This window comes from Vigna umbellata, chromosome 9 (assembly GCF_029865625.1).
Source record: "Vigna umbellata cultivar VRB3 chromosome 9, Vumbellata_1.0, whole genome shotgun sequence".
Classification (NCBI taxonomy): Eukaryota; Viridiplantae; Streptophyta; class Magnoliopsida; order Fabales; family Fabaceae; genus Vigna; species Vigna umbellata.
This window is the reverse complement of record NC_142173.1, coordinates 4462782-4534870: the sequence shown is the minus strand read 5'-3', so window position 1 is coordinate 4534870 and position 72089 is coordinate 4462782. Positions and strand designations below refer to the sequence as shown.

Below are 72089 nucleotides of genomic sequence, written 5' to 3'. Positions count from 1 at the left end.
AGGGCGCTGAGCGCTAGTTTCGTGGGCTTGGACCCATTTTCTGTTATTTTTCTGATATATTTTGGGCTTGGACTCGTTTTCTGTTATTTTTTGCCTTATTTAAAGACTTGGACGTCCTAGGGAATGTATCTTTTGATGGCTTGAGCACAAAAACACACTTTTCACCCCTTGGGAGTAGGTTTGGGGATATGACAACTCTCCTCTTCTCTTTCTAGGGTTTTTCTATCTCTTTCATTCTTTCATTCCCTTGTTCATATAGTTTCTCCATGATATTGGGGAACTAAACCTTATTTGTTGTTGGGAAAGATGTAATCACTTAAACTATCATGTATTGAATTGATTTATATTATAAATGCTTTACTTAATTAATTGTTAGGGTTTTTCCTCTTTGCTCTATGCATGCTTTGTTTAACTCATTCAATTGCATGATTATTGATTTTGTCGATATGGACACATATGGGAAAATCTAGAACTGGGGAAATTCACCCAATAGCAATATTACCTAGACATAGGGTTAGAAGGGTTGGTTGTCTTTAAGCTTATGTGTGAATGTAATGCATAATTAACTGCTGGGGATACAAGACATTGTGATGTATTAATTAAGAGTAGGCTTTCTTCACCGAGACATCGGGTTTAAGGTAAATTAGAAAGTGGCATTAACATTAATGAAGAAGATGAATTCATATAACATCGGGTCTAAACCCCAACAACATATTCATCCCATATTTTCAATAACATTCATTCACCCTTGTGTTTAGCCTCAATTGATCAAATTTGCATTCATGTTTATTTTTATTGCATTTGCATTCAAAACCCCCAGAAATTGTTCTTAAGTCTTAATTGGTTAAGCAATTACATAACTGTTTAGTGCCGTGAGTCTCTTGGAAAATGATACTTGGTCGTACCATTTATTATTACTTGATACGATTCAGTACACTTGCTAGAGTGTTAACATGTATCACGTCTATGCAATGTCGGACATCAAGTTTACACCAATATGGATGATTAAAGAATATTGATCGTTTTTTCCAAATGTTTTTCGCAAAGGTCTTCCTTTTATGTTGTATAATTCTTCCCCATTACGGGGTCTAGACACTACATCTTCAAGACTTCCACTAAACGCTTTTTTCAATCTACGATAAGGGTGATTTCGAGGAAGGAATCTTCGGTGTCTTGTGTACACAATTTTCTACAAATGCTTCAGTTGAAGATAACTAGTATTTTCTTCATAAATTGGACATGCAAAATGACCTTTAACACTGTAACCACTCAAGTTCCCATATACTGGGAAATCATTTATGGTGCAAAACAACATTGCACGCAAATGAAAGTTTTCTTCTAAATATGAATCAAACACCTCGACGCCCTCTTCCCACAACATTTTTAAATCATTAATTAACGGTTTTAGATAAACATCAATGTCATTTCTAGGTTGTCTAGGACCCGATATTATCATAGACATCATGTATTTTCTCTTCATGTACAACGTAGGATATAAATTGTAAATCATCAACAAAACTAGCCATGAACTATATTTGCTACTTAAGTTGCCATAAGGATTCATACCAACGGTAGCAAGTGCAAGTCTTAAGTTTCTTAGCTCTGCACTAAATTCGGGAAATGTTTCATCAATGTTCTTCCATTGTGAGGAATCAGCTGGGTGTCAAAGGAGATTATCACAATTTCTTCGATCAACGTGCCATACAAAATTCTCTGCATCTTCTTTAACAAAAAGCAATCGTTTAAACCTAGGTACTATAGTTAAGTACCACATGACCTTAGCCGGTGGACCATCATTGTCTTCATTGTTATTTCCATCAAGTTTCTTCTTAAGTCGTGACGAACCACTCGTCGGACACGCCTTCATTGAAGAATATTGATCTCTATACAATACATAATCATTGGGACATGCATGTATCTTTTGGTATTCCAAACCCATTGGACTTAGAATTTTCGTAATTACGGATAAGTAACGTGTTATTTTTTGGAAACATCTCCTTCAGCAACTCTGACAATTATGTGAAACTTTTATCAGTCCATCCGTTTTTTGCTTTCAAACAAAACAATTTCAATGTAGACGACGTCAGGTACCATTTCTTAAGACTTTTGTATAAATGAGCTCTTCTAAAATTTTCTTCGCCAACGTCACGTACCATTTTGTCTAAATGATCACTCATCCATTCATTAACATAATTCGAACCTCTTAATGTTGTTGGCTTATATAATACTTCCGCATGCCAAGTCCAAACTGTATAACTTATCATTATTCCATAAATGAACAGATGATCACAAATGTTATCCAAGTCTTGAAATACTTGATTGAGACAACGAACACAAGGGAAAAAATATCCAGCTTGTTCCCCGTTCACTTGTTTTACGTGTTCTTTAACATATTCTATGAACTCAAAACCCCTCGCTCATACTCTTCACTAATACGACACCGATGAATCCAGCTTCGATCCATACTACTCTAAGTAATTTTAAAACAACAAAAGCAAAGAATCCACATCAAAAAATAAAACTAACTTACGTACAGAACAAGCAAAATATCCAGAATCCACAAGCATAACATCAAACACGAACACATATATGATACCTAAGAGACATTTAAGGGAAAAAAAACCAACCTCGAAATGGTGTCCCTGGAGAAGAAGATGAAAAATCCTAAAGATGAAAAAAAACCAACCACGTACGAAAAAAAGCTAAAGGTAAACGAAAATTAATCCGTCAAACCAAATGAAAACCAAAGTAAATGAGTATCAAATGACATTTGCAGGACATAAACGACTTAAAACTAACATTCTTTGTTGATCGAACTACTCGAAGAAGAAAGTTCAAGCAAAAATGGAAGCGCGAAGAAACAGTGAGACTGTGTTATGTTTTTTCATTCATTAAAACAGATTCTACATCGAACACAAGATAAGTTTGACGTGCTATTTAAACAAAACTTTGAAGCCTCATACAATTCGACGTTTTACGGTGGTAAATATTTAAACCAGCACACAATTTATTTATTCTTTTTTTCTTGTAAACCACCACGGTTACGTCGAATTCTCCGGGCTTCATCGTACTATTGGTCAGCAAGAAGCCAAACTGCTTCTCCCTTTTTATTTTTTTTTTCTTTTTTCTTTTAAACCACAAAGGATACGTCAAATTCTACAGGGCTTCGACGTACTAATTGTCAGCCAGAAGCCAAAGAGTTTTCTCCCTTTTTAATTCTTTTTTCTTTTTTCTTTTAAACCACCAAGATTACGTCAAAGTCAATGGGGCTTCGACGTTTTCTTCTTCAGCCAAAGGTGGCGTACTTTTGAATCTTTTTTCTTTTCCTTTATAACCTCACATAGAACGTAGAAGTTTGCGGGGCTTTGACGTAAAGGGAATTGGAGTAGTTGAAAGCATTAATGGTGTGCTCTTACCAGAACATTAATAGAACGTCAAAGTCTATGGGGCTTAGACGTTTTCTTCTTGAGCCAGAAGCCAAAAGTGGTGCACTTTTGAATCTTTTTTCTTTTTCCTTTATAACCTCCCATAGAACGTCGAAATCTGCGGGGCTTTGACATGAAGGGAATTGGAGTAGGTGGAAGCATTAATGGATTGCTCTTACTAGAGCATTAATAGAATGTCGAAGTCTATGGGGATTCAACGTTTTCTTCTTCAGCGAGAATCCAAAGGTGACGTGCACTTTTGAATCTTTTTTCTTTTTCCTTTATAACCTCCCATAGAACGTCGAAGTCTGCGGCGCTTAGACGTGATGGGAATTGGGAGCATTAATGGTGTGCTCTTACCAGAGCATTAATAGAACGTCGAAGTGTATCGGGCTTCGACGTTTTCTTCTTCAGCCAGAGGTGGCACCCTTTTTATTCTTCTTCTTTTTCCTTTATAACCTCCCATAGAACGTCGAAGTGTGTGGGGCTTGGACGTGAAGGGAATTGAAGTAGTTGGGAGGATTAATGGTGTGCTCTTACAAGAACATTAATAGAACATCAAAGTCTATGGGACTTTGACATTTTCTTCTTCAGACAGAATCCAAAGGTCGTGCCCTTTTGTTTCTTTTTTATTTTTCCTTTATAACTTCCCATAACCTCCCCTGCCCTTATATTTTAAGATAAGATTTATATTTTTTTTATATTTTTATAATATAAATTTGTATAAATTTATCTTGTAATATTTACATATGATAAAATATAAGAAAGATTTGTGGGTGAAATTTAAAGAGAATAAAACGTTATTTCTTTAAAATATTTTATTAATTTTATATGGACAATAATAATAATAATAATTTATGAGAATTGAGATTTAGTTATAGATCACAATTCTATTTAGGGATTTTCGTTTAGAAAATAGTTACAACTCATAAATTTTAGGAAAGTATATAAAAAGAAGAATTGTATACGCGCTTAAGAATGTTAGTGCCGTCAAAATGGGTTGAAACCCGTGAGCCAACCCGACTCACCACGGTTTTGTGCCGGGTTGGGTTGGAAAACAATGTGAAAATTTTGATGCAAGCCAATTTTGACCCGGCTCGTTAAGAACCCAGCTCACCCGGGTTAAACCCGTGGTGAGCCGGGTTGGCTCACCAACCCACTTTTTTTTTTATTGAAATCAAATTAATTAAATTAATTATTCAAATCCTATTTCTTTTTTATTGAAATCAAATTAATTAAATTAATTATTCAAAACGCACCACCTTTACTTCGCGTAGAGCTTTTCGTGTTGCGTTGTGTTGTTGTCTATCCAAAAGTTCCCCTCTGCTATATATTTTTGTTAATGGTTATATGTAGTTTCTTTGTCAAACGATTGTATATGTCTTATTAAACTAGATTGGCAAAATTTTATGCTTGATAGCTTAGAATATATAACAATAGAGTTCTTTTGTTTCATTTTCTTTTATATCAATTGGTCCAATTATTACTGTTTCAATTTGATCGATCAAAGTAACATGTTATAAGAATCTTAGAAAAAGAGGGTGAAAAAAAGTTAAGTGAGTCAATGAGCCAACCCGTTTAACCCACCAACCTGTGATGGGTCGGGTTGGGTTCAAATTTTTTCGGCTTGCTAATAAATGAGTCGGGTTGGGTTGGCTCACTAAATGGCCAACCCGTGGTAGGTCGGGTTGGATCGGGCTGGGTTACTCGTTTTGACCTCTAAAGAATGTAATGTAATTTGAAAAGAGCTATCTATGTAAGAGCCGCTAGTTTTTTATGCTCTTCACGTGTTGACTCAGTGATTGTGATAAGCTTCTTGTCTGTAATCCAATACCCACTCAATTTTATTAGATTTCTCGTAGTTTTGTGTAAAAAAGTTAACAAATATAAAAAATGAAAAATAGCCTACACCCTAAACATTTATCAAAATACATATGCAGAGCTTTCTCTTTATCACTAAGGGTGCATTCGCTTGAGGGGATTACACTATTGACGAGAGAATGTGAGCGCGAATTTGCGAGACTAAGTGTGTTCAATTCTATGGATATGCGAAGAAGTAATTGCGTTGATTTGCGGGACATGTGTCTTTTTTATCACTCGCTGATACCATGAGATTTGGAGTGAATTGGTTTGCAATGTCATGTTTGCCCTTTTGAGGGTCGAGTATCCGATTCCATATTTGATGTATATGGTTCCAGTGCATTAAAGAAAAATAACATAACCTTATATTTGGTCCTCAACTTTTTGTATTCGGTTCCCGTGCATTCCAAATATAACATTACGTTTGTATTCGGTTATGGATCCTTTGTAATCGATTCCACTTTTTCGTGGCCATGGTGTATTGGATAGAATATTGTAGTAGTACTCCTGTTGGATGATGAATGAAGTGAGGGATGTTAGGAATAGGTCATTAGAACATGCATGGAGATTTGGGCATAGGATGACACATATATACAAAGGTTGACATGTGTTGAAATGAATAATTGAGGTGGCGGAAAAAAATGAACGCGTATACATGCGGTTGTGGTAACAATGAATTTTTTTGCATTTACTAAATTACAATTTACTAAAAAGAATAATTTCAATTTACTAAATTATAATTATTTTACATTTTTAAAATTAATTTAATTTTTTACTTTTTTATAAACATTTTTACAATTAAATATATCATTAACAATTACTATTTTATATTACTTTAATAACTAGGGGCATTTTGGTAATCTTTAATTTCTACCAATTAAACTAATTTTTTAAATCTGTCACATCAATCAAATCCTACACTAATTCTCACAAACTTTACTTCCAAATCCACTCTCAATTACCTACAAATCCACCCAAAAAAACAACAACAAAATTACCCTTAAATCCACTCAAATCCATTCAAATCATCTTTCCCAAATCACTACAAAAGAACAAAGCCTAAGGGATGAAGCCCTAGAATGGTATAACACCCTCCCCCCAAACACAGTCGATTGCTTCGCCACAGTCGAAACTCTCTTTAAAAGACAGTACACATCTAATCGAAAGCAAGAGATGACGCCAACTGAGTTGGTAAATACCAAACAAGAGAAGGATGAAACCTTAAAGGCATTCATCCAATGGTACAACGAGGTCGCGCGATGAGTAAAGGACGTGAATCACACTTTCATCATCAGTAATTTACCATCGTGTTTATGACCAAGTTATTTTCCTGAACAGTTGTACACCAAACCACCAAAAACCATGGAGGAACTCCAGGAAAAGATCGTTGAATTTATCCGTATTGAGGACACGAGGAACTCGAGGAAGAAGCAACAATAAGAGGTTCCTACTAACAGGAACAAGAAAGGTGTCCGTCTGGACTCCCCGAAAGTGGTAAAAGCGACAGGCCTCCCCGAAAGGAGTCCGTCTGGACTCCCAAATATGATCACTATACGACCCTCAATGAGCACAGGGAGAAAGTACTCGAAGAAGCCCTTCACGCCGACTTGATCACAATACGAAAGAGGCCCTCGCCGAAAGATGCCGACAAAGGAAGAGCCTGTCATTTTCATCAAAACCACGGTCACTCTATAGAAGAGTGCGCCACAGTGAAGGATGAGATAGAAAGGCTCGTTCGAGCAGGATATCTCCAAAAATACGTTAAGGGAGGAGCTAGAGTAAGAAGTCCCCCCAAAGAAAGAGCTTTACGTAGAAGTCCCGAGTGGTCATCAAGAAAAGATGATCGACGTAGGAGACATTCCTGAAGCTGCAGTCGTGATCCTGAACAGGAAAGATTGGTCTGTGGATGAATCGATACCATATCTAGAGGCTTCGCAGGAGGAGGGACATCATCTTCGGCCTATAAAAGACACCTGAGGAGTTTAAAAGTTGTTCACATGATAGATCGCCCACATCGATCTATGCTAACTATTACCTTTACCGATGCAGATTTCTATGCTCCCGACCCCGACCAAGATGATCCTATGGTCATCACCGCCGAGATAGCACAATACCAGGTCAGCAAAGTGTTGATTGACCAAGGAAGTTCGGTCAATATTTTATACTGGACCACGATCTTAAAGATGGATATATCCGAGGACTTAACAGCTCCATTCAATGAGCAAATCGTAGGGTTCGCAGGTGAAAGAGTAGATACACAAGGATATCTAGACCTACGAACTCGACTCAGAATAGGTAAGGAAGCGAGAGAGCTCAGAGTAAGATTCTTACTTGTAGAGGCAAATACTTCTTACAATGCACTATTGGGACGACCATGTTTAAATGCTTTTGGAGCCATAGTATCCACCCCTCATTTAGCTATGAAATTCCCATCTGATAAGGAAACTATATGTACGGTAAGGGTGGATCAACGAATGGCTCGACAATGTTATGTCGCTGGAAAGTCACATCTTTTGTACCCCCAAGAAAGAATAGGGGGTTAGAGACAGCTACAATCGATCTTGATCCAAGAACAAACGTTGACGATTATATCCAACCCCAAGGAGAGATCAAAACATTCCAACTGGGAAAAGACGAGTCACAAACGACACCCATAGGGGGACGGTTGGAACCAAATGATGAGCAGAAATTAACAGAAATATTGAAAGGCAATGCCAATTTGTTCGCTTGGGTTGCCTCCGATATGCCTGGTATTCACCCGAACGTCATGATGCATAAATTGGCTATATTCAAAGAAGCACGCTTAGTCGCTCAAAAGAAGCGAAGATTTGTGGAAGAAAAACGAAACGTTGTACAAGGGGAGGTCACCAAGCTACTAAAAGCTAAATTTATTAGAGAAGTAACCTACATTACATGGTTGGCAAATGTCATTATGGTAAAAAAGGCAAGCGGCCAATGGAGAATGTGTGTCGACTTTACAGATCTAAACAAAGTATGTCCCAAAGATTCTTATCCTCTCCCTAGCATTGATAGACTAGTGGACGGGGCTTCGGGACATACGTTGTTGAGTTTTCTGGACGCATACTCGGTATATAACTAGATCCCTATGTACGTACCAGATCAAGAAAAGACAACTTTCATAACCGAACAGGCCAATTACTATTATGAAGTAATGTCGTTTGGTCTAAAAAATGCAGGCGCCACCTATTAGCGTCTCATGGATAAAATTTTTCAATACCAAATTGGGAAATGCATGGAAGTATATGTCGACGACATGGTAGTCAAAAGTCAATCCATGGAACAACACTTAAAAGACTTAGCAGAAGTCTTTCTACAGGGACGACGATATGGTATGCGATTAAATCCTTCGAAATGCACCTTCGGTGTACCAGTCGGAAAGTTCTTAGGTTTCTTGCTCACCTCTCGAGGAATTGAGGTGCCAATCCGGACAAATGTCGAGCGATCTTGGAAATGTGGAGTCCTACCAATTTAAAAGAGATACAACACTTGATGGATCGACTAATAGCTTTGTCACGTTTTATCCCAATATTGGCAGAGCACATCAAACATATTCTTAAAAACGTGAAGAAAGGGATCACCAAGCACTAGGACGACGAATGTGAAAAAGCTTTCACTACAATTAAAGATATCCTCACCAATCCGCCCATTATGGCCTGACCGACACCAGGATATGATTTGCAGTTATACATAGCTGCATCAAATAGCACCATGAGTGCAACTCTAATTCAAGAAGCTTTGGAATTTAAGTGGGTTTATTTTGTCAGCAAAACTTTACAAGAAGCGGAAGAACAATATTCCCAAATAGAAAAGGTGACGCTAGCCTTACTCACGACGGCCCGCCGTCTCCAACCATATTTTCAGAGCCATCAGATTGTGGTATGTACAAACCATCCAATTGCTAAAATTCTCAAGAAACCTGACTTAGCAGGAAGGATGGTCTCTTGGTCTGTGGAGCTCTCCGAGTTCGGTCTACGTTTTGAACCACGGGGATCTATTAAAGGTCAACACCTAGCAAATTTCGCCGCTGAATTAACATCTATACTTGACAGCCCAGTACAACTATGGTATCTTAATGTAGATGACTCTTCAGATAGAAGGGGTGGAGGAGCAGGTATCGTCTTAGAAGGACCGACCAATATTATTATTGAGCAAGCGTTAACTTTTCGTTTTCAAACCAGAAACAATCAAGCGGAGTACGAAACCCTAATCGCCGGCTTAACTCTAGCCAAGGGGTTAGAAATTGCTCACTTAAAGTGCCGAATGGATTCTCAGCTGGTCGTCGACCGCATCCAAGGAACCTTCCAGGTTAAAGACAACCAGTTGCTAGGTTATTTCCATAAAGCTAGCACTTTACTTAAAGATTTTGTCAATGTCAACATGATACATGTTCCAAGGGAACAAAATTCCAGAGCAGATCTTCTGTCCAAGTTGACTCATTCAAAAGCAAAAACATAGCTATCTTCAGTCATCAGAATGACACTCGACAAACCTGTGATTGAAACCCTCACCACTAACACAGTGGCACCTACGTCCGACTGGCGACAAAGCATAAGAGAATTAATGAAAAAGCAAGAACAAGGAGAAAAGGTTAGTATTACCGACTCTAAACGTATTTCTCGTTTTCTTTGTATTGGGAACGATCTGTACAGGCAAGGATATACTACGCCATTGTTAAAATGCTTATAAGAAGAAGAGGCAGACTACGTCCTAAGAGAATTATACCATGGAATATGTGGCTTGCTTTCAAGCAAACATACTCTTAGGGCCTAAGCACTGTGAGCGGGATATTATTGGCCAACGATGGAACATGATTATGAAAAAATTGTCAGGAAGTGCATCTCTTGTCAAGAGCATGGCAATGATCTTCGGGTCTCACCTGAGGAATTGCATGGTATTATCTCGCCCAATGGGGAATGGATATAGTTGGACTACTCCTGATCGGGGAAGCACATAGTAAATTCCTCCTAGTTGCAGTAGATTATTTCACTAAGTGGATCGAAGCATAGGCATTAGCAGTCATAAGCGCTCAACGCGTACAAAAATTCATCTGGCACCTAATATTTCGATTTGGCTTGCCTCAGAAAATTATCACTGATAACGGCCGACAATTCATTAAGAAAAAATTAGAAGAATTCCTAAAAAACTTGGGAATCCGACTTGTCACTAGTTCAGTAGAGCATCCACAAACAAATGGACAGGCAGAAGCCGAAAATAAGGCCGTCATAACAGAGCTAAAGAGGTGGCTAGGCGAAGCTAAGAGCTTGTCAGTGAAAGAGATGTCTAAAGTACTATGGGCGTACAGATGCACTCCACACAGATCCACTAGAGAAACTCCATTCAACCTAACGTACAACACCGATGCAATGCTTCCTATAGAGGTGAAGGAGCCATCTTTAAGGTGAAGTATCCAAGATATGAACCTTAACGTTGAACAGTTACACATGAATCTGGACACTCTATCAGAGCGCCGGGAAGTCGTTGCAGTTCGAGCGACAACCCAAAAAAGAATGCTTTCCCGACGATTGATAGGCTGTCGTTGAAGCTATCAAATTTATACTACTTTTCAAGGCAACTTCAGTATTGCCAAGTAGTATTCAAGAAGGTAGATAGGGTTAAAGTAACCCTGAGTCGTCTCCCAACGAACATGGAATTACTTTTGAATATCTGACTCTTATGTTATGCAATGCTTATGAATAAAAATGATGTTTGGAGAATGTTTAAAGAACAATTAATAAACTTAAAAACAGTTACGATGAAATAGGCTAATTCCACTGCTTTTCCAAGATAGATTCATCATCGGTTATTCACGGATAATTGTTCAATTGATTATTGTTTAAGTTTTAAATTAATTAAAGTACATTCTTAATTAATTTGAGGGCGATCATGCATTTAACCAAAGTAAATTCTCAATCAAATGCAAAACCTTTCTAGATTATTCACAATAAATTCAACCAAAGTACATTCTCAATCAAATTCTATTGTGTTTAATCATATTTATTCTTAAATCTCCTAACCAAATTAAAAGCTAATCAATCAAAGTAAATTCTCAATTGATTATAGTTGAAATTATTACTAATCAATCAAAGTACATTCTCAATTGAAAGTAAAAACCATTTAATCATATGAAAGTTTCTAAATTAAATCAAAGTAGATTCTCAATTAAACCTAGAAACCCTAGAACTCATATAATCAATATGCATGTAGATTCAAACACATTATGATGGAAAAATCTTTGCTTTTAATTTGATAGAGAGATGAAAGACATAGAGAGAACAACTTAAATCAATAATCAAAATAAACAATTGCATTAACTCAATCTAACCTCAAAATCCATAATGGAATTACAGTAGAATTAGCCCTAGATGCTTAGCTCTCCATGAATGGAGTTGAATACAAGATGAAAGAAAAGTGAGAGGAGTACGAAAGAATGAATGTCTTAAGTGAAGTCCCTTGGGTCTCTTTAAATAGGACTTGATTGGGCTTGGACTCTGAGTATTCAGTTGATAGAATCTTTTATCTTATATCTTCCAAATAACTAAAAGATTTGGATATTATAACATTATTTGGAAGATATTTTCTGTTGATATTCCCAAATTAAATTAATTAAACAACTGAATTTTATTTTTTTATCTTTTTTTTTGACTTCCCAAAATTGCACAAATGCCCTGAAACTTTCTCTATCTGCGCTTTAGCCCCAACTGAATTCTCCAAAATTGCACCGGAACCCCTATTGACCAGCTTTGACCAGACTTAAGCAGTGTTGACCAGCTTTGACTGAGGAAGGGCGCGGCCAATGAGAGCTTGCCACGTGTCATTCCCCTTTCTCCCAAATTAGGGTTCAGATTTGGGCAAAGGCTTGCCGCTGCCGCTTGCTGTTGGAGAAGAATGGTGTTTTTCTTCTCCGTTTCGAATCTGTTCGAGCTTGCCCTGTGCGTCTGGTTTCTTGAGTTTGTCTCTTTGCAGGTGCGAGATATGGTGATGGAGGAAAGGTTCACAGCGTGGTGGTGGCACGGCAGTGACAATGGTTGCGTCAATGGTGCGCGAGAAGCGTGGCGTTGCGGCGGCCATGGATGTCGCGCTTTGGTGCTGGCGGCGCGACGAGGAAGATGGTGGCCTGAAGATTGTCCGGTCATGGCAGCGGCGTGATGGTGATAATTTCAGAGGAGGAGAGGCGCTGTGATGGCGGGAGTGGTGGTCGCGGCAACGGCGCGGCGACTTCGAACCCTTGCGCGAAGGAGAAGGAAGGTGGCGGCGGTCTTGCGGCGTGGTGGCGGTGCGGATGGAGAGGCACCGTGGTGGTCTGTTAATGCGCCGACGAGAAAGGAAGGAGATGATGTTCTGGCCGTGGCGGCGACTTGCGGCATTGACGGGAGCGGCGGAAGCGGAACGGCGACTGACGGCACTGGCGGCTAGGGTTTCTGTGGAGAAGGTGGAAGATGATGCTCATGGGTTAGGGCTGACGTGGCATGATCTGGTGGACTCTAGCTTAGGAGGGGTATGGGTAGGAAAATTTAGGAGGTGTATTTAGAATAGGGTTACTGTTTGGCTTAGTATTGGGCCTGTTTAAGAGAAGAGGGGTGTATGTAAGGAAATTGGGAGGTGCAAGGGTAAAAGTTGCCTGTTTAGCCCATCTGTACATTATTTTCTAAATAAAACCTGATTTTGGGCCTTGAATTGCCATTTGGACCAATAAAACTTATATTCTCAGCTGCACAAATAAACATTAGAACATCCAAGCGCTAAAACTTACTTTTTACCTCTCTTTATTTCCCAAACCCAATAATTTTAATCATCACAAATTCACTTAAAATTAACCATTTAAACACAATTATCCCATCAAAATTTTAATTTTCAAACATAAATGTGGGCATAAATATCAAGGTGAAGCTGGGAACTTTCAAAGAGGAAGACCTTGTATGGCGAAAAAGAGGGGAAGCTAGAAAAAATCGATCACATGGAAAGCTGACATCTAATTTGTAATGATCGTTTCGTATCTCAGAGAATTTAATGAATGGAGCCTATCGGCTTGAACTCCTTAATGGACAAACTATCCCCAACACTTGGAAGGCCACACATCTCAAATTCTATTTTAGTTGAATTGTTTTCTTTTTGTTGAACATTTGTTTCTAAATTTAGAATATTGAATTTTTATATGTTTGACTTTAGTCATTTATTTTATCCTCAGAATGAATGCAAGCAGGTCTTTTACTAAATCCATACGACTCACATAGTCAGTTAAAACTTTTCAATTACTAACAGTGCACATAGTCACATATCACATGCCAAATACATGAGCGAACGCCAATCTATCGTTCAAACTGGCCTTCAAAACCTAGGGGAGCACCCCCTAGTCTAGGGCATGTTCGCCAAAGAACACCTAGTACCTCAAAACCTAGGGGAGCACCCCCTAGTCTAGGGCATGTTCGCCAAAGAACACCTAGTACATCAAAACCTAGGGGAGCACCCCTTAGTCTAAGGCATGTTCGCCAAAGAACACCTAGTACCTCAAAACCTAGGGGAGTACCCCCTAATCTAGGGCATGTTCGCCAAAAAACACCTAGTACATCAAAACCTAGGGGAGCACCCCCTAGTCTAGGGCATGTTCGCCAAAGAACACCTAGTCCATCAAAACCTAGGTTAGCACCCCTTAGTCTATGACATGTTCGCTAAAAGAACACCTAGCGCACGCAAATATAAAGACGTTGATAAACTTAACCGAGTGATTATAAGCATCTTACAAGCGATATGTAAAGTAATTAGTCATGATTATCTGGCGAGCGGTCATCTTAAAGATAAATACGCAATAGGAAATTTTCGTTGTAAATCAGCAACAAAGTACTTTGATAACACCACCAAAGGCAATTCAAGTTCCACCATTAACATCTTAATATCTACTCTAATTAAGGGTTTCAACAATAACATTGTTGTTAGCAGGAACTGCAGGATCCTCTTTTGTAACTTCTCCAGAAGCAATTGTTGTTAACACATTTTCCTCTTCAACTCTAACTTCAGTCGTAGGGGTAGGCTCAACCTCCAACAGGGCATGTTCAAGAATGTCCATTAGGGGTATCGGTTTCCCTTCATAAACATCCTTCTTCATATCAAACTCAACACCTTCAGTTGATATGTTCTATCAGCAGGTGAGACGCTTGCCTCAAGGCCTTTCTGAAACCTAGGGTGTGTCCTTCAATGATCGCCTTTCCCATCTCTTCCATTAAATCCTTGTCTTCATCAACCTTTACCCGTAGAACATCCCTTTTGGCCCTGGCTTCTTTCTCAGCAGTTCCCAGAGTGTTATTAGCAATTCTAAGCGACAAAATGGTAGCCTTTTGGTCTTGGTTCTCCTTCCTCATTGATTCCACCTCAGCGGCTAAGTGGTCATGCTTCTTCTTCAGATCGACACTAGATCTCGGAACATTCTCCATTAGGCGACGAGCTTTAGCTAGTAGTTCTTCAAACTCTTTCTGTTTTTGCTCACATTGAGAATGAGCAGTAACAACTTCATTTAGTTGTGTCTGAACCCTTTTCAGTTCGATCCTCATAACTCCTCTATCCGAGACATAGGCCAGATGCCAAGTGGCCATAGCTGTGCGGCAAGCAAACTCCATCGCGGTATGGACCATTTGTTGCTCCGACGTACCTTCCACCACCCTTTTTTTGGCCTCGTCCAGATTAAAGTCTATCTTATGACCTAAACAGAAGGCCAGACTCCACATGCCCTCAGGAAGTGGGCGAGCGACCGATTCTTGGGAACTTTTTCCCTTCTTCGAGGCATCCGTTTTCTTGATTCGCGCCCCTCTCTTCCGCTTCCTTACAAACGGACGATCCTCAATAACAATCATTTCAGGCGAAGGTGGCCGAACGATTTGCGAAGGGTGACAGTATTCTCCTTCATGGTATCCTTCTCTGACACGGCAGCACGAGTTGCACCAGAAACGCTACCTGCAGCGTCCGGTTTAGGGAGGGAAGACCCTCCTTGACTCTCCTTCTCGTTCATGATTCTGAACCAATATCTGACAGAACCTTTCCTACCCATAATACCTATAAGTCAATTACACAACAGGCAGGTCAATTATAGTCATAAAACAACTACACAAAACAATAAAGGTGTGATCATACCAAACACACGCGAGCTATTCACATTTTGAATCTCAACACACAAATTGGAACAGAGCAGCACATTATATAAACTGGATATATATATATATATATATATATATATATATATATATATATATATATATACTATTTTCAATTCACACAACAATCGAATAACAGAACCACGAAAAATAATGCAGACTTTACAGATATACCAAGCCAATTGAACATACTCAATTTAACTCCCCCATACCTGACCAAGATCCCACAATCTGAAACCCTTCCCGTGGTTACTCCACGCCTTTCACTCCACCTCCACTTCTTCTCGGGTTAGCCCCTTGTTCCTGGTTGTAGCTCCTTTACTTCGCGTCCTAACGCTTGTGTTTCCCAGCCACTTACAGAACCCTACAACCAAACTCCATCTTGTTCTGAATCACTCTCTAACCCTCGCATTCACTTCTAAAACATCAAAAAGGTTCTTCTATCCACTTTCTTCGTTCCTCCCGTTCACTCACTCTCAGTAAACCCTAAAACGTCGTGGTTTGTAAAAAAAAAATATGAAGAAAAGAACGAAAATGAAATAAAGCCCAATGTTTCTCGGTCAGCTAAGAAATAAAAAATAAACTCTTGTTTTGGTCTTTCCTTGGTTTAAAGGCGAGACCTTGACTACCCTTACCATTTAATATCCTTTTAAATTATTCTTATTTGATTATTCTATCTTTTTAATGCAATTAATAATATTTCCCACTTTCTGCCTCTTTCTTTTACACCTTTTTTTGCAATTTGGTTGTCAAATGCAGTTGTTGTTCTTCTCTTGTTCCTTTGAGACCTATAATCATTGTTTACTCTGTTTTCTATGATAGATTATACACTGTGGAGCTTAAGGGCACGGGATTCAGCATATGTCTGCACATTAATTGTCCGATGAGGTGGTAGTATAGGTAATAAAATTTGAGGCCTTTTGGTTCCTCCACCAACCATGGTTACGAACTAAGCAAATAAAAAAAAAATGTTAGTTTACAATTTTTCATTATATTGACACAAAATTATGCTGTGAATAAGGGTGGGCATGGATTAGATTTTTAAACATCCCATCCAAATCCAATATAGATCCAAATATATAGATCAGATTTTGGATCTAAGTCTACTTCTTGTGCAAAACTATATTGATTTTTTTTTAAATCCATATCCAAATATATGTAACATTGGAAATCCAAATCCATAACTAAATCCATTTGTAATGAAACTTAAATCTTTTATAAATCTAATTTTAATTTTAAATCTATTTTTAAAATAAAATAATTATTTCATCTAATGCATAAATATATAAAAAATTTAAAATAATATATAAAATAATAAAAATATAATAATATTATAGTTATAGTTTAATAATATTAAAGATATTAAAGATAATATATTATATAAATTCTTAACATTACAAAAAAACTAAAATCATGTAAATGTCCATATAAATCTTCGCCACAGATCAGCGCACTCCTTTCCTATGGGACCAGTGATAGCAAAACCTATAATTTCAAAAAGTGAACCAAATTTACAAGTACAAGCAGCAAAAAAGACCAAAAGCAAAACAAAACGCGACGCGGACGCTAGTCACCACCGCCACACGCTAACACGCCGCGAGCGACCATCACCACGCGAGATCAAGAGAGGAGGCCCGCGTGACGGTTTGAACGCAGAGCAAGGAGGCGGGTCACTACGAACAGGTTCGTTTATTTATCCCTTGATTTTTCCCTGATTTCCCTGATTTCGTTTTTGGGGTTATACGGATTGTTTTGGGGTGCTAATTTCCCTGATTTTGTTTGGCCATTGTTTTGTGGTTGTCCTGATTTTGCCCTGAGCTCCCTTGATTCCCCCGTTTTTGTCCTTCGTGTTTCGCCATTGGGATTTATGTTTACTGGATTTGATACATTCTGAGATTGTATAATTCTGACCTTGTATAACTGCCCAGCATGCTTAATTTCAATTCAAATTGGGGCTCTGAGTCACTGTGTGTTAGGAATTGGCAGCATGAGGAATGCTTCTCACTTTAATTGGCAGCACGTTAAAGTTTCTGAAAACTATAACTAACTTGTGATATTTCAACATATTAAAGCAACTTATCAATAAGCAGAGAAAGCATTTGCTTGCTTCTATTTTTAGGAGTTGTAGTTAAAATTAAATAATGAAGTCCCCACCCGTCTTGTTAGTTTGTTTGGATATGTTTGAAAAATGAAATGCCATTATCCTATAATTTCTTTAGGAACTTCTTTTTTCTACCATAAGGTTCTCTCTCTAGTCCCGAGAAAGCAATGTTTTCCCTTTCCAGTTTTCGTTTCAGAACATTGGATTTTTCTAAAAAAAAATCGGACATTATTTTCATCAATTTTTTAAGCAAATGTCTCTTAAGTAACATACCCAAACGACACACAACACAAACAATGCAAGGGTGAACTAAATATAAAAAGTATGTTATACATATAATACAGTTAATTCATGTCACCATACATAGATACATATAAAGGAACAATTAAAGTATGCTCATTGAACCACAACTCCCATATCTTTACGCTTGCATAGTTCTGCTGGCACTCTCCAACACTATGCAAGGTAAATCCCCAACACACGACTCATCCGGATTTGTATAACTGTCGAACTAACAATCGTCTTTGCACTTACATAGTTCTGCTGGCACTCTCCAACACTATGTAAGGTAAATCCCCAACCTGCCTATATCTGCCATTAAAGGCTATAGACGAGGACCTCCCTCTACTCTCACCATTGACACTGTTCTTCTCTATGTGAGCATGAACAATGCTTTGAGTGTAGAGATAGACAGACCGATCCTAAGTTCACTACAGTTATACCGAACAACCACGACACCACATAACCACTTATAGTCATCTCTCCATGAGATGTCCACTTCATACTCACATACATCATTTACATTTACAATTGTATCATCACAGTAATTTATCATATTTCATACATTCTCATATTTTCACATACATCTCATCACAGCATATATTCCAAACATTTGTACACATGATTCAATTCAAGAGAAAATAACCTTGGACAACATTATTTGTAGAATACTATTTGGACGACCACTAAACACAGTGGAACGAACGCTACTGGACGAACGCCATTTTCCAACACCAGGCCTAACACTATTTAGACGGATGTCATCAGTTCATACACTATCAAATCGAACGCCCAAAACCGAATATCACATTGGATTCAACATTATTTGGCCGAACGCTAAAACCGAACACCAGGATTAACCATAATTAGGCCGAACGCTATCTGCCGAACGCTATTTGTCGAACACCATTTACCGAACACCATTGGACGAACGCTATGAAATCACTAATAAGACCGAACGCTCAAGATTCCAAACTTAAGATTATCGAAGTAAGACCGAACGCTCAAGATTACTACCCGACAATACCAAGTTACTAACGAACGCTTATACTAATCAATAAACCAAGGCCGAACGTAAAAGATTCAAACTTAGAATATCAAATGAAGACCGAACGCTTGCTAATACCCCAAAACCGAACGTTCAAGATTTGAACCTAAGAATATCATATTAATACCGAACGGTCACAATCACTACTAAACTAAGACCGAACGCATAAGTTTCAAACCTAAGAATCTAAATTAAGACTGAACGCTACAAGCAAAACCTGAGAATACCTCATTAAAACCGAACGCTTACAATTACTAATACAGAACCAAGACCGAACGCTAAAAGATGGAATACTGTTTGGACGAGCGCAAATAGACCGAATACTATGAAACCCAATACTATAAAGTAAAACACTATTTGTACGAATGTTATAGATCAAATAATAATTGGACGAACGCTAACAGATGGAATACTCGAGACCGAATAAACCTTGTTTAGACGAACGCTATACAGATCAAATATGATAAGACCGAATAATCACTGTTTGGACGAACGCTTGAGATCAAATAAGACGAAACCGAACATTATCATGTTGAATATTGTTTTGACGAACGACTAATATATTATTGACTTTTAGCCAAGGACGAACGCTGAGGTTCGTAGAACATAATACCGAACGCTCTAATATTTTGGCCGACCACTAATTGGTCGAGCCATTTGGACGAGCGCGCGTTCTGCAGAATTCTGCAGAATCGCACCAGATTTCCAGAAACCCCATTTTCATCCCCTTTTTCCCAGAAGGATACACTCAAGTTTATGGCATTGATTATTGTGAGACTTTCTCTCCTGTGGCCAAGATGACTACTATTCGTCTATTCTTTGCCATGGCAGCTATTCGTCACTGGCCACTTGATTAACTAGATATAAAAAATGCCTTCCTTCATGGTGATCTTGAGGACGAAGTTTATATGGAGCAACCTCCAGGATTTGTTGCTCAGGGGGAGTGTGGAATGGTATGCAAATTACATCGCTCTCTATATGGTCTCAAGCAGTCACCACGTGCTTGGTTTGGAAAATTCAACTCTATTGTTCAACAATTTGGCTTGAAACGAAGTGAAGCAGATCATTCAGTTTTTTATTGTACTACATCTCTTGGGAAATGTGTTTATCTAATAGTATATGTTGATGATATAGTCATCACAGGAAATGATGTTGTTGGAATATCTCAACTGAAGAAACACTTATGCAAACATTTCCAAACCAAAGATCTTAGAAGCCTCAAATACTTCTTGGGCATTGAAGTAGCTCGGTCAAAAGATGGAATTGTAGTCTCTCAAAGGAAATATGCTCTTGATATATTACAAGAGACAGGAATGATTGATTGTAGACCAATAGACAGTCCTATGGACCCAAATCAAAAATTAGTTTCAAGCGAAGGTGAATTGTTCTTCGATCCAGAAAGATACAGAAGACTTGTTGGAAAACTGATTTATCTCACTATTACAAGACTTGATCTATCTTTTGCAGTTGGAGTGGTCAGTCAATTCATGCAAGCTCCATGTCTTGGCCATTGGAATGCTATCATTCGTATTCTAAGATACCTAAAAAAGGCTCCTGGACAAGGGTTGTTATATGAAGATAAAGGAAACATTCAAGTCTCTAGATACTGTGATGCAGATTGGGCAGGCTCGCCTATTGATAGACGGTCTACTACTGGATATTGTGTTCTCCTTGGGGGAAATATCATTTCATGGAAGAGTAAGAAACAAAATGTAGTAGCCCGATCAACAGCTGAAGCTGAATATAGGGCTATGGCATCACTAACAAGTGAACTTATATGGGTGAAGCAATTTCTTCAAGAGCTCAACTTCTGTAACATTCAAACCATGAAGATGTATTGCGATAATCAAGCTGCTCTCCACATTGCATCAAACCAGTGTTTCACGAGAGGACCAAACATATAGAAATTGACTGCCATTTTGTTAGGGAAAAATTGTTGTCCAAAGAAATTTGTACTGAGTTTGTTGGGTCAAATGATCAACTTGGAGATATGTTAACTAAGTCCTTAAGAGGACCTAGAATTGAATTCATTGGTTCCAAGCTTGGTACATACAATTTGTATGCTCCAGCTTGAGGGGGAGTGTTAGAATTATTGTTAGAATGATTAGTGTGAGTTGTGTGTGTGCTGTCAGTATGAGCTGTGTGTGTGAGTTGGAAAGGAAATGGGTAGTTACTTTCTTTCCCTATAAATGTAATGCTAATGTAAGAGGAGAGGTAAGCCCTCTCATTCAATAATATGTTTCTATGATTTCTATGTTCATTCAATAAATACCATTCCTCTTTCTCGTTTAATTTATTTTCTATGGAGCTCAGTAGATTATACTGTTTTGCAAAGTGTTAAGATTTAGGGTTATTGTCGGAATTGAAAGCTCCCTCTGGTATTTTGCAAGCCCAAATTCTATCTTCTAATACTCTGCCTTTTTCTTGGAACCTTCTGTATACGCGGCTCGCTTCTAACAACTAAATGCATCACATGAGTCCCCTGTCTTAAGTTATATGGATATGACTATGAATGCAAAACAAGAGCATCTAATTTATGTATGCACAAAAACTCCTTTCCTTGCATTTTACTGTTTTTAAGAAATTAGTGATTCAACTGAGATGTAGAATTGGTAATTGATAATCATACACAATTATGCATATAAATTTTAAACGCTGGAAAATCTGTTCTAGCCTCATTGAGTTCACCCCAAAACACAATACATTGCTAGTAATCCACTACACTGCATAATACACGCCTTGACCCAGTTGAATACTAAGTTGAGTTTTATGACATTGGGGATATCCTGTTCTTCTTATCAAAATTTCCCTATAAATGAAATTTTCTTTTCTGATGTTCTCCTCACTTTTATACTTTTAATGGTGACACTAGAAGGTAGAGACCAGCATACATGTTCACCAATGACCGGAGGCAACAAGAACGGACAGGGAGATATGGAACTTCCAGAGTGGAATTCCTTCAGGTTTTTCTTCCTCCTCTCATTTTCAACTATAAACACTTAACCTGCAATCAATAATAATGTACCAATAAATTGTATGTCTTGTGATGGTTTTCTTGGACCCAGATGGATATAATGTTTGTTTCAGGAATTGGTGACTCAGTTTCAGAACACATCTGCAGATGAAACAAGAGAGAAGATTTTGGCAAATTTGGCCAACTTTGCCTATGATCCTTACAACTACAACTTCTTGCGTCAGGTAGGACCTATCAGTTTGTTTTCCAGAAAAAACTGTACAACGTTAACTAAATGCACTTGCATAACATTGCAGCTTAATGTTTTGGAACTTTTCATTGACTGCTTAACGGAACCCAATGAAAAGCTTGTAGAATTTGGTATAGGAGGGATCTGCAATTCGTGTGTTGGTAATTCTAGTGACTATATCTTTAGTGATATCATTATTTCTGCTTGTCTAATTGTTTATCTTATTGACAAAAATTACAATTTTTGTGTAGATCCTGCCAATTCCGCAATTGTAACTGAGTTTGGTGGGATACCCCCTATAATTCAATGTTTATCAAGCCCAGTTAGGAACACTGTAAGAATAATGTGGAAAATAAGACTGATTTATTATTCTCAATCATAAAAAATACATTCTCATACTCTCTATTTGTAATAATCTAATTCTCCTAAAAAGGGAAATAGGAAAACTAGGAAATGTAGGAAAATAAAATAAAATAAAAGATTATGTATCTATTTTCTCTAATTACGAAGATTTTAAAGATATTATCTCAAATTTCAACACTCCCCCTCGAGCTAGATCATACAAGATTGTATGAACCAAGCTTGGAATAGTCAAACTCAATTGTAGAGAACGTCAATAAACCAAATTGGACAGCAATGGACAAAAGCGAACTAACACCATGAAACTTCAACTTGGACAGCAATGGACGAGAGAGATTTCCATAAAAAAATGGATGATGACTTGCAGCAACAAACAACAACAAACTACAAGAACAAATGAAGGGCTTCTAGTGGCGAACAACAACAAACTACAGGGACTGGATTGCCATCAATAGTGGTGCACAACAACAAAACTTCAAGAACATGATTTCCATGAGTAACATATGGGAGGCCTTCAAAGGCTAACAGCCACAACCCTGTAGGGACTTAACCACCTTAAACAATAATGAACCTTTAGGGACTTAATTGCCATAACAACAACGAACCTTTAGGGACTTAACTGCCTTAACAACAACGAACCTTCAAGGACTTAACTGTCCTAACCTTTAGGGACTTAACTGCCCTAACAACAATGAGCCTTCAAGGACTTTACTGTCTTGAACAGTAACAAACCTTCAGAGACTTAACTGCCTGAACAACAACAAACCTGCAGGAATTGAACTGTCCTGCAGCGGCTAACAACAACAAACCTGTAGGGACTTAACCACCCTACAGCAGCTAAAACTTTTCTTTCCCTCACGACTGAATGACATATACACGTCAATGACAGAACGTGAAGGTGGAAGAACTGGTGAGAACCAATCCGTACTTGGGGACAAATCTGAAACCCCTAACATCGAATGAGCCAAATCAGCGGGCGATCTCATACAACAACTCAGAGTGAGCTATTACAACAAGACATTAGAACAACTCTCAGTGAGCTGTTACAACAAGGCATTGGCAGAAACCAAAAACACCAAAGATTGGGACTTATGATGACATCAAAAGGCTTGTTAAAATGGAATACAGGAATATGTATTACTTGAGGTCTTAAACACCTCTACACTTACATTTATAGAAAACAAAGTAACTAACCACACTCCTTTCCAACTCACTCTTAGTTGGAACACACTTGAACACAACTCATACACACATAACTCATACACAATAACCAATAATTCTAACACTCCCCCTTAGGCTGGAGCATACAAATTGTATGAACCAAGCTTGGAATAATTGAACTAGGTTTTGAACTGGATGATTTGTCTTCAAGAGTGTGAGGCAAACAGAGATGGGTTATCACATGTCAATGAACTAACAACAACTTGTGAAACTTCAACTTCAAAAGTGGATGAAGGAGAGCAACGGTGGACAATGACAAATTGCAAGGACTGAATTCCCATCAATGATGGATGAGTGACGGGATCTGCAGTGGCTGAAAGCTATAAAACTGCAGGGACTACACTGAATCCCCATCAATGATGGATGGGTGATGGGATCAACAGTAGTAAAAGCTACAAAACTGCAGGGACTACACCCATGCTAAACTGCCATACTTGGTTTGCAGGATGGGTGATGGGATCAACAGTAGTAGCTGAAAGTTACAAAACTGCAGGGACTACACCCATGGTGGACTAACATTTCCTTTGCAGTGTTGTCTTGGAACGATACTCCCCCTCAGTGTGAACGGCAAGGCAGAAACGGTGAAATTGTTGACTGAGATTGGAAATATCACAGTTGTTGGTCCGAAGATCAAAAAGCTTTGCAATCTTAAGAAATTGACAAAGCGGCAAATATAGTGAGAAAAAGGCAAGAACAACAACACAGAGGCAAAACCCCCTACGGCAGAGCTGGAGGATGACAAAAGCGGAAAAAGGTAGGACTAGGTGCTGGTCCATCAACGGCGGAGACGAAGACACACGAAGATGGCAACAATGGCTGCTCTAGAGGGTCTGAACAGAGGAGGGAGGTATGGCGAGACGACCGGCAGCGGCGCGGTTTGATGCCGACGTCGAGAAGGCGGCGCGTGGTGAACACGCGTCCGAGATCTACCGGAGAGAGGAGGCGCGTGACGGCGACCACCAGGGTTAGGTCGCGCTTGAAGAGACAGTCCAGATCCACTGGACACCGGTCAGAATTGTGACAGTGGCTGACAAGAAGGCGGCGCGTGACAAACACGCACCCGAGACTAGTTGAAGACAAGCGGCACATAGAAGCGCGTGAAGAGGAGTCTGGTCTTGACTCTGACGAGGTTGGCCGTCGCTCGAGGAGACGGTCCAGATTCGCTGGTCATCAGTCGAAACCGTGACGGTGGCAGGCGTAGATCGGAGAGATCTGATGCTCGTAGTGGCGCGTGAGGGAGAAGTAGCTTCCGAAACTGACGTGGTTGGCCATCGCTTGAAGAGACGGTCCAGATCTGCTGGTCACCCGTCGAAACTGTGACGGTGGCCGGCGGTGGACAGAGGTTGGCGACGGCGGAGAGGGTCGGTCGATTGGGTTGCGGTTCGCGACGACTGACTGTTACAAAGGGAGTGTCTTTCTAGGGTTCCCAGGAGACTTTAGGTCTCTTTGATTTTGGGTGTTGAGATTTAAGAAGAAGAGAAAATGGATCTTATGAAATTTTTAAGGGCTGCCGGCGGCCATGGCGGCCGGCCGCTAACAGACAGCAAAGACCACCAGAAGAGATGAGAGAACCTGCTCTGATACCATGTTAAAATGGAATACAGGAATATGTATTACTTGAGGTCTTAAACACCTTTACACTTACATTTATAGAAAACAAAGTAACTAACCACACTCCTTTCCAACTCACTCTTAGTTGGAACACACTTGAGCACAACTCATACACACATAACTCATACACAATAACCAATAATTCTAACAAGGCCAAAGACAGGTTGGAGGTTCAAAGTTCTCTGCTGGACTACTCCTAAATGGTGATACTTAACACTATATCACAAGAAGTACGGGCTAAACTCTAGCCCAAGAAGGAAGTTCTTTGCAAGGACTGAAAAATATTTCCCCTCACGACAAACAGCCGACAGCGACAAACTGTAGAGGTTACAACAACTGACTGTCACGATGGCGACTGATTGCGCCGGCGCCGACTGTGGTAGCAACGGAACGAAGCACTGTTGCTCGAGAAACAGAAACGAATGGAGAGATAGAGAACCCTTCGTAATGGAGAGGAAAGAACTGACGCGATGGCGTCGAAAGAGGTCTCCCTGTCGAGAGAGGTCTCCCGGCGCGGTTGGTTGTCGCTCGAAGAGACGATCCAAATTCGCTAGTCACCGGTCGAAACTGCGACGGTGGCCGGCGGTGGAGAGCGGCGGTGCACAACGAAATACAGTGAACGTGGATTCTGATTGGAAGTCAGTGAAGATGCCAACTTTGGGCATTACTTAAAATACAGGTGCAACTACTGGTCTGAAAGGAAATCTCATTCTGAGACTAATTCTGGAAGTATAGCTTATAGTTAGGTCAGATTCAACTCTCTGGAAGTATAGCTTATAGCTAGGTCAGATTGAACTCTGGAAGTATAGCTTATAGCTAGGTCAGATTGAACTCTCTAGAAGTATAGCTTATAGTTAGGTCAGATTGAACTCTGGAAGTATAGCTTATAGCTAGGCCAGATTCTGGAAGCACAGTTTTGTGTAGTTGTTATCATAAGGACAGATGTGTTGGTAATGCTGGAGAAAAAGCTAGAATTCTAAGGTAGAACTTGACTAGGGCAATTGGATCCCATTAAAAACATATGTTAAAGAAGAGACTTTTAAGGGGCCGTCGGTAGCCATGGCGGCCGGCCGCCGGCAGACAACAAAGATAGCGGAAGCGGATCAGACAAGCTCTGATACCATGTGGAAAATAAGATTGATTTATTATTCTCAATCATAAAAAATACATTCTCATACTCTCTATTTGTAATAATCTAATTCTCCTAAAAGGGAAAATAGAAAAATTAGGAAATCTAGAAAATTAAAATAAAATAAAAGATTATGTATCTATTTCCTTTAATTAGAAAGATTCTAAAGATATTATCTCAAATTACAATAAATAAGTGCTTGCTTTTTGTTTCCTAAGATGCAGATCATGTAGCTTGTAGGTCAAGGAATTGCTAAAACATTAACATCCATATTTTAAATATTTCTGTTAGCATTTCCTCCCATAAGTTCAACTTTACAGGCATGATTTTGTTTTTTAGTCCATCACTAAATATATTTTTTTACGTGTGAAAAAAATTGTGATTTTTTATATGAAATTTAATTATTTGAGACCTGCACTTTTTCACCTATTAGAGCAATATGTTATCGTAGGTACTCTTTTAATTACCCAACTCACAATACTAACAACTCATTATGATTTTCTTTTTTTGTTGCATTTGCAGAGTAATGTTCCTTACATTTGCCTGTACATTCTAAAGTTATTTTTCTTTCATAAAAGAATCAATTACAATTTGGTACATTAACAGTGCATCTATCTGTTGTTTTAGGTAAATTATGCACTTGGGGCACTTTATTATATCTGTAACGATTTTAACAAGGAGGAGATTTTAAAGCCCGAAGTTATTGACATCATTAAAAGGTATGCAGCCGCCGAAGATATTAGTGGGAGTTTCAGTAATCTGGCTAAAGCTTTTCTGAATAATCATCTATCAGGGAACGACTGAGAGACAGAATTTAAACTTTTTTGCTCATAATTTACACTACCTTCTACAATTAAGTATGTACTGTTATTCAAACTGTGAGTCTTATCTTACGCAGATGAAAACAATTGCTTTTAGGGCTTCCTCCGAGTATGTGTGCAAACAAACACATTTATTCCCGTGGTCTGGGTTGAATTTGAGTATTGGTATCATTGTATATTCGAATGGTGGTGTAGAATTTAAGAAATGGACATGATTTCAGAATAGGAATTTTTTCTGAAAACCCTAGACACAATTATTCCCTTGGTCTGGGTTGATTTTGTGTACTAGAATGACTGCATGTTCTGATGATGTTGAAAATCGTGCTACACAAATCATGATTTTGTCTGACCTAATTCTATCAAAATAGACCTACTTTACTTTCAACAATTCACTTCTGTTATAAATTTGCGCTTTCCTTTACTCGTAAATAGTGAATTCATCTCAAGCGAACAGACCATTAGTCTTGTGTTTTTTCATGTAATAAAACAATTTTCAAACTACAATGCATTTGTATTATATATGTCATACATGCTCAAAAGTATAATTAATTTAATTATTTGTTTGTGTAAAATTAATTATTCAAGGTTTTGGAATGGATAATTGAATTAAAATAAGATGTGCAGAATGAACATATTCAAAACTTTCCCTCCACAACAATATTGAAAACGAAGATCAGACCGATTATATAATACTATACCAGTTAAATTTGCAAAAAATGTCGTGATATGTAAGAACTGTGTTATGAAGCATTTTCAAATTTATACCATAAAAAAAATTACATAAAAATTTAAACATATTTTTGGATAAATTTTGTTTTTTACACCTATAAATTATTCTTAGTACCATCATCATTATTAATTAAAAGAAACAATTGAAATTTTATCTATAAAAGCAATTTCTGTATAATAAAAACTTATTTCGAAATAAAATTTATCAACTTTCATATTCTTTGAAATTTGACCTATTTCATTGATTTCAAAATAAATTACAGAGATTTGCTAAAGTAAATATAACTATCCAACATAACTAGTCAATCACATTTTTAGTAGTTAAAAAAATATAGTTTGAGCTCAAAATAGACTATTAAAATAATATTCTTGAAATAATTAATCAAAAGAAAAGTACAAAATTATTGAAAATGGTTTTTTAGATGATCAAGAATAGTAATAGTATAATTGGAAATGACTTTCTCAATTTTCCAATCAAGAATGAGTATATTATATATATCTTTTTGAATTCTTAAGACGGAGATTAAACAAATCGTCTCATAGAATTTGAGTAAGATCAATCCATTTCACATTAAACCTCGTGATACTATAAAGATTTATCATGACAGAGACACATCCTTATCCTTAGCTTTTAGTTATATAAGCAAAATATTTATAATTAGATTCACAAGATATATAAATATCAAATATTAAATTGTCTTAACTATTTGTATCACTTCACCCTATATCACAGTTTAGTTAGACTCTATTAATATTTAGTTTGATATAAAGAGATGTACCAAGGTCTACTGTAAGAACTAACTTTTTCTTTAAAAAGGATATTTTTATCATAAAAATCATATGTTAAAATTAAATTTATTATCTAGTTTTAAAAGATATTCCATACACCACTTAAATATCTTTAACTCTTAGTATATTAGCAAAGGTATTATTTTTTTTTAATTTTTTATATTTTAGATTTGTTTCCATCGTACTTAATAGTTCCACATATTAGGAATTGAAATTAAGTGCAATTTAATTTTTTAAAATATTTAAAAAAAATAAAACTATGACGAAATTATTTAAAACAAATAATACATTTATTTATATGATGATTAATCTTAAGAATAAAATGATCTATAATTACTAAAAATGATAAATGATATATTGTGTGTAGAGTTGATATCATTTCAAGTTCACTGTATTATTATTTATTTCTATCACCATTATGTTAATTTTTATTATTTTTTTTAAATCGTCAACTCTAAAAAAAACTCTATATCTGTAACATCCCAAAATACAGTAATAATCGTAATTAGAATTAATTACATTTCATAATCAAAACAGTGCAGTCTTTACAATAAAAACAGCGCTCATAAGAACGAACGTGCGCTAAGTACAAAAGTAACTATATTAACACAGATAAAGCGAGAGTTCTGGACGAACGGTTTTACAAAACCAATAACCGAAAGTCCAAAAATAAAACTAACTAACTATCAACTAAACAGCCGGACGCTCTATGGCTCGACCTTGACCTCCACGTCTACCAAATTCTCCTCAGCGATAACGTCTTCCAGCAATGCCTCGCATTTTGCTCACATCCACACGGATGATCATCGCAATGACAGGACGGACGTACAAAGACGAGAGACAACACAAGGAAAAACGAAGGGCAAGCTTATGTAATTTAATTCATACATCAACAGATAAAATAAACATTCCAAACAACACACAAGCATATAGTTCAACATATATAATCATAAGAAATTTATCACTAGACGGACCGTCCGGACTGTATGAATCTGTGTAGCTACAAGCGTTCTTGCACCCGGGTGATGTAGTAACTGGAATAATCACATCAGCTACCACCCGAGGTTAGCTCTATCCAAAGTACCCCTAAGGACTAGGACCTCCTGCCGTTCCCACACATGACATACCCCCCTCTACGTGAGGACGAGTACTCACGAAACATCAGGATGAACCAGCCAGCATTAGCATGCCCACAGTCATACTTTACAAAATTTCATATTCAATACATGAGTCGTTCCTCCCCGGAACGCTCGTTCAAATTCCATCATCGTATATTCTTTCCATATAATGTTCACCCTTTATAATTCTTTATTTTATTACTATTTTCATCATTAGTTACAAGGACATGAAATAACGAACGTTCCGCCCTCTGAAGAACGAGGACGAACGATAATAGTGAGATCAACGATTCTCTCGTTCGGCACAAAAGAAGACTAAGAGAATATCTTTTAAATTTAAGAAGTGAACTGAGTAACTAGAGAAATCTGTGACAAACGGTAATTACCACATGAGTTAGTTAAATGAACTAACTCTCTTGAGTTAAACCAATTCATAAGAAATAAGTCGAGTAAGAAGGTCTTAGACCATATCCAATGCAGAGAGAAAATAATGGACTAAGGACTATATTTCAATTAATTAACCCATGGAAACCCAATGGCAGTAAATGACCGAACATGGAAAAATATATTATTACAGTTGAACGAACGCTATTTTTATCAAGGTTTACTATACAATAATACGAGCGCTTGGTATAAGACCGAGCACTACTTGGGACGAACGCTAGGTGTAAGACCGAGCGCTACCTATTTCGAACGCTAAGTATAAGACCGAGCGTTTCTTATTACGAACGCTAGGTATAAGACCGAGCGCTACTTATTATAAAGTACGAGGGTATAAATATTATTGTTTTATTTCAGATACTCGGATACCACTAGGCTGAGCCGAACGCTCAAACTTAGTACTTCACAGGAGGACGCTCGTTCTCGACCAGAGTTCTTTCCAAATGAAAGAATTCCATTTCAAACAGTTTACTAGAAAACCGAACGGTAGAGGACTGTTCGATGACAAGCGTACATTATCATAGTAAGAATGTCATATTCAGATTTTTCATCTACTTTTCAACTCACATTTTAACCTATCAATTCATATCTTATAACTTCATATCAATATCAATTTACATACTTTACATAATTCCACATTAATAACTCATACTTCATAGTGATAACTCATATTCGCATTCATACATCTCAAACATCATCATACATGTCAATCAGCATGCATCATATTCATTTAATCAACTCAGACGAACGTTCATACAAAGCATAGCATATGAATTAAATCAAATAAGCTTCCCTTACCCGGATTCGTGACTGAAACATTCTATACGCAAGATTTGTGGTTCGTCCAGCTAACGTTTTCTACCCTTAACGGTCACTTAACTCTTCCAATCAAATCTAACCACAATAAAGTCGAAGTACTTAGACTACACACTTGCATGCAGCCATAACTTAGTTTTTCAGGAAACCTAAGAACGAACAACTAAGGGAAAAACTTACCAGCTTCAGATTCTGAAACTGTTCGGTCCAACTTGAAGCTCACGGCTCAGAGAATGCTCCTACGATTTCTGAATGTTGATCAGAGAAGAGAGTGGTGAGTTACAGTAGAGAGAAGATGGAAGCTTTCTAGAGAGAAGGAGGAGAAAATGGAAGGTAAGTTTTCAGGAGGAAGAAGGGTTCGTGCAGAGAGTGGGAATAAGTGTTTCAGAAAAATCAGTTTTCTTTCCAAGGTCAAACGGACGCACTCTCTCATACGGACACCTGTCTTCCACTACTGATTTCAGAACGTTCCATTTTGACACTTGACAGTTGCGCATCAGAGTTAATGAGTGGGTTTTTAATGGTCTGAGCAGGGTTTTAGTGCATTAATTTTTTGATTTGACAGGTCGGTTACAGTGTTAAATTTCCAAGGTCTTACAATATCACAACCCAAATAATGAATTTTAAATTTAAAATGCAGTTAATACACATTTAAGTACAATACATATATTTTTCATAAAATCTAATGACGTAAAATACACATTTAGGTTCAAGCTTACACTTTCTTAAGGTTTTTTTATTCAGGGGCTTTTTCGCCCTTTTCTTTGAAAAAAGACCCAACAGTTTTGGGCGCGACGTGGTTCACTTGCTTTCTCTCCCTCTCACTCATCTCCTAAGAAGAATGCGACGCGGTTCCCAACGGAAGAGGCAAACCTCAACTTCAGGTATTCAACAACCTTCCTTTCTCTTATATCAAATTCTTCTACTTTTTCCATTCCAACTTGTAATCGGCGTATCAATTGGAAGGTTTGTTTCGTTTTTTAGTTTTTCACTTTTATTTTTTATTTTTATTTTTGTAATTTTTCTTGGTTTTCCCCTAATTTTTCAAGTTTAGAGTTACATGGTTTGTGGTTAACGGAAAGTTTTAAACCTCCATTTTAGTACCTGAAAGTGTATAACTTTGTCAAACTAGTCCTCCAAACTGAGTAAGTTTCAAATAAGTTTCTGAAAAGGCAATCTGTCAATCACATACATTGGTCCAAAATTTAAAAAAAGAAAAATCTGTGACTTGGTGATAATACTAATACATGTTTAAGGATCAAAATGATACTAAGGATTTAAAAGTTTAGATGAAACAACTAGAAATTTAAGGAACTTGTTTGATGTAACAACGCATTATACTTTTCGGGGCTGATGTGATAGAGTGTCACACTTTCATATGCTTGAGTCGAGCTCTAGACTCATTTTCTTAGGGGAATTGAAACAACAAGTTAATAGGAGAGGCATAGTTTTCTTAGCTTTCTCCTAATCATGAAAATCAATGCTCTACTCTTAATGTGCTCTCATTTTAGTTTTACACCATTTGATGGTAACATGAATATATTTTTGAGTATTTCCCGTCAATTTTGCACAAGATCAAACTGGAGCCCGACAAAACTCAGAAGATGGAAACAAATTTCAATCACCTAGTGACAATGGTTTGATAAAATTATGTCCAACAGCTATTACTGAGTAAAATTATTTTACTCACGAGTGCTCAACGTTTATACTAAATTTCAGGAGCACTGACCGAAATATCTCGAGAGGCTGTTGGAAAGCTTCTACGCCGTGCTAATAAAGTTGGCACTTCCCGGAAAAAAAAGACAGTTGGTCCCTCTGATTTGTTATTTTTACTTATCGTAATTTGTGCTGTGTAATGCTTTTAGTGATTTAATTTTGTGATTTGACTTTATTCTTAGGCGTTTTTATGTTTAAATCATATTATGAGTGTCTAAATTCTTAAAGCAGCATGTTATTCTTCTGATATTCTTATAGGCTGAGTTTGAGCCTGAACAAAATGGAACCTGTCACGTCTCATTAAATGCACCAGAGAGCCACCTGTTTGCTCTCATAAACGCACCCACGACCTCTGCTCAGTGCCATTAAAACGCACTCACACACTCTCTGCGCTAACGCCAAGTGTCACAGTAGAAGCTTCGGAAGTCAGTTAGTGGAGTGCAGGTGTCAACAGGAGAAGTGCACGACCGTTTGAAAGCAGGGTAAACAAAAATGATTTTCTGAAAACGCTGCTCACTCTCCTGCACGCACCTTCTTCTTCCTAACTTCAGACCTCCATTTTTCTCCTCCTTCTCTCTAGAAATCTCTTCCTTCTCTCTACCGAAACTCACCCTTTTCCTTTTCCGTTCATCACTCAGATACCATAGAAATACTCCCGGCGCCTTAAGCTTCAGTTTGGACCGAACAGTTTCAGAGTCTTAAGCTGGTAAGTTCTCAACTCAAACCGTTCGTTCTTAGGTTACATGCAAAGCCAAGATTTGGTTGCATGCAGGGATACCTTCTAAATTATTCTTGATATTTTTGGCTAGACTTAGTTGGAAGAATTGAGAAAATCGTTGGGGTAGGAAGCTGTAGACGGACACCCAAAGTTTATACTCTTAGGACGATTCACCCCTGATCCATGTAAGGGAAGCTTATTCAATTTAATTGGTATGATGTATTGTGCTGTATGGATGTTCTATGATTTGCATGAAGCATGATCTGTGATATTTGATTTTTGATATATGGTTATAAGTATGAACTGATGTATGGTGAAAATGTGATGAACTATGGTGTGAGTATTTGGAAGTATGAAGTGTATATGCTGTAAAATGAGTAAATGTAAATGAATCTTTAAATATGAATTACCTATGATATTGAACGTTCCTCATTGAACGGTCCTTGACCGTTCGGTGTTGTTACCAAACTTCTTTGAAAGTGAATTCTTTCATTCGGAAAGAATTCTATCTGAGGACGAACGCCCTCTTGTATTAGTGCTACGTTTGAGCGTTCGGCCAAACGTAGATATCCTGAGTGTGGTGTGAGGAATTGAGAAGCTTGAAAATATACATTCGGACACTTAGTCGTTCTGTTAAAAACGTAACTTTACCATCCCGTCTTATATAAATTTCTAATTCTATTATTTCGCACCAGCGATGGGTCTCGTCACAAAGCGTACGTTATGAGTGGCGCTCGGTCTTATACCGAACGCTCGTCCTTGTCTTTAATTACCAAACATGTGTAAATAGCGTTCGTCCAAATATTTTAGTAAATGCGTATTTCCGCGTTCGGTCATTGACTGGCAGACGGTTTCCCTAAGTGAATTGATCTCGGTATAAATCTTTATTTGTCTTGTGGTGTTTACATCCATTTGAATTCGGCCTAGAGCCTTTATACTTAACTTATTCTAAGTATTATTCGGATCGTACTAGAGTCAGTTCATTTAACTGATTCAAAGGAGTCTTTCTCGGTCTCGTCTTTAACGTTCGTCCTCGTTATGAAGAGGGCTGAACGCTCGTACTTTTGTGTAATTGGAACAGTATAAGAAAATGATATTAATATGGAAAATTATAAAGAGTGAACAGATTATAAGGTGATTTGATGGTTGTGGAATTTGAACGAGCGTTCCAGGGAGGAACGACTCTTGAATGAAAGTTGGAATGGTAAAGTATGAATGTGGACAAAGCTTAGTTGGCGATTCATCCTGATGTTCCGTGAGTGTTCGTCCTCATGTAGAGGGGAGTGTCATGTGTGGGAACGGCAGGAGGTCCTAGTCCTAGACTGTACTTAGGACGGAGCGGACTAACCTCGGGTGGCAGCTGATGAGAGCAGTTACTACACCACCTGGGTGCACGAACGTCGTAGCTACACAGAATTCATACGGTCCGGACAGTCAGTCTAGTATCAGGAATTGGTTGATTTAAAGAGTTGTTTGAATTGTATACTTGAATGTAATTGAGATGGTTGATGTGTTATGAATTGCATATGTTGTACTTGAATTAAATTCAATAAGCTTACCCTACATGTTTCCTTGTGTTGTCTCGTTTTGTACGTCCGCCCTTGTCCTTGGAATGATCATCCGTGTGGATGTGAGCAGATGGAGAGGCGTTGCTTGAGGAAGCTCTGGAAGAAGAAATTTTGGAGGAAGCAAACCTCGTTGATGTTGAAGTGAAGGCCGAACAGTAGTACGTTCGGTTAGCTGATTAGTTTAGTTATATTAGCCTTTTGTATTAGAGCGCCCCTTCCCTTCCTTTTAGTTTTTGACCGTTCGGTATTTTTTTATTTTGTAAATCGTTCGGTTGTTTTTGTTTTTGGAACTTCTTTAGATATATGTATAGTTATGTAAGGCCATTCGTCCACAAGCGTGCTTTACTCCTTTTATTGTAAGACTGATTTGATAAATTAATATATGTGAATATTCTATTCTATATGGTTTATTACTTTATTTTATGGGATGTTACATTATTGGTATCAGAGCAGTTTTGTTCTCTTAAGGACACTGTAGGTTATGAGTACACTATGTTTTGCTGTGTGCATAATGTGTGTTTAATGAGTTATTTTTCAACTCCTTGAACATGACTAACGCTCGTTTTTCTCTGCTCCTCAGAGAACAAATGGCACCTAGACTCCCTCCTCCACCACAGCCCAATGAACCTGATGCGCCCAACCACACTAGGTTGTTGGAGACAGTGATTGAGAGGCTGCAACAACAAAACACTACCCTAATGGAGCAGAACGCAGCTGCTCTACAGAGTTTGGAGGCCGCGCGTGCCAACTCTGAATCTACCCAGAGGCAGTTGATGGAACTTATCGCTACCACCAGAGGCACGCCAGGAGCGTCCTCTTCCAACACTAACCATCAGGCTGAGTGGAGCTTGGAAAGCTTCCTTCAACACCATCCTGCAAAGTTCAGTGGAAAATGCCTTCCTGATGAGGCGGATCAGTGGCTGAGGGATATGGAGCGTATCTACAATGCTAAGAGGTGTCCGGATGATAGCCGGTTGGCATTTACAGAATACTTGCTGACTGGAGAGGCTAGCCACTGGTGGGAGAGTACAAAAACGATGTTAACGGACGCTCATAGTCCCATCAATTGGGGGGTGTTCAGGAGCAAATTCTATGAAGAATACTTCCCTGATAGTGTAAGGTTTGCTAAGGAGGTGGAGTTCCTTCAGTTGGTACAAGGTGGGATGTCTGTCTCGGAATACACGAACAAGTTCAAGCATTTGGTTCGTTTTAACACCATGGCCACCAGTGAGGAGTGGCAGTGTAGGAAATTTGAGAATGGGCTGAGGAGCGATCTGAAGGTGTTGATATCCAGCCTATGTATCCGGTCGTTTCCTTCGATGGTCGAAAGGGCCAAGGTGCTAGAGAAGAATGTGGCTGAAGCCGAATAGCAGAAGAAGCAACAAGCAATTAAGGGACCGATTCTGTCCAGGACCAATCTGAATCGGAATAGAACACCGTACGCTCGTCCAGCACAACCAACAAATTCAAGTGGGTCGCAGGCTATGGTTGTTGCCGGGCAGTCTGGACAGTATGGGACGGTCAGGTGTTTCCAGTGTGGAGGACCTCATTTTAAGTCAGTCTGCCCTCAGTTGGTTGGAGGGAAGTATTGCATTCGGTGTAGAAAAAACGGCCATTTGGAGAACGAGTGTAACATGGGCGGACGAGCGGTGATGAGACCACCGAACGCTGGAAGAAATCAACCAAGAGGAGGTGGAAGAGCCCAAGCTGTTGGGCGCGTATATGCTCTGACTGGCGCGGAGGCAGCGAGCTCAGGTAATCTCATATTCGGTGATTGCTTGTTGTATGGTAAACATTGCTGTGTGTTGTATGACTCGGGGGCAACACATTCCTTCATCTCGAAGGCGTGTGTTGAAAAATTGGGATTAGCTGAGAGTGAGATGCAGTTTGACTTGGTGGTGTCAACCCCAGCGGCTGGTGAGGTTAGGACGTCTACAGTATGTGTTAGATGTCCTCTTGAGATTGAAGGGCGTAGGTATAAGGTGAACCTCATATGTTTGCCTCTCAAGGAGTTAGAAGTGATTTTGGGAATGGATTGGCTGACTACCAATCACATTCTCATAGACTGTGGTGCTAAGGAATTGATTTTTCCTAAAGAAGATGAAGAAGATTTGACTGTGACGCTCGGCCAGTAGAAAGAAGACATTATGGAGGGCGCTACCTGTTTTCTGATTATGACACACGAAGACAGGGAGGTTGGAGCTATGAATTTTGAACGATCGTCCAACAACAAACACAGTGGAGGACGATCGGTTGTGGACGAATTCCCGGATGTCTTTCCGGATGAAGTGCCTGGACTGCCTCCCGTTCGTGAAGTTGAGTTCACTATTGATTTGGTGACGACAGCAGCACCCATCTCTGTTCAACCATATCGAATGGCACCAGCTGAGTTGGCCGAACTCAAACAACAAATTGAAGATCTGATGGACAAGAAATTTATTAGACCAAGCGTCTCACCGTGGGGAGCGCCTATGCTGTTAGTGAAGAAGAAAGATGGCAGCTCTCGGCTCTGCGTTGACTATAGACAACTGAATAAGCTGACCATCAAGAACAAGTATCCCCTACCACGGATTGATGATTTACTGGATCAGTTGCATGGGGCGAGCGTGTTCTCTAAGATCGACTTGAGATCAGGCTATCATCAGATTCGGGTTAAAGAAGAAGATATTCAGAAGACGGCCTTTAGATCACGTTACGGACACTACGAGTATGTAGTGATGCCGTTTGGTGTGACGAACGCCCCAGCCATATTCATGGATTACATGAACCACATTTTCAGGCCATATTTGGACAAGTTCGTGGTAGTGTTCATTGACGACATCCTCATCTACTCCAAGAGCTGTGAAGAACATGAAGAGCATTTAAGACTGGTACTTGGAGTTTTGAGAGAAAAGGAGTTGTACGCTAAGTTGTCCAAGTGCGAATTTTGGATGAAGGAGATACAATTCTTGGGACACGTAGTATCCGCTGGTGGAATTTCAGTAGATCCGGCCAAGGTACGAGCGGTACTGGATTGGGAGAGTCTGCGTTCGGTCACTGAAGTTAGGAGTTTTGTGGGACTCGCGGGCTACTACAGGCGTTTCATACAAGGATTTTCTAAGATAGTAGCACCGTTAACGCAGTTGACCAGGAAAGACCACCCGTTCGCTTGGACCGATCGGTGTGAATCCAGCTTCCAAGAACTGAAACAGAAGTTGACGAGCGCTCCAGTTTTGGGTATTCCGGACACGGCCAAACCATTCGAAGTTTACTGTGATGCTTCTCATCAAGGTTTGGGCTGCGTTCTTATGCAAGAGAAAAGGGCAGTGGCGTACGCTTCTCGGCAGCTGAAAATACATGAGAGGAATTACCCAACGCACGACCTGGAGTTGGCAGCGGTCGTCTTTGCTCTGAAGATTTGGAGACACTATTTGTATGGATCAACTTTCCAAGTCTTCAGTGATCACAAGAGCCTCAACTACCTCTTTGATCAGAAGGAGTTAAACATGAGACAAAGGAGGTGGCTTGAGTTCTTGAAGGACTACGACTTCGAATTACTTTATCATCCCGGCAAAGCGAACGTTGTAGCAGATGCGTTGAGCAGGAAGGTGGTGCATGTCTCGTCCATGATGGTACGAGAATTAAGATTGGTGGAGAGTTTTAGAGACCTAAGGTTACAGTTCAATTTAGAACCGGACAGCATCAAATGCTGTAACCTTAGGATATCCAGTAATGTATTTGACCGGATCAGAATGAAACAACTAGAAGATGAAGAATTGGTGAAGATAAGAGGCACGCTCGGTACAGATCAAGCAAAGGAATTCAACGCGGGGACGGACGACCTATTACGCTATAGGGGTAGGACGTGCGTTCCGAATGATGGAGATCTGAAAAGAATTATACTGGAAGAAGGGCATCACAGCCGTCTTAGCATGCATCCTGACATGACTAAGATGTATCAAGACCTTAGGCAATCGTTCTGGTGGCCAGGAATGAAGAGTGACGTCGCACGTTTTGTGGCATCATGCCTAACTTGTCAACGTACAAAAGTAGAGTATCAAAGACCAGGCGGTCTACTGCAGCCTCTGGAGATTCCCGAATGGAAGTGGGACAGCATTTCCATGGACTTCGTGACTCACTTACCCCGCACGGTCAAGAATCACGATTCCATTTGGGTGATAGTGGATCGACTAACGAAGAGTGCCCACTTCCTAGCAGTCAATCTGAAGATGTCGATGACCAACCTGGCAAAGCTCTACATTAAGGAGATAGTTCGTCTACATGGAGTGCCGTCCAGTATTATCTCTGACCGAGACACGAGATTCACATCTCGGTTTTGGCAATCCTTGCAAAGCGAACTGGGCAGCAAACTTCAAATGAGTTCAGCGTACCATCCTCAGACGGACGGTCAGTCCGAGAGAACTATCCAGACGCTCGAAGATTTATTGAGGACGTGTGTCCTAGATCACATGGGCGTCTGGGATGAAGTATTGCCGTTAGTGGAGTTCACCTACAACAATAGCTTCCAGTCCAGCATTGGAATGGCTCCCTTCGAAGCTCTGTACGGACGGAAGTGTCGCACGCCACTTTGCTGGTTTCAAGAAGGAGAGAACGTATTGACTGGACCTGAGCTCATCCAACAAACGACTGAAAAGGTGAAGTTAATTCAAGAGAGGTTGAAGACGTCAAGGAGCAGGCAGAAGTCCTATGCAGACAAGAGAAGAAGGCCGTTAGAGTTCAAAGCTGGAGATCATGTTTTCCTTCGGCTGAATCCAACCACTGGAGTAGGCAGAGCTGTTCGACCCAAGAAATTATCTCCCAAGTTCGTCGGACCTTATCAAATCCTAAGAAAGATTGGACCAGTAGCGTACGAGCTAGCCTTGCCTCCCCAATTGTCCAACCTTCATCCGGTGTTCCACGTTTCCCAACTCCGGAAATACATAGCAGATCCCTCACACATACTGGAGCTAGAGGACGTTCGTCTTCGTCAAGACCGGACGTTAGAGATGAAGCCAGTTCGTGTTGAAGATGTCCGCACCAAGTTATACAAGGGAAAAGACGTTCGGTTAGTGAAAGTGGTGTGGGACGAGAAGACGGGCGACTCTACATGGGAAGTGGAGGATGCCATGAAGGACTTGTACCCTCACTTATTTCCGGGTAAGTCTTAATTTTCGAGGACGAAAATTTTTGTAGTTAGGGGATTGTCACGTCTCATTAAATGCACCAGAGAGCCACCTGTTTGCTCTCATAAATGCACCCACGACCTCTGCTCAGTGCCATTAAAACGCACTCACACACTCTCTGCGCTAACGCCAAGTGTCACAGTAGAAGCTTCGGAAGTAAGTTAGTGGAGTGCAGGTGTCAACAGGAGAAGTGCACGACCGTTTGAAAGCAAGGTAAACAAAAATGATTTTCTGAAAACGCTGCTCACTCTCCTGCACGCACCTTCTTCTTCCTAACTTCAGACCCCATTTTTCTCCTTCTCTCTAGAAATCTCTTCATTCTCTCTACCGAAACTCACCCTTTTCCTTTTCCGTTCATCACTCAGATACCATAGAAATACTCCCGGCGCCTTAAGCTTCAGTTTGGACCGAACAGTTTCAGAGTCTAAAGCTGGTAAGTTCTCAACTCAAACCGTTCGTTCTTAGGTTACATGCAAAGCCAAGATTTTGTTGCATGCAGGGATACCTTCTAAATTATTCTTGATATTTTTGGCTAGACTTAGTTGGAAGAATTGAGAAAATCGTTGGGGTAGGAAGCTGTAGACGGACACCCAAAGTTTATACTCTTAGGACGATTCACCCCTGATCCATGTAAGGGAAGCTTATTCAATTTAATTGGTATGATGTATTGTGCTGTATGGATGTTCTGTGATTTGCATGAAGCATGATCTGTGATATTTGATTTTTGATATATGTTTATAAGTATGAACTGATGTATGGTGAAAATGTGATGAATTATGGTGTGAGTATTTGGAAGTATGAAGTGTATATGCTGTAAAATGAGTAAATGTAAATGAATCTTTAAATACGAATTACCTATGATATTGAACGTTCGTCATTGAACGGTCCTTGACCGCTCGGTGTTGTTACCAAACTTCTTTCAAAGTGAATTCTTTCATTCGGAAAGAATTCTATCTGAGGACGAACGCCCTCTTGTATTAGTGCTACGTTTGAGCGTTCGGCCAAACGTAGATATCCTGAGTGTGGTGTGAGGAATTGAGAAGCTTGAAAATATACATTCGGACACTTAGTCGTTCTGTTAAAAACGTAACTTTACTATCCCGTCTTATATAAATTTCTAATTCTATTATTTCGAACCAGCGATGGGTCTCGACACAAAGCGTACGTTATGAGTCGCGCTCGGTCTTATACCGAACGCTCGTCCTTGTCTTTAATTACCAAACATGTGTAAATAGTGTTCGTCCAAATATTTTAGTAAATGCGTATTTCCACGTTCGGTCATTGACTGGCAGACGGTTTCCCTAAGTGAATTGATCTCGGTATAAATCTTTATTTGTCTTGTGGTGTTTACATCCATTTGAATTCGGCCTAGAGCCTTTATACTTAACTTATTCTAAGTATTATTCGGATCGTACTAGAGTTAGTTCATTTAACTGATTCAAAGGAGTCTTTCTCGGTCTCGTCTTTAACGTTCGTCCTCGTTATGAAGAGGGCTGAACGCTCGTACTTTTGTGTAATTGGAACAGTATAAGAAAATGATATTAATATGGAAAATTATAAAGAGTGAACAGTATATGAGGTGATTTGATGGTTGTGGAATTTGAACGAGCGTTCCAGGGAGGAACGACTCTTGAATGAAAGTTGGAATGGTAAAGTATGAATGTGGACAAAGCTTAGCTGGCGATTCATCCTGATGTTCCGTGAGTGCTCGTCCTCATGTAGAGGGGAGTGTCATGTGTGGGAACGGCAGGAGGTCCTAGTCCTAGACTGTACTTAGGACGGAACGGACTAACCTCGGGTGGCAGCTGATGAGAGCAGTTACTACACCACCTGGGTGCACGAACGTCGTAGCTACACAGAATTCATACGGTCCGGACAGTCAGTCTAGTATCAGGAATTGGTTGATTTAAAGAGTTGTTTGAATTGTATACTTGAATGTAATTGAGATGGTTGATGTGTTATGAATTGCATATGTTGTACTTGAATTAAATTCAATAAGCTTACCCTGCATGTTTCCTTGTGTTGTCTCGTTTTGTACGTCCGCCCTTGTCCTTGCAATGATCATCCGTGTAGATGTGAGCAGATGGAGAGGCGTTGCTTGAGGAAGCTCTGGAAGAAGAAATTTTGGAGGAAGCAAACCTCGTTGATGTTGAAGTGAAGGCCGAACAGTAGTACGTTCGGTTAGCTGATTAGTTTAGTTATATTAGCCTTTTGTATTAGAGCGCCCCTTCCCTTCCTTTTAGTTTTGACCGTTCGGTATTTTTTTATTTTGTAAATCGTTCGGTTGTTTTTGTTTTGGGAACTTCTTTAGATATATGTATAGTTATGTAAGGCCGTTCGGCCACGAGCGTGCTTTACTCCTTTTATTGTAAGACTGATTTGATAAATTAATATATGTGAATATTCTATTCTATATGGTTTATTACTGTATTTTATGGGATGTTACAGAACCCAAGTCTTGGATCCAGTGCTTCAACCAAAAACTTCAGAGGTTGGACATTGCAGTAGAAATCCCTTGGGAAATGCTTCTGCTGGAGAGAAATGTAGTAGTTCAGGTCAGGACCACTTGGATAACAAGGAAGAGCTCGATGACTCCGATTGGGAAGATGGTGTAATTGCCAATGATGATCATCCTGTAACAATTGAATTGAATATGACCCCACATTCAACTGTACAGAAACAAGTCCGACGAGCTTCTGCCGAGGATAAGGTCAATTGCTATAACACTGAACTTGGCTTGGCTTTAATATGAAAATAACATTTAGCTATTTGGTAAAAGTAATATGTAAAATTCTTCAGGAGTTGGCTGAACTTGTACACAAGGTTCATTTGCTTTGTTTACTCGCACGAGGAAGATTAATAGACAATGCTTGTGATGATCCTCTTATTCAGGTTGACCATTGTTAATTTTTAATATTTTGAATGGATAAAAACTTTATATTACCATTTCCTTTATATGCTACATCTGTGTTATCAAGCTTTTGCCTCCTTAGCACCACTTGTTTGTGGTAATCCATAACTCAACTACTGTATCAGATATTACTCTTTTTGTTATATTTTTTAAAACAGTTGTTAATATAGGATTTCGTTACAACGTGTTCATTATATGTATATGTTAAGCTACTTCGTCAATTTTGATTGAGTTTACTTGTTCCTAATTCTATTTTATAATGTTTGATGGATATTTAGTTTGGAGAACATTTTTCTAAGCTGTCATCTGAAGCTGCAAAAGAAATATGATGCTTGGCTGGCCACAATAAAGGCTAATCTAAAAGTGAAACAATTTAAAACTTGTTCTCTCTCCAAAATTGTTTGTCAAGTTGTGCATTTCTTGATAATGGCAGGCTTCTCTGCTTTCTCTACTTCCAGCACACTTGCTCCAGCTATCAAATGTTGAAAAACTCACTTCAAAAGCTCTATATCCTTTAATATCATGGGTAGGGTTTAATTTAATTAGGATATATACTATTTGGTTACATTTAATGTGCTGTTTTATGTAAATCCATGCTATATCACTTGTTATATCTTGTTTGATTCCTTGTGTGAAACACATGCAGTTCCACAATAATTTCCATGTTAAAAACTGTACGAGTCGAGAAACTTCACCATGCTTTGGTTTGACATCAGCTTTAGAATTACATGAGGGCAGTCCTGAAGAGGTACATCTACTTTTATTATGGCCTTTTTTAAGATGTCTCAAACTGCATAGGAATATGGCTAGATACTGCTTATAGGACTTGTGCAGTCCTGCTCTCCCAATGTAGTATTTTGGGAGCGAGTTATGCTTAGTTGTGTTGTTCTCTAATATGGTATGTAAGCCTCTTTGATATCAATGTTGGGCTATCTGTAGATGTTCAGCTCCGCAAAATTTAGGCTCTAGATGTCCAATCTTGAGGGGTTGTGTGCTTAAGATAACCCATATTGATTAAGAATATGGTCTATATATTTTATAAGGCTTCGATAATGCTTGTTCCTTGAGCCGGCTTTTGGATGCAAGTTTGGCCCGGTTCATTTTTAATAGCATTTTTGTTAATATGCTTCAAAGATTTTGAGTTTGTCTTTTAATAAAGCTTCCATTCTCTGTCATATGATTACCCAGGCATATAACAAATGCTCTAGTTCTAAGGTCGGAACTTGAAAGTGCAGGATATGTTACTACTAATTCTTTCATTACTTGAAAAAAGGATCTGATGATGGTCTTCATCTGATTATTATTCACTAACCTAAATCAGTAGTAAAATAAAGTTTCTTGAGGGTGACTGGGTTGATTCTGTTATCTTGTATACTTTATATAATTGCTTAGTGCCTTGCAGAACATTTACAAGGGCAAGTATTTTTTTTTTTTTAAATTGCAGATTGCAGCATTATCAGTGGCTCTATTAAGAGCTTTAAATCTTACAGCCAGGTATTAAAGCACATAACAGAATATCTTTCTATCTTTCCTGAATTACTTTTCATATTGCTGATTGGAAAATTGTGTACATTAAATACTTTAAGTGCAACTTTAAGCTAGTATTTTCTATTTGATAGAGAAACACCCTGATATTACATATTTATATTCTTGGTTTCCAACTGCTGAAGCATTCCCTAATTTATGAATCATCCACTCCAAAATGCTTTCATATCTTTAACCACTTGCAGGATCGTACTTTCTATTATTTGAGCTGGGAATGGTAATATACAAACAGTGACAGTGCATGTAATGAATCTAGAAAAGGAATGATAACAATGATAACGTAGCAATTACTCTATTTTGACCTTCATGGTATAGAATGAAGTTCTGATTCCAGATGTCATGGCAAGTCAGAAGTGTGACTTTAAATAATTGGTAATAAAATATGTAAAACAAAAGTTAGTGGATCAATACTATTGCCATGAACAAGTGTCAGTAACGAAATTTATTCAATTTTTGTGATTCATGGACTTCTGAGGATATCTGCTGTTAAATTTATGAAATGCATATTTCAGGTTTGTGTCCATTTTGGATGTTTCTCCTCTTAAACCGTTTCAAGTTGCAAGTGGATCTAGTTGTGGGATATTTAAAACTTCTACACCAATGATATCTAAGCGAAAATTGGATTTTAAATCACCTCAAGAATCATTATCTTGTCGTGAGGGAGAGAATGTCTGTGAAAGTTCTCTTGCCCCTTCGCAGAAAAGTAAGAAATGTCGTGTGACAAAGCACATGGATCGGTCTAGAGATCTTCCTATTTTTGAAGTAAGAAATGATAGTGTTGCAAACTTGAAAGCTTCTGAGACACAAGATAGTAACCTGGAATCGTGTCTCACTGACAAATCTCGTAAATCAAAGAGGAAAGGAGATCTTGAATTTGATATGCAGTTGGAAATGGCTCTTTCTGCTACAGCCGTTGAATCTAAGGAGAGTAAAAACAAGTCAGCTGCAAATCCTGAGTCTTTGTGTTTTTCTTGTCCATCCAAAAGAGTGAAAAGGGTTACCGGTGAAGAATCTTCAACCTCCTCTCAAGTAATTTCTACAGCAATTGGATCAATGAAAGTAGGATCTCCTCTGTATTGGGCAGAAGTATATTGCAGTGAAGAAAATTTGACAGGAAAGTGGGTGCATGTTGATGCTGTGAATTTGATTATTGATGGAGAGGACAAGGTTGAGGCCATGGTGGCTGCATGCAAAACATCTTTGAGATATGTTGTTGCCTTTGCTGGGCAAGGGGCCAAAGATGTGACCCGCAGGTTTGATATTTTCTCTATATGTGTTAAGTATGATAAAGTGAAGTTTTTTGAACTTTTATATTATTGCCTAACTTGCTTTGTTATTTGTTTTTGGGAATTTCAAATATTCTTAGAAATTAAGAATGAATTATTTGTGTTTCTTGGAGATCAAACAGAAATTCTCTCTCAATACTTCTTGGAAACTAACTGAAGGACAATAGATGACAAGTTTTGCAGTGAATAAGCACTGTAGGATCAGTTATAGTAACATAGATTGTAATATACTATTTTTTATTAACTCTCACTCAAGTGAGAGGAATACATGGGGAAATCCTGTTCACTAAAATATCCATGTTCTCACTGAATACTTCTGGGATACTAACAGAAGGACAATAGATGACAAGTTTTGCAGGAATAAGCACCGTAGGATCAGTTATAGTAACTGAGATTATAACACACTATAATTATTTTAACTTTCATTCAATGAGAGGAATACGTGGGAAATCCTGTTCACTAAAATATCCATGTTTACTTTGGTCACATACACAATGATACGAAAAAACAAAATACTTCCTTAGACATTGGAGGGATTAGTTTAAGGCTAATAACTTGAGCTGCTGAATGGGTTTCTAAATTAGGAAAGGAAACATGGTGTGAAGACACAAGTGAATGCCTTTTTATAATTTTACCTTGTTAGAGTAAAAATTTTGAGGGAACAGGTGGGAAATCTGGGGGCCAAAATCCCACCTTTCCCATTTTCAACCCAATCCTTCCCCCCCCCCCATCCCGCCCTTCTCCAATATTAGAACCAGTTTGGGGAAGAAAAGTGTTTTATAATTTCTGAATTGTGCTGATTAAATTGTCTTTAGATATTTTTCCCTATAATATTTAAGGTTGTAATAGTACATAAATTTTTCCCTCCCCTCCACCCTCTTCTTTGAACATGTTCATGATTACTTTTTAGTAGCTTTTCTTAAGGCATGAGACACCTCTATATAAAGTTACATCTCATGGTGGCCTGAAAATGCTACCACATGTTGACATGTCAGGTATTGTATGAAGTGGTACAAGATAGCATCACATCGAGTCAATTCAACATGGTGGGATCCGGTGTTGGCACCATTGAGAGACTTGGAGTCGGGAGCAACTGGAGGTGTGAATGATTTAAGAAACAGCCAAATCATTTCTAAGCAATCCAAAGTGAGGGATTCATTTTTCCCTACTAGGAGCTCTATTGAGGATATTGAGTTGGAAACTAGAGCATTAACTGAACCTCTTCCTACCAATCAGCAGGTAGGTCAAAAGTAATAGGAAACATGATGCTTAATACTCTACATGGTGATATATATCTTGACTTTTTATGCCTTTGCAGGCCTACAAAAGTCACCCACTTTATGCCATAGAAAAATGGTTGACAAAGTATCAAGTACTTCATCCAAAGGGTCCAATACTGGGCTTTTGTTCAGGTCACCCAGTTTATCCTAGGACTTGTGTGCAAACAGTTAAGACAAAAGATAGGTGGCTGCGAGAAGGACTTCAAGTTAAACCCAATGAATATCCTGTGAAGGTATCAATTGGCTGACTATGTTAGCGTTGCTTTCCTGATTCTGTTGTTTTCTTTCACTTTAATTAATGTAATTTATTATTTACCAATAAAATCCATCAGGAACTTCAACGTTCCATAAAGCCTCAAAAAGTAGAAGATTCTGAAGCTGATGACTATGGCTGCAATGATTCTATGCACAAAATCAAACTTTATGGGAAGTGGCAACTGGAACCGTTAAATTTGCCCTTACTTTCTGGGTGTTGTTTAAATATTGGAAATAGCATGGATATGTATGGTAATGGGTGTATGAAAAATTCTATGCAAAGTATTCAACTATTTACCACATGACTTGCACACCGGATCATTGCAAAACAATTGTTGGTTTGACATTTTAAGATCATGTCAAGTAGATTTGTGACCCCAACTGTACACTCCTAGTGGTCTAGTGTATGGGTGTTCTAATGAGGTATTTCTGTTCTCAGTACAGCCCTGTTTCTCTCCCAAAAGAATCCGCTGCAGTTCTACTTAATTGTTCTTTGTTCAGTACAATTTACCTTATAAAATATGTGAAGTTCAAAGAATGTTGGCTTTTCTTTAATCAAATGGAAAAACAGAGTTTTCATTTTCTTTATTATTATTCTTTTTTATTTACGCTAACAAGAGGGATGGTCTTCTAAATAAAATAAGATAACCCTACACTACCATAGTCATGGGCATCCCTAGTCTTCTTTATAGTTATCTCTTTTCAGAGGTGAATGGACACTAGTGTTTACATCAACAAGCAAATTCTTTATTTTAATATATGGTTGCTATAGCTTTTTATTTTTTTTTAACTATTGAATTAGACTTTGTATCTCGTTTTTAACAATTTCCTTTGCTGCAGTCTAAATCTTTTACCCTTTAATCCATGCACAACATAAAACTTAGAGAGAATGAGAGTAACCATCTAGGAGATATAGATAAAACGTTGATCTTGAGAAATTATCTTCGACTAGCATAAAGGACTAAAAATTATGAATTAGTAGTCCTTAGAAAGCTCTTTGAGTCTATGTACCAATAAAACAAGAATCATCTCATTTAGAGTTTGGTAGAGAGAGTTATGCACAAAATAGTCAGCAAAGGTTAAAACTTAAAATACATGAGCGTGATTAAAACGTCCATTTTAATAATTTTACTGAAGTTAGTCCCGTTGTTCAAAAATTACTAATTAGTAGTCATTGAAATTGAGTCTATTTTCTAATAAAAAAGAATCATTCCATTTGGAGGTTGTGGAAAAAGTTGTACTTAAAATATTGAGCAAAGGTTAGAGTTGACAATATGTTTTTTTATACATTTATCTTTCTCTCTTGATTCAGATATCTAAGTGGCATGCCTTCTCTTAGACTGATTTTAAAATATGATCTTTCAATTTGATTATATTGTGGAAAAATGATTAAAGACATTGTTAAGGTGGTATTAAAGCATGCTCAACTAATTAAAGATTATATATTATACGTTGAACTTAATTATTAAGCTTTGTTGGATGTTGTATGTGAGATACTATTTCTGTATAGGTTGTAAGAATGAGCTCACCCTATTTGTTTGTGTTTGTATATTTGTGTGTATAAATTTGCGAAGATCGTATAATGTATGTTATACGGGAGCTTAGATAGGAACATAGATGATTTTGGAGACTTTAAATGAAGAGAAATGGGATCTACAATGGCAATATATAGTAATGTTTTAGAAGTTTATAGGGATAAAGTATATGTTGTAATGTAGGTTTTCAAAGGGTACTACTTGAAACTCATAAATGTTAACATTTTCCTCTTGTTTTCCACGATTCCTTCATCGTTAACAAAGAAATGTCTTCGTTTAGTGGAGCAATTGATGGAGAACCAACGGAAAAAGTTAACATGAATTTGGTTGCGGAAGATATGTAGGGTAGGTTTTCAAAGGGTACTACTTGAAATTCATAAGTGCTAACATTTTCCTCTAGTTTTCCACCATGCCTTCATCATTAACAAAGAAATGTTTTCGTTTAGTGAAGGAATGAATGGAAAACCAGAGAAAAAAGTTAACATGAATTTGGTTAGGTGATGACAAATTTATGAACACCGAAAAAAAATAAAAACAGAAAATAAAATAAAATAAAATAAAATAAAAACCGAAAAATAAAAACAGAAAATAAAAACAAAAATTCAAATTTCAAAATTCAAAAACAAGTCAAAGATAATCAATAATCACAAAAATAAACTAGTTAAACCACGAGTCCCGACAACGGCGCCAAAAACTTGATGACAAATTTATGAACACCGAAAAACGGCGCCAAAAATTTGTTTAACCCTCGGCAAGTGTAACCGAATCGTATCAAGTAATAAACTCGGTAAGACCAAGTATCGTTCTCCCAAAGGACTCACGGCCTAGTTAGTTATATGATTTGTTGATTATTTAGGACTTGCGAATAAATTCTTGAGGTTTCAAATGCAAAAGACAATAAGTAAACATGTATGCATGAGTTTTGATCAATGGAAAAGAGAAACACAAACACTTGAACGAATTAGATGGATGAATACATTATTGGGGTAATCAATTTCATCTTATTCACTCTCATATACTTTTAGGAATTCATCATTCTTTTCATCAATGTTAATGCCACTCTCTAAATAACATTGCAAGAAAGCCTATCCTTAATTACGAATTCATACAATTCCTAGCATCCCTAATAATTAATTCTGAAGTACAGAAGCTTAAAGGCAACCAACCCTCATATTCCTATGTCTAGGCAACATGCTATTGGGAGAATTTCCCCGAATCTAGATTTCCTCGTACGTTCTCATATCGACAAAATCAATAATCATGACATCGAATGAGTTAAACAATGCATGCTTTGAGCAAAGAGGAAAAACCCTAACTAATGATGAAAGAAAGCATGTATCTCAAATAAGATGTTTAAACACAAATTCCATATATGAGAGCTTCACAAGATTACATTGATTCCCCAACAACAATACAAAGTTTAGTTCACCATATTCATGGTGAAGCTAGATGAACAATAATGAAAGAATGAAAGATAGAATCCTAGAAAGATGAGTAGGTAGCCTGAGCATCCAAGATCTTCCTCCAAGGGGTGCAAAAGTGAGTGTTTGCTTCGTTTTCAGCCAAAGATGCAAACCCTAGGACGTTCTAAAGCTTATATACTATTCAATATATTACAAAAAAGTGGGCCTAAGCCCAAAAGACCACCGCTCAGCAGTAAACTGCCGCTCAGCGGTACCAGCACTTAGTCAATTCTCCCCTCAGCTGCACTTTCACCCCTCAGCGGAACCAACGGGTGTTCCTGAGTGCTGCTCAGCGGTAAACTGACGCTGAGCGGTAGTTGCGGATTCTCTTCTTTTGCACTTTTTGAGTTCTTTTCTGATTCCATCTCTATCCTTCTTCACTTCTTTCACCAAATTCACCTTAAAACCTGCCCAAAACACTGAAATCAAGCATAAACATGTCCAACTCTCTTATTTCCAAAAATGTGAACAAAAGCATGATTCCAAGCTAGTTTCTTAGTGTTAAAGGTTGCTTTTGGTATCAATTTTAAGCACAAAAATAACAGTTTTTCAACTGTTATCATTAGGGAAGTTATGTAGTGTAGGTTTTCATAGGTTTTCAAATGGTACAACTTGAAATGAAATCCAAATATGTTAACTTATTTCTTCGGTTTTCTATAGCTGCTTCATGCATCATCCAAACTTTTGTGACCTTGAAAGAGCTATGAGAAAACCGAAGAAAAAATGTTAACAGAGGGACGGGTTAAAATATTTTAAAAGTGGAGGTCTAGATGATTCACAAGGATTCAAAACTGTATATAAAGAAGACGGACTAGAACTTTGATGTCAAATTTGGATAGTCATTGACTTTAATTATGCATGGGAAATTTTATTTCGTCAATCTTGATAAATGTTTTTCTTACAAACGAGGAGAACTCATTATACGTCCAACAAATAATACATTAAATTCCCATGGGATTCGACATACTTTCGGTGATTTAAAAGAAAAAAAATAACAACATTTATCATGACAAATAAAACTGCCTTGTCACATATGACGTAAACATCGCCTTTTGGTAAAATTCGACATCAATATCTCCGTTTGTAACAAAAGCATTTATCAAGTCTAACCAAATACAGTTTCCCATGCATAGTTGTTTAAAAGAAAAAAATAAAAAAAAAATTAAAAAGGGAGTAACTGCCTGACCCGTAATACGTCGAATTCTGTTGTAATACGACATACTGTTGGTCAACTAGAAAACAATGAGTTACTCCTTTTTTAATTCTTTTATTTTTATTTTAAATGTCCTATAATACGTCGAATTCCCATTTAGCTTCATCATATTATTCATTCATATCAGAATGTTAAGAGATCTATTACCTTTTCACTAAATGATGTTTGAACGTCGAATGCCACTAGGCTTCGACGATGTACTGCATATTCATGATGTAATGTTGTTACAGCTCGATGTGCTTGCCAATTCGACGTCAAGTACACATCTATTAATATAGCTCACATTTCACGTAACCCCTTGCCAATGTTTCTCTATTGAACATATTACGATTCATGTTTTTTTATTTCCTTTGCATTTGCATTTTCTTAGATTTCGAAACATTTTTGTTCTTTACATTGCAATTTGATTTCAATTTCAAAGTGGTGCATTCAGCAGCTTCAGTTCATAAGAAGGTGCCCTTTGAAATTGAAGTCATCAAAATGTTTTTCATAGTACAAAAATGTTTAAGATATCTTACTGAAATGGAATTGCTATGGAAAAAGAAATATGGTTCACAATATTTTTAATGCTAAAACAATTTTAAGAACTAAAATAAATTTATAAAAATTTGTTCAACTTCGTCATTTAGCAATATAGGATTCGTTTTTTAAATTGTCTTGGAGTTGTTTTCAACCTGTAGATTTCAAAGCTACCTGACCTAGGGTGGAAACAACTTCAAGACAATTTAAACCATCAATAATACGTCATTTATTTTTGCAAATGCGACGTAATATTCCTCAACTGGCCAAAAAGTTTCTCCTTTTTCTTCTTGTTTTTCTTTTAAACGTCGCATTTTGTAAGAGCTGGACGTAAAACAACTTCAAGGATTTCAAAAAGAAATCCATATTTTTAAGAACGTATGTTCATAAATGAAAACAAAAACAAAAGAAAAGCATAATAACACTAAACATAATAAAAAATGAAAACCTAACCACGAAAAGATAAACAATATAGTTAAAAAATGAAAAACACAATAACACTAAACATAATAAAAAAATGAAATCCTAATTTGAGTCAGATGTCTCCATAGACTCCTCTTCTGTTGTGTCATCTTCATCATCAGATTCACTTGCTGAGGGAGTTCTCAGAGCATCTTCATCTACTTTCTTGTGAATCATGATCACAAAGTTTTCAACTTTTCTTCTAGGTAATATTACCCAAGCAAGTACAAAAGCACACATTTTTTCTTCATTTTCAAATCATTAAGTAGATACGGCTTGTATACCTTTAGCCTTTTTGGATATCTCACAAATTCCTTGTAAATCTTCTTCTTGTTGGTCCATTGGTTGAGTTCAAAATTTTTTTCATGAGCCAAATAGCCTTCTGCTTTGAGAGTAGTAAAAGATAGCCCTATTTCATCATCAATTTTAATATCGACATTCTTTGGATTTCTATCAGTCGTTCAAGCTTTTCACTATGACAGAATCAAAGCACAAGGAAATGACTCACTTTTGTGAACTTGAAAAAGATGATAGAAAAACAAAGAAGAAAGTTAACATATTGTTACAAGATATTTTATGAATGAAATTTGTAGCGTTTTGAAACGGTGCAAAATCCAAATGCATCAACCTTTTCTTCGAGTTTCTATCATTCCTTCAAGCTTTTCAACATAACAAAGAATCAAGCCACAAAGAACTGACTTGTTTTTGTGACCTTGAAGGAGGTAATAGAAACTCAAAGAAAAAAGTTAACACAAAGAAATTTTATAAATGGAGGTGTAGAGGTTATCAAAGGCTCTGAAATTGTATTTATAGAAAAAAGAATAACTACTGGGAGCCCATCACATTCATCCCAATAGAGTTCTACGTGTTATCTGGTGACCTCCTCGGCTTCATCCGCATAATAAAACGTCGCAGCCACTAGAACAAGGACGTTTTATTCGTTGGTTTATAAGAAAAAATAAAAAGCATAATTTCTGGCAAATAAAACGTCCAATTCAGAACTGGTTTAAAAGAAAAAAGTAACAAATAATAAAAAAGGGAATGAGGCTTTGGCTTCCAACTGGTAAACAAAACGTCGAAGCCCTCATCAATACGACGTTTTGTGGATTGATTTAAAAGAAAAATAAAAAAATAATTGTTGGTTCTAATATACATCGTGAAAATTTTATTACGGTGGACGTCATATTTGGTAAATCACTATTCAGTATTTATTATTTTGTATTGGACGTCAGTTGTTCCTTAGTTGACGTTATGTGACTACTAAGGTCATCGATTTACGTCAATGTTGTTTATGGTTGGACGTTATTTCCTTTAAAACGGCAGTTATAAAATCCAATCGACGTGGAGCGAATGAATTTATTTACAACAATGTCATCGATCATTGTTAACGGTGGTTGTTCTTTTTTAGGACGTTGAACACGCGACGTTGTCAAAAGTTTGTCAAAAAATGGTGTCAAAGTATCATTATCCTTTAATTAAAGGTGCCACTTAGGACAAACTTTGTAGGTGCTAACATCTTTTCTACTTTCGGATCCAAAATTTGTTATCTTTCTAATTTTTCTTGTAATTTTTAAGAATAAATTATGATAACATCGTTTGTTTGAAAAAAGTGTTTTCTATTGAAAATTTAAATAAATTGATGGAAATCTATTTAGGGAACTAAAAGGATATCCATTCAAGAAGTACCAACTTAATTTAAGGATCTAATAAAGCTTTAGGACATATTCAATAGACCATGGACCAGTCAACCAAGCTTTTTGGATCAATGTTCAAGATTGTCAGCAAACTTCCGCTCAACATAGTGAAGGGCGCTCAACACCAACGAGCCAAATGTCTCACATGCTCTTCTCTTCCCAACATTGCCCAGCGGGCAACTAGGGGGTGCTCAAGCGCCAACGAACCATTTGTTACATAATTCTGATACATTTTTCTTGTGAGTTAGCATGTAACATGTGACTCTTCCAGTAGGCTTTTATTTGAATTTTGGAGGGAATGTTGTTGGAACAATCGGTACCGTTATAGAGTCGCGCAGCGGAATAAAATATTCGGAAAGCGTGTTACGGTCACAAATCAAGTTTAATGGTCCGTTTTAGAAAAACAATTTTCTTAGAGAAAATTTATCAAACAGTTGATATGCGTAAAAGATAAAGAGTGTAGGGAATAGAAAATCACACAAGCAATTTTTATCCTGGTTCGATTCAAAAGAATCTACGTCCAGTCGTTAATCACTATAAATAGTGATTAACCTTTTTCACTAAAAAGTTATTTAACAGATTACAAGAAATAGTGAATAAAGCAGATAAATAAACCTTCCTTCGACGAACGAACCGGAAGAAGAACACTCTGCCAACTCGAAGAGAACCGCTCCGACTATCGACAAACGAAACACGAGCTTCTCCTATTCACGAGACCAGGCAGAGCACCTTGCTAACTCGAAGAGAGCTTGCTCTGACTATCGACACACGACACGCGAGCCTCTCCTGTTCACGAGACCAAGCAAGGGAACTTGAACTATAGCTTCTGAGCACTTCCTCTGACAAACAGTATTCTGCAAGAGCTTCTGTTCAACAACGTTACTTTCTAATTTCTCCAAAACAAAATATATAGCCAAGTACACTGAATGCCAAAGGTCAGCTCCCAACTGCCATGAATAATCGATTATTGTAAGTGATAATCGATTATTAAAGTCGTTATAGGTTTTCAAAAATGTGATAATCGATTATATGAAGTGATAATCGATTATTCAAGTATGACTTGTGATAATCGATTATTGCTTCATCATAATTGATTATTGTAGTTAAAAATGTAAGTTTACAAGGTTTACAAGAATTTCCTACTACATTTAATTTCTACAAATTGCTTTTAACTAATTCTAATATCTTCTGCAACTAAAACTTCTTGTAGCATCATCAAAACAAATTTCTTCAAGATTTACCAATACTCCTTATTGGTAACAATCTCCCCCTTTTTGATGATGATCAAAAATTCAATTTTAAAAGCAAGTTTGGCTTACCTGCAAAACATACAAGCTAACAAACAACAACAAGGTTAGCAATACCTGTAATAATTTATACTTCTCCCCTTGTATTATTCTTCTCCCCCTTTTTGATCATAAGCAAAAAGAATAATGTAATAACCTCCCCCTTAATATGAGCTCCCCCTCAAAAATGGAATATATGCAAAAAATAAAAGCTCATTATATTAAGAACAGAAAGGAAGTACATGAAATTCATAAAGATTAAGAAACTAAATACCATAAAGAAAATAACATAACAATCAAACTTAGATGTTTATGGTCGTTTATAGCCGTTATGGGATGCTCCAACGACTCTATTTTTGAAACTGTCAGCGTGATAATCGATTATGGCTCGTGATAATCGATTATCAGTTCAATAATTACTGCCCAGAATTGCATGATAATCGATTATGCATAATGATAATCGATTATCTGCTCAAGATTTTCCAGAATTGAATTTGATGCATGAATAATCGATTATAACTTAGTGATAATCGATTATGAAGCGTTAAGTTTACGAAAAATGCAAAAATTTGCATAGATTTTGATTCTAAGATATGTCTAACACTCCTAACTCTCTTCTAAGCTCAAAAAATCTATCTTTAGGTAGAGCCTTGGTAAAGATATCAGCTAATTGATGTAAAGTATCAACATATTCAATTTGACAATCCCCCTTTTGAATATGATCTCTTAAGAAATGATGTCTAATCTCTATATGCTTAGTTCTTGAATGCATTATGGGGTTCTTGGTCAAATTTATCGCACTAGTATTATTACAAACTGACAGACAACAATAAGAGTTAGTAGTAACTGTACATATTTCTCCCCCTAAATGTGATATTTCCCTTAAACTTAAAAAATTCTGAAAAATTTTTAAGATCTATTCAGTCCAATGCAATGCATAAATACTTACAAGCTAGTTGAGATTAGTATTTGCAATTCCAAACTAGTTTCAATACTTCTTAGTAGATCAAATTGAACTTTTATCAGACTTAATTAATTCATTGAAATCAACAGTCAGTTTTCAAACGAATTAGAAACTAATGATTCTACAAACAACAATTTATAAGCTAGAATGAATGCAATAGTAGCTTAAATGAATGTAATCACAACTACTCCAGGTTTAACAAGAAAGCATTTCAGCTAGCACAATCAGTTCAAAAACTAATTTTGACAGTTTCAACTTCCCAAACACCAACTATGATTCATGCACTCTCATATCCCAATTTGTTCAACTTCATATATTCAACTTTGCATATCAAAACAACATATGCAAAAATTCAACCACAAGAGTTGATTCAAGTGCTATATTTCAACATTTTTTAAACAAAATAATTTACATCAAAATTATGCAGATTTGATAAGTTCATTTTCTGCATCCAGGCTCTCAATGTATATTATCATAGCTTATTCGTTATGCATTTGAACTTAAAAACAAATCTCCACAGAACCAACTTCGAAATAGAAATGACAATTTAATTTTCACATATCTTAATCATCAAAAATTGCTAATGAAAATCTGTCAGCCAACTCATTTAAATGACTTTTTCATAGTTTTTGATGCTTGACAGAGATTACACCAAAGGTAACTTCAAAGTACTCATGAAATTGAATACTAAGCCAGTTAAACACAAATTCTATAGATAATTATCAACAAAGCACTGAAATAACAATGCACATGGCTTTACATGACATGAATGAAATTCAACACATGAATATCTTAAATAAATGAATTTCACTTGATCAAAATGTGTAAACAGACAAGAACACACCACAGGATGAATGAAATAGTGATGAACATATCATTTGCCTAACCAGTAATGAATATAACAGTAATTAAATTATGGAAGATTAAATAAAAACAAGATGTAACATCACAGTTTAAACAACACTTAGCTCAAATACTTGGTGCTTGAATGAAGGCTTTTGGATACCACTTGATGGAGTTACATCCTGGTTTGTAGCATCACTTCAAAGAGCATAATACCATAGAGCTCTCTTATCCTTTTGAAAACTTAACCTGCAAAGTAAAAACAATAGAGTTTTGGTCCCCATAATCTCATTTGGGTCCTTTGAGGTTAGAGACAATTTACTTTATAACAGGAATCCAAGCATATTTTCCATTTGGAACATCAAAATGTTTAATTCTACATTTGTTAGAAGTGTGTCCCTTTTTCATACAATAAAAGCATGTGACAATATTTGGATTTCTATAAGACACAGTTCCTTTTTCAACCCATACCCTATGGATTCTTTTAATTTGGTTCTTACTTTTAAAAACACTTTTGTTTTTATAAACCTTTCTAACAGTTATAGGCATTTCAACATTATTATTTCCAGTTGCAACTTCAAGAAGATTTTCAAGAATATCAATATCAAGCATATGATTCTTACATGAAAGACATTCAACAGGATGTTCAACATTTGAAGACTCTTTCATTTCCAAGTTGCAAATTTTATTTCTCAAACTTACTTCCTCATCTAATGCCTTCTCATATTTAATTCGCAATTCTTTAAATTCCTTTTTCAAATTTTTATGAGCAACATTCAAATTTTCAGATTCATCAAGCAATTCAAGAAAAGCTTTTTGCAAATCAAATTCACTAGATTCAGAATTAGAACAACTTACTTGGCTTGCAGTGTCATCAACATTAGCTGTCAAACATAAGTTTACTTCTTCAACTGAATCACTTGAACTAGAGGTGGTTGATGCATTATCCTCCGACGCAATGTGAACCTTTTTCTTCTTGTGAATTTTCTTTTCTTTTCTTTCTTTACTTCTTTTGTTGCTTGAACAATAAGCTTTCACATGGCCTCTTTCACCACATCCATAACATTTGAAACTTGAAGAGGAACCTTGATAGTCCTTCTTTTCCTTCAAGATTTTGCTTTCAGATAATTTATCATTGGCCATCAAGCATAGATTTTCTTGCTCATTAGAATCGCTTGAGCTTGAGGAGTTTGATGTAGAGCATGAATTCGAACAAGTCAACTTAGCCACATTCGATACTTCATCATGAGTGACTTTTAAAAATTCCCACATTTCCTGAGCACTTTCATAAACAGAAACTTTGAAAAAATCATCAATGGTTAGTGCAGAAAAAATTATATTCCGAGCCTTAATATCAAATTGGGCTCTTCTATTTTCCTCAACAGTCCAGTTAAAGTATGGTTTTTCTACTTCTACACCATCAATAGTTCTTTTTGGAATATAGGGACCATTTAGTACAGCTTCCCAGATGCCTCTGTCAACAGACCCCATAAAAATTTCCATTCTGACTTTCCAAAAAGCATAGTTATCACCAGTAAACAATGGAGGTCTGTTAATGGAAGCACCCTCAGCATATACATGGTTTTGATTGTGACCAGCCATTTTCACAAATTTTGAAAAACTATCAAAGCAAGCTCTGATACCAATTGTTGGAACAATCGGTACCGTTATAGAGTCGCGCAGCGGAATAAAATATTCGGAAAGCGTGTTACGGTCACAAATCAAGTTTAATGGTCCGTTTTAGAAAAACAATTTTCTTAGAGAAAATTTATCAAACAGTTGATATGCGTAAAAGATAAAGAGTGTAGGGAATAGAAAATCACACAAGCAATTTTTATCCTGGTTCGATTCAAAAGAATCTACGTCCAGTCGTTAATCACTATAAATAGTGATTAACCTTTTTCACTAAAAAGTTATTTAACAGATTACAAGAAATAGTGAATAAAGCAGATAAATAAACCTTCCTTCGACGAACGAACCGGAAGAAGAACACTCTGCCAACTCGAAGAGAACCGCTCCGACTATCGACAAACGAAACACGAGCTTCTCCTATTCACGAGACCAGGCAGAGCACCTTGCTAACTCGAAGAGAGCTTGCTCCGACTATCGACACACGACACGCGAGCCTCTCCTGTTCACGAGACCAAGCAAGGGAACTTGAACTATAGCTTCTGAGAACTTCCTCTGACAAACAGTATTCTGCAAGAGCTTCTGTTCAACAACGTTACTTTCTAATTTCTCCAAAACAAAATATATAGCCAAGTACACTGAATGCCAAAGGTCAGCTCCCAACTGCCATGAATAATCAATTATTGTAAGTGATAATCGATTATTCAAGTCCGTTATAGGTTTTCAAAAATGTGATAATCGATTATATGAAGTGATAATCGATTATTCAAGTATGACTTGTGATAATCGATTATTGCTTCATCATAATCGATTATTGTAGTTAAAAATGTAAGTTTACAAGGTTTACAAGAATTTCCTACTACATTTAATTTCTACAAATTGCTTTTAACTAATTCTAATATCTTCTGCAACTAAAACTTCTTGTAGCATCATCAAAACAAATTTCTTCAAGATTTACCAATACTCCTTATTGGTAACAAATGTGACTCTAAATAGAGGGTCTCCCTTACCTATAAATAGGAGAGCCTATGTAAAAACTCACTTTAGAGCTTAATGAATTGTTGTTGAAATGAATCAAACCCTCTTTTGCTCTCTGGTCAATCCGAATTTTGAATTCTCTCACTCTCCACTAGCTTACTTCCTTAGTAGGAAGGCGATATGAGCTTTGAGGCTTCATACAAACACCATAGCTTCACTAAACCCACATCAAACAACTTCATCTATGCATTTCTGTTGCACCTCATTATCCATCCACTACACTCTAAGTTTGGAGCTTCTACATTCGTTGATTCTACTTGGAGGAGTTTCCATCATATATGATACACAACACTTTTAAAATAAGCGTTGTCCATTCTAGAGCTCATAGACAACGCTTTTTGTGGAAATGTTGTTTATTAATAGACAACACTCAAATAGACAACCTAAAAAGCATTGTCTATAAGAAATAAAAAACATTGTCTTTTAACAATTTTGTAGTAGTAAAAGACACACCTTATCTACAAATAGATTGTGCTTGCTACAATTATTAATTAGTTCAAAACTCCTCGTGTCGATAAAAAATTTCAAGAATTTAACTCCTTTAACTTTTGTTCTATCAAAATGCTCAAAAACTTATGATAACAACTTAGAAAGATAAAAGGATCGTGGATAAATGGAATCTTTATTACTAGTATAAGCTTAAATGATAATACATTGTGAAGGAAGTCATGATTAACAATTGCACTACTAGTTTCTTAAACGTGCAAGTAAACTCTCAATCTCATTCTCATTAATTATCAAAGAAGGGTAGAATTAGGTTACAAAACAAACACACACACACATCGCCACTAAAGTTTGACATAACACATGCTCCCAAAGTTATGGTCTACCACCTACATGTTTTTAATTTGGAATGAGAATGTTGTGACAACATAAGAACTAACGGAATCCTGCTTATAGCAGGAGGTATATGCAAGTTTATGTTAAAGAACTACACAAAGAGATAATTATATTGTAGTTCATTGTGGTACCTTTCATTCAACTGTGATGACTTTAAACAGTTATACAATTTGCCCTTGGACCGAAAACATGAAGGAGGTATATGCAAGTTTGTGTTAAAGAACTACACAAAGAGATAATTGTATTGTAGTTCACTGTGGTACCTTTCATTCAACTGTGCACATACACATATTGCTACTAAAGTTTGACATAAGACATGCTCCCAAAGTTATGATCTACCACCTACATGCTTTGAATTTGGAATGAGAATGTTGTGACAACATAAGAACTAACGGAATCATGCTTACATCATGAGGTATATGCAAGTTTGTGTTAAAGAACTACACAAAGAGATAATTGTATTGTAGTTCATATGGTACCTTTCATTCAATTGTGATGACTTTAAACAGTTATACAATTGGCCCTTGGGCCGAATACATGCAGGAGGTATATGCAAGTTTGTGTTAAAGAACTATTGATGGAATTCTGCCTGATGTACCTTTCTTAGTGTTCTCTTTTTATTTTTCATTGTATACGTAGCTTAGCTTACAAGGAGCATGGGTTACTATAAATACCCAGCTCCTCTATTGTAATTTGGAACTTTTGAGATGAATGAGAATTGGGTTTTCTGAAACCAGAAACAATTCTCTCTTGAGAGTCAAAGGCTAGAGAGTCCAAGGACTTCCTCTAGCCACCTTCCAGCACACTACCTCCATTCTCATTTTCCAAATTCCTCGGTGCTTCTCGTCCACGACGTACTCCTTCCTCCAATCCTCTTGAGGCATACGTCAGGCTTCTTCATCCACGTGTTCTCTGTCACATCATCGTCTGTGCATCACTTTCCACTTTTCCACTCGCGCATCCTCATTACTCACATTTCCATTTCCAAGAAACCTCATCTGCTAGGGTTTCTCCCTCTCAAGTGCATCACCATCACTATAAGTCTCACTGCAAAAAAGAAGGGCACTACCGAAGGCCATAAGCCCTCGGAAATAGATAGAAGCCGTCGGATTTGAGTTAAACATTTGAAGATTTTGTTTTTTATCACACATATATGTTATACTGTTATTCCATGTGAAACATAAATATCTTTCATCAAATATAGCATTCAAAAAATAGAAAGAACATTACAATGATCAAACATAACACGGTTAAATAATTGCATCCCCAACACTATGTTAATTTGAACGTAAACATAAGTTACCTTAATTAACTTATTTTTCTTAATTCCTTTTGCTATCATAAATTACATAGAAAATTATCTAGGCAATGTTAGATATGGATCAGTGACAAACCTGAAGAATAGTTAGTACAAGGGAAAAGATGCCTATCCCTCTGTGAGCTTGTATATGGGGATCCTTGTGCCTGAAATATCTAGCAATAAGTGCCCCTACAGACAGGATCAAACCCCACCCTATTATGACCAAAATTCAATGTTTTGTTCTCACCTGAGTCAATTCATGGGATACAGGACCCGTAGAACCTGTCAAAGTATAGTTCATCAAATTTATGCAGGTTATACATCACAGGTTGCCATGCTTCATCATGCAGAGTTATATATATATATATATATATATATATATATATATATATATATATATATATATATATATATATATATATATATATATATATATCAAAAAGACACCAGTTTAGATAAAATAATTTTCTGCTTCAATTGTTGAATGTGGTAATTTTGAGTTAGTATTCTATTATGTGGTTCACTAAAATGAGGTTTATGTAGAAAGATCTGAGAAGAATCCTATTTGGAATTGGAAGGAAACAACTGTCACTATGTGCAACAAATTATAAAATGACATATCTACTTAAATTTTGAAGGCATCATCTCTTAAAGTAATCCAAGTATTCACTATTTTAAAGCTTTGTTAATTTTTGCACCGAACATTAAGTATCATTAATTCATACAATCTTCACAAGAACAAAACCATTTTTAAGAATTTTTTACATTATATTATTCACCTGTAAAACCAAAGTCACTTCATTTTCTAAACTCTTTTAAAAGCAAACTACTTATTGTTGTTCAAATGAACATTGATTTATGTGACTCACTTTCTTCACAGATTTTGGAGCAACCCATGAATTGATAGGCAAAGGTTGAGGTTGAACAGTCCCTACTCCCTACATATTATCAGTTCTTTGAAGTGTGCATTCACATCTTTAATGCCCTGTTATCTTAATGTTCAGCAGGAATCTTCTTGGAGATTTCCTAATTAAAATGCACAAAACACTTACACTCCTTCAAAATATAAGATGAATTTACATTAGAACCTAACTTTGTAAAAGCTAGATATTCGGAGTGGGCTTACCTCAAATTAAATTAAATCAAATCAAATGACATAAGACTTCATTATTCATCTAAAGAAACAATTTATTCATTAAGCTGTAAATTAAAATGCTTAGATGAAATTTCATTCTAGCACATAAAGATAGAATCGCCTTTAGTTGCTTAGATCATAACAGTTTTGAAGCAAAACAAACCACCACAAATTTAAAGTTTCAACAATCTTGAATTATGTAATATCAACTCAGTAATCATAACATATTCCCTCCTTCAACAAAATCAACCTTCAAATTTCAAGATCCCAGTTGAAAAACACAATTAGGATTGGTCATCAATAACACTCTTCAACAATTATAACACACACATTAACCGAACTAAAATTCTATACTCTCTCCAATGGTCATCTCGAACTCCAACCAAAATTGGAGTTTCATTCTCACAATTATTACAGTGAAGCTAGTTGATCAGAGCAGAATTCTGGTCTAATTTAGCACTAAAAAAGAGATGCAAGACAAAGAAAAGAAAAGACAGAGCAACACCGTATAGCAAAGGCGCTTGGGCACCTCGAGGCTTCCTCCGGATCTCCGCCACCACGCCGTCACCTTCGTCTTCCTCCTCCTGTGCCGCTTCTTCCTCAAGGCGAAGTCTGCACAACGGGCACGACGCGTGGAGGTCGAGTCACGGCGTGATGCAACCAGCATGGTAAAGGTGTTTGCAGGGCAACTATTTGGCCTCGACGTCAAAGAGGGAAATTTGGTCTTTGCATACAGCGAAGAAAACGAAGTCGTTGGGGTCTAGCGCGAAAAGGAGCGAGGGTGTGACGTTGATGGAGGGGAGAGGGTGGGGTTTGGCGAGGAGGGGCTTCGGGGAGAGGAGTAAGAGCACGTCTTGGAAAATGAGGTCAAAGAGGGGTGATTCGGCATCATTTTGGGAGAAGGGAGGGTCCATTAGTTCGAGGAAAGAGGTGTGGCAATGGTGACAGAGGAGAGGCGAGGGAAAGAGTGTGAGGGACACGCTCATATCGCATTCGTGGCACTAGTAGGTCTTCGCTTTTGGCTCCGCTGCCGTCGCCATCGGAGGTGTTTCCCTCTGCAAATGATTGTGAACTTAATAGGGAGGCACCCTCCGTGATTGCACGAACCCGCTCCACCACCGGAAATGCTCGAGCTCTTCACACCACCGTTATGCCAACAGAAGATGGAAGGGACCGATGATGGGCAAAGAAAAGGGAATCAAACAAAGGAGGAGAAATTTGGGGGTACCCTCACATGCCCTCGAATTTCAATTTTGGGGGAAGAGAAGAGAGAAATTAGGGGGAAAGAGAACTGCTGAAATTGAAAATGAGTGAGGGAATACCCAAAATTTAGGTGAAGACATCATGCACAATACCGAAGCCTCGTATCCGCCGATAAATTACAGGGCAGCGCAAATTACCGAAGGACACTTGACCTTCGGTAATTATCTGTTGGTAATAAGCGTGTTTCTTGTAGTGTCTTGTTTTCATCACAGATTCACTTCGTCACTCTCATTTCTCCCTCGCCTTAGTCTCTTCTCACCATTTCTTTATATTTTGACCGATTAAACACCTCTCCTCACATCGTTTTCCATTTTCCACCGATTGAACCCTCCTTTGCTTCGATCTAACACATTTCCACCGATTAAACTCTGTTTCTCACCGATTAATCGGTTCTGTTTAGTGATTCCTCACCGTTCTAGGGTTTTCCACCGTTTAAACCTAGGTCTAAGGTTTTTCCTAAGTTCTTCTCAGATTCCGCTTCAATCTCGAGTTCTCCTCCAATTAGGTCTCGAGTTTGGTTTCTCCTCCAAGTGATACATCTTTTCGCTGCGTATTTCTTCGTCAGAGAAGCTTCGAGGAGGTCCAGTTCGTGTTCGTGCAGCTTTAATCAACCTCTCGTTAGAGCTCTTCCATCAACTACACAAAGATAATTGTATTCTAGTTCACTGTGGTACCTTTCATTCAACTGTGATGACTTTAAATAGTTATACAATTGGCCCTTGGGCCGAATACATGAAACAGAAATAACAATTACCACGCAATAACAACTGGTCGGGTACATCTAAAAAGAAACATGTGCGACATAAAACAAAAATTGACCTGAACAAACCGAAATAAAAATAGACCAAGCTTGATAATAAAATCAGAAAACAAATAAGACTCAAACAAAAATAATCCCACACCAAAAATTTAAGTTCATCCATTAGTTTGGTCTAATAACAAGTGGCATTCGAAAAATAACAACATGGTAAGATCGATAATAATAATAATAATAATAATAGTGAAGATATGGTTCATTTCATGAAAAATCCAACGTGAATGAAGTTTTTTCTACTTACAAGATGTTTCCGAAGCAAGAATGGTTGATAGTTCTAGCTTAGGCTTTGGTCTTGCTTTCTTCAAGCAAAAGCAGTTCATAGAGATGATTATTAAAGCTTTTCTAAAATCAAAGAAAAAAGAGCACTTGGATGTTTTCATCTAAGGATAACCTAGATCATGGAAATATGCATCCTACTTAACAATTGGAAAAGGTGAAACACTTGGCTTATGGAGTCAAGGCCTTTTAGATCATCCAACCTATAATACCACCATAAGATAACATACAAAAGCACGATAGCTAAAATCAGGAATTTAAATTGAGAAGGCAAGTACAATTTCCAAATTGATCTATGGGATTTACAAAATTCGTAATGCATATATTACATAAATGTCAGGCATCATTCATTAGTTATAACCTAAAATATATATAGTAAAAAAAACTCAACAATTCCAAAACACAACTAAACAATGCATCACATGGCGTAAACTTAAACACCAAAACCAATTCTCTAATTCTATAGAATCTAGACGTCTTATCTAAGTTATATCACATTGTAATCATAAGGTTCCACCATTTGATCCTTGTCTTCAACTCCTGCACTTCAAAATTGCTAACAAGGTAACAGAAAGAAAGGTTAGTGGGTGGTTGTGTTGCTGGGAATTTAACTAAAAGGAACTAGGAAGATGTTGGAAAGTCTCACATCGATTAGAGATAAGGTAAATTTATAATATATAAGTAGGTGCAAACCTTACTTTATAAGTCGGTTTTATGAGATTGAGTTAGGCTTAAAGTTCACTTCTTAGCATGGTATCATAACTATAGTTAGAGCATCCATTATAGAGATAAAGCCAATTTATAGTATATAAGTGGGTACAAACCTCACTTCTTATATAATAAGATAAGAAGAAAAATGGAAAATCAACAAATGTAATGAGCAACAATATGAAATGGTTATGTTTTTTCTCCCTCTTGTTGTTTTGAAATTCCGCATAATTCTTATTTTCATCTTTTTGTCATAGAGTAGTTTATCCTAAGCATTACTTAAATAGCTCATAACCTATTATATTTTCAAAGCTCCACCGATAAAACTCACCTCAGTCATCCCCTCCCTCACCACCCATTTTCAATAACAAACAATTAAAAACAACGACCTTCCACACACAAGCCCAATCCCAACCAATTCAAACTTAGGTGTAGGGAAGACTATTCTCTTTGATTTGAAACAAACCAACTTAGAGTTTCACAAATGATAATTTTCAACCTTCACATTGTCAATATTATACAAGTTAATTTAATTCTACCTCGTTTAATAGCTTAATATTTTGATTTGTTATTTTCTATTTAACTATGACAAATAAACTCTGATTGGAGAAAGCGAGCAAGCCAGAGATTTTATTTATAAAAAAGAATTTATATGTAAAATTTGTAAGTAATACTTAATTTATTTACGAATTTTAATCTGTACGTAATTATTCATAAATAATTCAGTTTTTTATCATCCTCATCACCCTTCACATGGATACTCTTTTGATCACTTATGATTTATAAGACGAGACAACACCATAGTTGTAGGTATCAGCCGTGTCTCGGAATTGCCCTTCAATACTATACCCATGTGTTGTGTATCCCCTGCAACTGCATAATATATATAGTCTCCTGGAAGAAGCCTTCAAACCCAAAATAAGCAATTTTTGCCTTCATCATTTAACTAGATAATAATCACCTCCATTAAAATTCATGATAAGAAAATAAATTAAGAGCGTCGCATATCCATCTATAATTTTAAAACCCAAGTCTCTATAAAATTTTTACCAAATAATTAAACAACTCTAATTACCGTAATCTTATATAAAATTGTTACTTCTTCTCTGAACCCGGTGATCTCATAAACTGCTATTAATAGTGTATTTGGTGTTTCAATTGAAACGACTACATTAAAAATTCCATAACTTGTCGTTAACGCGTTTCCACGTGTGGTGAAGATTTGGCAAATCAACTTTAGTTTAAACAATGCACAAAACCTACAAAGCACAGCTCATATGTATATATATATATATATATTAATGTGAACAATAAATATGCATTATGTGCATCACAACGAGCACTATGAAACTTAGCACACTTGAAGGCGTCACTCATTACATGCATATCCAAATTTATTTAATACAAAGGAAGGATCTATATAAGAATCCTTCTGCTCAAACACATTCATTATTTCTTTTCTTTTTATACATAAGTTTTTGAGCTATGCCTTGAGAAGATGACCATCAATGTCACTGGTGCATTTGTGCACGTACTCGATGTAGCCGTATGGAGGTTCAACTTCTACACCAACCCTCTCATATTCAATGGTCCATTTGATTATAGCACTTCCATTCTCCTTATCAATTGCTTGAAATATGAGCCTAAACACCTTGAACTTGTCATCGATCTCTTCACCGAAGAGTTTGTAGTTGATTGTTTTGTTTGCTTCATCAACGGATTCAATACTCTCATGACATGTTGTAACCTTTCCATCTATTCTTTCCCAAACAATTAACATCAGTATAAACAATTATTGCATAACAACTACACCCAGAAAAATAATTAATCTATATATATTTAACATCTTCTAATCTACACAAAAATAATGCAAAAAAATACCAAAAAAACATGAATATGAAACCTTTGAATACTAGATTTCTTTTGTTTTTTTTTTAAAAAAAAAAACAAGTTACACAAATAAAACCATCTCACAATACAAAAGCTGAAAAGTAAAACTTCTTATGATCTCTTACACCCAAATTACACAAAGAAAACCACCCTGTAGGACAAAAGCTGAAAAAATTAAAGCATCTTATATCCTTTACTAACCCAAATAATGTAAAAAAATTAATTTCACTTATATTTTATACCAAAGTCTATTCTTACCCAAATCAATATAAACACACATGTTTACACATTTAGGAGGTTTGAGAATCTATAAGCATCATACAATAATATATTTAAACAAAAGTCTTATGTTTACAAGGGTTTAAACAATTCTATTGCCTCTTTTCTATTTATATTTGTTATATATATGTATTAGAAGTTTAATTACCTATGACATAAGTCCAGTGCTTGATGGACTCATTATGATGCCAGTCTTCACCATGGTGCAGCTTGGTTCCATGAACTCTGTCAGCAAGGTTTTGAACATGATGGAGTTGAGTTGCGAAGAGGTTGTACCACTTTTCAGCAGTTGCATGAACACCAATTTCAGTGCTGATTTTGCCAAAAAGAGTCATGATGAAGAAGAAAGAGGCAAGTAACAGATGCAAGAAATGGAAAGGAACAAGATGAGAAAGATGGTGAGAATAAAGATGCCACCATATCCCACTTATATAGAACACAATTTGCCCACTCCTCTCACAGCTAATTCAATTGTGGGGTCTCTATACCCGAGAATAAAGGTTAAATGACCAATATTTTTTCTTTAAGAAATAAATTCAATTCAATTACTCAATTTTCTTGTTTTTTATTTTTCAACTGCTGTGAAATTTTAATATGAAACCTATTGCCATATTCTCAATTATAGTCTTAAAGCAATGATTTTGATAATATAATATGTAAAATGTCAAACTTCTCGGAGAACATAATATGAAGTAATAATTAATTCCAATATAAATGAGGAGGAACTTTTAAAATATGTAATTGAAAAAAAAATTGTACTCTTGTTAAAGTCATCAATTATTGGATCAGTGCCAATAGCTTATTTTATTTAGTGTTTATTTATCTTGATTGATAACACGTCTCATTGTCGGTTTTAGGTAAAAACTTGACAAGATGTCAATGCATTATTACCTAATACATTCCATTTTATATTATTTGCATTCACATGATTCATAGGATTCTTTTAAAAAAAAGTATTTGTTTGAATACTAGAGCAATATTTCGTTCTTATAAATCAAATATAAGGTTTGAGTGTAATCATTATGGCGGATAATACTTAAAACGACTATGATCATTGGTAAATCCTTTTACATTTTATTACGAATATCTTTTTATATTAAATAAATATAAAATAAAGTACAAATTATGAAATAAGTTAGGAAACTAAAAACAAAAATTATTAATATAAACTTTTTATATTATGTAATAAAATAAAAACATTTACTAATTGAAAACAAGAAAAAAACACCAATAATATTCGAATGAGTTTAAAATAATATATAAAGGGAATAACGCCTAAAAACATCATCATTACAATTGATTATTTGGTTTCATAATTTAAGTGTAAATAATATTAATTAAAAATATGTGATACAAGTTATAAAGATCAGGTCAATATTAATTTCCATTCTTAATGACAATAATATAAATAGTTTATTTAAATTAGAGATGTATGACTTTTTAAAATTAGATCTTGCATATGAAATTGCTTTGTAGGATCATATTTTTTGTAAACGCGTTATAAAAATACTAAGGGTTTACATCATTGTCCGTTAACAAATTATTTCACAAAAAAATTATGTCGTCGTGCTAATTACACCTTGACTAAATCATATTTTCCTAAGATTATATTTGCAAGTTAAATATGACATCACGTAGGAAAGATATTCCCCTAAGAAACAGAAACACATTCTCATAATTTTACAAACCCAGAACAGTAAAGATCGCAAATCTCTTGATGTAACACATGTCTCTTTCCCAGTGAGCTGTTGAACACATAACTTTACAATATTCAGAACTTGATGCTATGATTTAGTTAAACTAATGATTATGTACCGGTCTAGCAGATTAAGCTATACAGAATGGTCTGCTTTGCGACCAAACACCACCTAGGATAAATGTCTGAGTCGTCTTTTTTATCCAGTAAGGTTGTTCTGAAATGTCTATTCAGACCGTCTTTCTAGTTGTCCATCCAGGTTGTTCTTTTAGACCGTCTATATAGGTCGTGTTCAGTATGAGCTAACAATATAGTTTGATGATCACTGATAATGACTCATTAAATTTCTAATGCAGATTAAGGTATGACAGAACCGTCATTAGGTAGTCAGAAAAAAGTAAAATTAAAGTTTAGCACAATTAATATAAATAAAGGTCTCAGGCATGACTTTAGAATCCTTATGCACAATATATACATCACTTGTTGTGCTAACCGTTCGATTATATTACTGACTTGAGTATTAGAGTGTTTTTATAGGTATTCACCCACACAACTTGGACAAAAAGGAGGAAAAGCAAACAACATAACTTGGATGATGGAAGACCACTAGGGACCCCATAACTAAAACATTTTGGCACCCACCGTGGAATCGAGCGAGTATCTCTCATTGTAGCCATAAGGAACCAGTGAGTGGTTCTTTAAAATATCTCAATTGTCCAACCATTCGACCTCAGTATTTATGCTCAGTATCAACATTTTTGGACCACTCGACCATATTCGGCCTCAACCGTGCGGTCATACCTTGGCCTGAACTGCTCGGCCAACCACGGTCTCACATGTATTCGACCAAACTTGGCCTCAATCGCTCGGCCATGCATTGGCCTCAACTGCTCAGCCAACCATGGTCTCATAGGTATTCGGCCATACTTGGCCTCAACCGTTCGGCCATACCTTGGCCTCCACTGCTCAACCACTCATGACCTCATAGGTACTCGGCTAAAATTGTCCTCAACCATTGGACCATACTTTGGCCTCAACTACTCAGCCAACCATGGCTTCACAACTACTCGGCCAAACATGGCCTCAACCGTTCGCCCATACCTAGGCCTCAATTGCTCGGTCAACCATCGCCTCACAAGTAATCGATGAAACTTCGCCTCAACCGTTCGACCATATCTTGGACTCAACAGCTCGGCCAACCATGGCCTCATAAGTTCTCGGCAAAACTTAACGTCAACCGTTCGGCCAAACCTTGGCCTCAACCTTTTGGCCATACCTTGGCCTCAAATGCTCGGCCAAACCATGGTCTAAGAGGTACTCGACCAAACTTCGCCTCAACCGTTCGGCCATACCTTGGCCTTAACTGCTCGACCAACCATATGCTCACAAGCACTCCGCTAAACTTGTCATCAATTGTTCGGTCATACCTTGGCTTCAACTTCTGGGCCAACCATGGCCTCACAAGTACTCGACTAAACTTGTCCTCAAGCGTTCGGCCATACCTTGGCCTCAACTGCTCAGTCAACCATGGTCTCATAGGTTCTCGACCAAACTTGGCCTTAACCGTTCGACCATACCTTGGCCTTAATAGCTCGGCCAACCATGGCCTCTTAAGTAGTCGAACAAACTTGGCCTCAAACGTTCGGTCATATTTTGGACTCAACTGCTCGGCCAACCATGGCCTCAC

The 72089-nt window shown here is 37.1% G+C and overlaps 5 protein-coding genes and 1 pseudogene across 6 annotated transcripts; 3 read left to right on the top strand and 3 right to left on the bottom strand.

The window, feature by feature from the left end:
• Nucleotides 1–9779: 9779 nt before the first annotated feature.
• On the top strand, nucleotides 9780–10708 carry LOC148192365 (uncharacterized). The gene is made up of 2 exons (XM_088099174.1): nucleotides 9780–9893; nucleotides 10388–10708. The coding sequence occupies exons 1-2, from the start codon at nucleotides 9780–9782 to the stop codon at nucleotides 10706–10708; spliced, it is 435 nt and encodes a 144-aa protein (XP_087955300.1).
• Nucleotides 10709–14085: 3377 nt separating this feature from the next.
• On the bottom strand, nucleotides 14086–15975 carry LOC148192364 (uncharacterized). The gene is made up of 2 exons (XM_088098031.1): nucleotides 15658–15975; nucleotides 14086–15347 (listed from the first exon to the last, which is right to left on the bottom strand). The coding sequence occupies exon 2, from the start codon at nucleotides 15146–15148 to the stop codon at nucleotides 14423–14425; it is 726 nt and encodes a 241-aa protein (XP_087954157.1). The 5' UTR covers nucleotides 15149–15347; nucleotides 15658–15975; the 3' UTR covers nucleotides 14086–14422.
• A 929-nt stretch (nucleotides 15976–16904) lies between these two features.
• LOC148192363 (uncharacterized) lies at nucleotides 16905–27567 on the top strand. 2 transcript variants are annotated; one of them, XM_088098607.1, is made up of 7 exons: nucleotides 16905–17128; nucleotides 21746–21836; nucleotides 21961–22071; nucleotides 22144–22237; nucleotides 22328–22410; nucleotides 27025–27116; nucleotides 27296–27567. In XM_088098607.1, the coding sequence occupies exons 2-7, from the start codon at nucleotides 21765–21767 to the stop codon at nucleotides 27297–27299; spliced, it is 456 nt and encodes a 151-aa protein (XP_087954733.1). In that variant the 5' UTR covers nucleotides 16905–17128; nucleotides 21746–21764; the 3' UTR covers nucleotides 27300–27567. The 2 variants fall into 2 exon arrangements, with proteins under 2 accessions (XP_087954733.1, XP_087954732.1); XM_088098606.1 differs by having other exon boundaries at nucleotides 16908–17128; nucleotides 27025–27567.
• Nucleotides 27568–32861: 5294 nt separating this feature from the next.
• Nucleotides 32862–48109, top strand: LOC148192362 (DNA repair protein RAD4-like). Its single transcript, XM_088098776.1, has 10 exons — nucleotides 32862–32916; nucleotides 42724–42985; nucleotides 43075–43167; nucleotides 43620–43712; nucleotides 43833–43934; nucleotides 44631–44680; nucleotides 45244–45984; nucleotides 47013–47256; nucleotides 47336–47530; nucleotides 47630–48109. Exons 2-10 carry the CDS (start codon nucleotides 42929–42931, stop codon nucleotides 47855–47857), a joined length of 1803 nt encoding a protein of 600 aa, XP_087954902.1. The 5' UTR covers nucleotides 32862–32916; nucleotides 42724–42928; the 3' UTR covers nucleotides 47858–48109.
• A 15786-nt stretch (nucleotides 48110–63895) lies between these two features.
• Nucleotides 63896–64513, bottom strand: LOC148192361 (uncharacterized; annotated as a pseudogene).
• A 3300-nt stretch (nucleotides 64514–67813) lies between these two features.
• On the bottom strand, nucleotides 67814–69112 carry LOC148192360 (MLP-like protein 43). The gene is made up of 2 exons (XM_088098941.1): nucleotides 68855–69112; nucleotides 67814–68292 (listed from the first exon to the last, which is right to left on the bottom strand). The coding sequence occupies exons 1-2, from the start codon at nucleotides 69039–69041 to the stop codon at nucleotides 68021–68023; spliced, it is 459 nt and encodes a 152-aa protein (XP_087955067.1). The 5' UTR covers nucleotides 69042–69112; the 3' UTR covers nucleotides 67814–68020.
• Nucleotides 69113–72089: the final 2977 nt, after the last annotated feature.

Excerpts from the sequence above, each read along its gene's own strand:
- LOC148192365 (XM_088099174.1), top strand. The coding sequence starts at position 9,780 with ATGACACTCGACAAACCTGTGATTGAAACCCTCACCACTAACACAGTG. Across the intron at positions 9,894-10,387 it reads AGCAAGAACAAGGAGAAAAG|AAAATTATCACTGATAACGG; the intron begins GTTAGTATTACC and ends GGCTTGCCTCAG.
- LOC148192364 (XM_088098031.1), bottom strand. The coding sequence starts at position 15,148 with ATGATTGTTATTGAGGATCGTCCGTTTGTAAGGAAGCGGAAGAGAGGG.
- LOC148192363 (XM_088098606.1), top strand. The coding sequence starts at position 21,765 with ATGTTCACCAATGACCGGAGGCAACAAGAACGGACAGGGAGATATGGA. Across the intron at positions 22,072-22,143 it reads ACTACAACTTCTTGCGTCAG|CTTAATGTTTTGGAACTTTT; the intron begins GTAGGACCTATC and ends ATAACATTGCAG. Across the intron at positions 22,238-22,327 it reads GATCTGCAATTCGTGTGTTG|ATCCTGCCAATTCCGCAATT; the intron begins GTAATTCTAGTG and ends ATTTTTGTGTAG.
- LOC148192362 (XM_088098776.1), top strand. The coding sequence starts at position 42,929 with ATGACCCCACATTCAACTGTACAGAAACAAGTCCGACGAGCTTCTGCC. Across the intron at positions 44,681-45,243 it reads GCTTTAAATCTTACAGCCAG|GTTTGTGTCCATTTTGGATG; the intron begins GTATTAAAGCAC and ends TGCATATTTCAG. Across the intron at positions 45,985-47,012 it reads GCCAAAGATGTGACCCGCAG|GTATTGTATGAAGTGGTACA; the intron begins GTTTGATATTTT and ends TTGACATGTCAG.
- LOC148192360 (XM_088098941.1), bottom strand. The coding sequence starts at position 69,041 with ATGACTCTTTTTGGCAAAATCAGCACTGAAATTGGTGTTCATGCAACT. Across the intron at positions 68,293-68,854 it reads GCACTGGACTTATGTCATAG|ATGGAAAGGTTACAACATGT; the intron begins GTAATTAAACTT and ends GGGAAAGAATAG.